The 72,089-nt window shown below is 35.1% G+C and overlaps 1 protein-coding gene across 1 annotated transcript; it reads right to left on the bottom strand.

The window, feature by feature from the left end:
• Window positions 1–8,676: 8,676 nt before the first annotated feature.
• Window positions 8,677–57,675, bottom strand: LOC134844930 (GTPase IMAP family member 9-like). Its single transcript, XM_063861755.1, has 5 exons — window positions 57,218–57,675; window positions 27,654–27,722; window positions 14,513–15,287; window positions 9,850–9,904; window positions 8,677–8,709 (listed from the first exon to the last, which is right to left on the bottom strand). The coding sequence occupies exons 1-5, from the start codon at window positions 57,519–57,521 to the stop codon at window positions 8,677–8,679; spliced, it is 1,236 nt and encodes a 411-aa protein (XP_063717825.1). The 5' UTR covers window positions 57,522–57,675.
• Window positions 57,676–72,089: the final 14,414 nt, after the last annotated feature.

The raw sequence follows: 72,089 nt of genomic DNA on the forward strand, positions 1-72,089 counted from the left end.
GTTTGAGATCTACCTCCTCCTCCTCCTACTTGCTTTTTGAGTGTTTTTCTAACGGTGCTTTTGAGTGCCTGCTTAGGACTTTTTTTGGTTGCAACTTCTATCAGTTCTGGAGCTGCCTAATGAAATAGTTCTTATCCGATCTTCTTAGCTGCGGTTATTACAAATTTTCGAGCAAGTGGAAGTGCCACTCTTCCTTTGCCCAAAGCTAAGGCACCAAAGCAACTGCCTCGTTGTCTGTAATGCCCCGAGAAATGTGGTAGGTTGGCTTCTTCGAGGTAATATGAATCCATATTGATCAATTGCTAAACTTTTGAAAGTTCAAAGTCAGAACAACTATTCCCCCTCCGGCGAAAAGAACAAGTCCTCCAGTTTCTGACTATTTGATAATGAATTATGTCCAGGTAAATAAACACAAGCTGAGTACCAGCGCATACATCAACGGGATAGTCGGCAATAAGATCTTGGGTAGAGAATATGCTATGTTTCGAGCTTCCTTGTTTGTATCCTAGATGATAACCAGTTCCATCTCTGACGCCTTTGAATCCAAGAAGACTAGGAATTTGCGGGCTTGAAAAAATTATACCTTCCCAATAATGCAGCCATAATGAAAAAAAGATTGGTTATTGGATCTATTACATAATCCAATTTTTCTATTTCTATCTTTCGACAAACCTCATCCAGTATTTGTTTAATGCTCGTATATTCTCCTTTTGTTATTTTTGCTGTTTCTCTAAGGTAAGCCCTGGAGATCTTGTCTTTCTCAACTTTCATGCTTGCTATAAATCGATCTTTTTGTATCACACAATGTTGTTGTCAGTTACGTTGTTTATCTGAGAAGGGAGAATAATTTTCGAAACTGCTACTCTCCGTTGTTTTTGCAAATTTCGTCACTCAGGAGATTTTAAAGTTGGCCAGAGTGTTATCTTTAAAAATGTTCATTGATGCAGATAAGTCTAGGGTAATTGTGCAGGAAGGGGGAACATTATGGGTGAAAAGGCCGGTGGAAGTGCCTTCAGTCTTGGTTGTCATTCTCCAGAACGCGAATTAGCTCAGACTTGTATATTTTTCCTTCAATCGGTTCTCTGTTAGTAGCAGTTAAAATGTTTGTGAACGCCGGATTGTTTAACTTTTTGTTGCTTGTTGTATGTCGTAAAAAATATTGCAGCTTTAAGTACTGTTGGTAGTTTATCTACAAATACCACCTCATTGTAACGATTTATGGTTACTCTTTCTGATTTTTTTATGATTTCAAGTTTGGTTTTTGCTCTGACAAATTTTTTGTTTTCTAAAAATTGTAACTGGCCTAAAATAATTTCGGTCTGCCTATCGTTTTTCTCTTCTAATATTTCATGTTTATCACGTTCGACCGGTTATTCTTCATCGTCCGTTAACAGCATAAGATTTTCTTGTTGGGGCTCAGCATTTTCCATAGATATTTCCTTCGTTGCAGTAGTCTTAGTAGTTTGAGGAGTTAATTGGGGTCTAAGCCGGTTAAAGTAGGATAGTTAAGCGTTTTCATTTCAATCTTTTTATCTTGAAGAACACGTGCAGCATGTGGCTTCTCTTTAACACAGGAGTGTTTCGAGTTAGGATGAATTTTTCAGCAGACATAATTAAGTTCTGATGTACTTTCAACAAATAAAATATTTGTCGCACTAAATGGAAGCCTTCTTCACTCAAAATAATCGCACGTTTTGTGACAACACTGGTTTTTGGAGTGATCAAATATTTTTATGTTGTCTCGAATCAATTGATGTATGCAATTTTAACGGGTACGTTTCCATTGACTACATTGAGCAAACATTCACAAATAAGTGTTTTGATTCCGCGATTTGAAGTTTTTCTATTTAATTGTCGTAATTGGTCAGGTTTCAGTTGTATCATATGCCGCAGAATAGACAAGATTTTTCCGTTTGTGATTGGAGTAGTTTTCGCCTTAGATAAGGTTAAATGAAAAGCTGTTCGCAGCTAAATTTAGTGAAAGAAAAGTTGAGAAGGCAGATATTTAGTAAAATTAGAATTACTACCATTTGTGAAACAACTTTCTTGATTTTTTCACTATTTGTCGCGCTATAAACAAACTCTGTTTTTTTTGTTGCATAAGATTTATCTACTGCTGCTGTTGCTTCTGACATTTGAGGAACAATTTATTCTACAGACTGTGTTAGCTTTTTTCTCACTGTAAATCAAGCTTGTAAATAACCTAAAATAGTATCGAGAACAGTACAAAATTTCATCACGTGTGAAATTGCTATCTTTTATGTCACGTATTTACAGAACATAGTTTGCATTCTTTTCGTAGTACATTATTTTTAGATTTATTTGATAGCTTTATCAAAATGGCTACGGGCGAAAGCACTCAGGTTCAAGTTTTATTGTTTGTTTGCCAGACACTCTTTGTCATGCGGTTTATGTTTCATTACCATGATTGATAGCAGTCATTAAATTAACCGTCATATAAAACCGAATAGAAGACTTTTATGGTATACCCGGAGGGAAAAAGCAATTAAGTACCCGTATGAAAATTTGAAAAGTTTTTATCCTTGGTGATTGAGTTTTATTATTATGGTTTGAGGCGCTCGTAAATTTGTCATATAAACTTCTATTTTGGGCCAGATGGTTCATATTCATTTTTATGTACGCTTCTCTTGGAATATGTTTTGACTTTTTCGATGGTTTTTGGGATATATCTTCAAATGATAAACGTTTAGTTAGAGTCGTTGCAAAAACATTAGCACAGACCGGTACTAAAATAACTATCCAGTTTTACCAGAAAGACCAAAAGGGAACTTTTAAGTATCGACAACGAAAAAGTTTGACAACTGGTGAGTTCGCGTCCTTGGCGGACAATTACACAAAAATAGAAAGATTTACGAAAGGAAAAAATTGCGATGCTACTGAAAAACTTAGAAAAAAGCCAAACAAATCTAAAAAAAACTACATGTTCGGAAGAGCAACAATAAAGTGAAAACAATGATAACTGTCGAGTTATTCAGCGGTTAATTAATTGAAACTACAAAGGAGTGGTTGAAGCAATGTATGAGCAATCCCCTGTTATTTCAAACAGTTCCGTAAAAATTACAAATTTTTTACCCTGAATCATGAACACAACTTCTCTGGCTTCGCTTCAAATGCAAATTTTGCTGTATCCCCCATTTGAATAAATTAGATTTTTGCAATCATTCGATTGAAAACGAAAAAAATTTGGCATGTGCTGTTCGAATTCACGAAAGATTCTACCGATTTATTAAACAAAATGACCTAAAAAGCCTTCGTTGTCCCTCGCCTTCTCTCTACACTCAAATATTTAATTTTGGGTTGCTCCAACCATCAATTATCTGGCCCTATAATGGAAAAGTTGAAAATAGCTGTGAATTATAACTCCCTCAACAACCTTGATGTTAGTGGTGTTCCAGTTCGCTGACGATTGCCTCAAGTATGCTTCGGCTATCAGACTAAATCTGTTCAAATTCCAACTGACATTAATACTAACGTAACAATTGAAAGTTTTACTTATGTTTTGAAAGTTGAAAATGCTGCTGAGATTTTTAAAATAATTGACAAAACTTTAAGTGGGTTTGGTTGTATGGAAATTGGTTCAAACACATTGTTCGTGAAATTTATCATGGAAAAGAACTTCAAGTTTTAAGTTCTACTTTTTTTTCTCTCTTGAACTTTAAACAAAGGTTTTTATTCAATCGGAAGGCCATGCCGTAAACCAAATGACCATGCCTTAATACTTCGAAGGAATTGATATGAAACATTTTTGTGGTTCACATAGACTTGTAGAAAAAGAAAACCTGTTGTTATTAAGAAAAAATTTTGAAAAATCAATTCATAATGTTCACAAAATCATCTTTAAATTGTTTAGCAAATCTTATCAAATAATGATCATTAGGTTTGAAAGCTAATGGTAATCTGTTTGTAATTATAACTTGAGTAACATAAATAAAATAAAGTCCGCATAATACTGGGTCAGCTAACTATATTGGTTTTTTCATCAGCAGTTGATTTCCCTCGTGAACTGTACGTCGCATATTTTTGTACACGAGGGTATAATCATATTATTTTACCTAGAGGATCTGCGAAGTATATCTGTCGTTCAGCTTGAGCAAAAAGCACCAATGGGTTCCAGGTTGATACGATGGTGAAACATTCATAATCATGAACGTATTATCGTTTTTCAGTACTGAAGAGCATGGAAAATCTACTGGAAAAACACCTCTAAAGCGATATTCTAAATGCTTACAACGGTTATTAAATTCCATCATTTGAAGATTATTCATGTCTAGCTTAGGTCATGAGAGTAATTTTGGTATTTTTTCTATCTGAACGCACATAAACTGTTGATACACGCTCTCCCATAAACAAAAACTCGACGTTATTACCGAGACCTGCATCAAATTTGAGTTCGACCGAAATAGTGCAATTGGTCAATACAGGATGAACAAAATTGTGTGAAGCCTCCTGATTAGACGTGAGATCAAAAGCCATAATATAATGATTATCATAATTAGCGATATTGATTCCATGACCAGTGTTCAAAACAAAATCAAAACCCTCAAGCGTTTTGTAAAAAACTCTTATTTTTTGTCTGATATTGAGATGAGAGTTCCGGCAATGGGTCAAACGTTTCTGTACACAATGATATCATTCAACCCAAACTTCTGGTTATGAAAAGGTTTTGTCCTATTAGTACTCAATTATGCTTCACTTATGCTCATTGCTACTATCAATCTTCGAACAGGTTCTTTTGCAAAAACATCCTCCATACAATTTTTTTCAGCGCGGAAAGCTATCAAAAACAGTTGCTGAAGAAGCACGCATTGCCAGTTGGGGATGGCATTGAGACGAGTTCTTCCGCTGCCCCGACAGAAAGCTCGTTCAGAGGAATATTGCGCCGTTACAATCTCAAACTTGGTAAAAACAAAATGGATTTGCTGCAAGTCATGATGCAAAACAAGGAGGAAATAGATGCTCTCATACTGGAAAGGGTCAAAGAGGGCCCGAACAAAGTGCAATTCCATGTGGAAGTGGAGATGAACGAAGTTCTTACTGTGCAAGACGGTGACACTGGAAACTTCGAAAGGATCAGGCTATTTCAAAACACTAATACATTAACAGTGTACTTCGAGGGAATAGCTGTGGATCAATACTTGGAACTGATCGAACATTTGGTCAACCAAGTAAACTCGTTCTCTTCTCATGGTAGCGGATGGATTATCGTTCGAACTGTGAAAATCAATAGGGAAATCGAAATGCCAATGGGTCTGACGGATATGGACAGATTTGAAAGACTGAATAAAAGTCAAATCAACGTCTTTTGGTACGCCAAATGTTTACCCCCTCAAAAATTCTCTTCGCCTATTCGAACTCGCTTTAAGTTTAACGTCAAAACAAGATAAAATTTTCATTTTTCTGTCCAGGTTCAACGATGCCAAATTGTTGTCCATAAAAATGTCGAGCAGATTCACTACTAGCCTGGTTGTGGACTTGTTGCTGCTGACAGATGGATAAAAAAATCACTATCTGTTAAAAAGTGATCTCCAGAAACTGGTCGAGTACGTGCGGCACAAAGTGCACCGATTCCAATCTGAGATTTGCCGTAAATGTTTCCACACATGCGCTTCTTTCGACTATCTGAGAAGACATCAAGAACTATGCTACCAAGACGAAGATGTCGTCATAGCAATGCCCAAGCCTGGAAAAAATGACCACAGGTTCAAAAACTTAACAGCTCGTTGGTACGTACCAAGAATAGTCTACTTTGATTTGCAGGCACTGCTCCTAGCAGTATACGGACCGCAACCTGATCCGCAAAAATCTAGCACGCAAACAATTGAAATCCATCAACCTTGCGGCAACGCATTAGCAGTAATCAAATTTGGGAAAAAAGACCTGTTAAAGTTTGAGCTTAAAAGAGGACCGAATATGATGGAAGAGCAAATTAGCTCCCTTGAGTCATTAGCGAGACAACTTTGCGTAGAAAAAACGAAATATTACACTTTCGCCGGTATAACAGACCAGGAACGGGAAGATGCTTTGGTTTGTTGGTTATGCGAGTTGGACAATTCCTGGGTTGGGCACATAATGTGTGTAACGTTGCTAGAAAAACAACAAATTACATCCCAGTAGTAGCTCATACTTTGTCAAAACATGACTTACATTTATAAATAAAGCGCAGGTAAAAAGCAATTCAAAAAACATTTTTTCTGTATTACCCGCATGCGAAGAAAATTTTATATCCTTAACAATCTGTTCGACAATTATATAAAAAAACCTACACGGACAAAATGGAAAAAGAAAAAACTCAACGAAAATCTGAGATTCATCGATTCGTTTAAATTTAAGCTAGCGCCACTGGAAAATTTGCCCGACGAACAGTTTTTTCTCCTGGAGAACTATTTTGAAAAACTCGGCCACTCCACTGAAAAGTCAGTTTGTCGAAACAGAAAGGGCACATCCCTACTCATATTTCAACTTGTTCGAAAAAATCCGAGAAACTCGACTTCCCTCGCGAGCAATATGGAAAAGTATTCTAACAGGAGGGGATGTGAGTGTTACAAGAAGCGAGTACAATCATGCCCTAAAAACTTCCACCGAACTGAAGTGTGGGTCACTTGGTGATTACCATGACTTGTACATGATTACAGAAAAGCTAATACTTACATCAAATTATCAAGATTACGGGCTGCATTGCGCTTTTTTTTCACGACAAGTAACCTTTTCGGGGACGCCTTTCTAAAAATTTGTAAGCCCGGCTGAAATTTTTAACGGAACGTGAACATCTGGACCTTGTGCAGCGAATGAGACAAGGAGGCATGTCGTCGGTTTACGCGCGCTGACTTACAAAGCAATTAATAAAGACCTCGACAATTTTTCGCCCTCAGAACCATCAGACTACATCCTTAATATTGATGCAAACAATTTGTACGGGGGATAATGAAACATTGCCCTTTGCCATCAAACGTTTTTTCAATAGTTGAAAAAATTCTGGAAGAGATACTGCACACCAGCAAATCCTCAGAGTGGGGTTAAATAGTCGAAGTCAGCTTGACCATATCCGAAGAGCTTCACGACTTCTTAACTGACAACCCCCTTGCTTCTTCTCGTAAAGTAGTGGACATCGGTGCAATGAATAGCGAGCAAGTAGTCATGTTAAGAAAATTGGGAATCTCCACACTGGCAAAAGTGGGAAGCTTCTACAGACCTTGCATCCAAAGAAAGTTATGTTTTGTTTTACCTTACCCCAAAATTATACCAGGAGCTGGGAATGAAAAAAAAATCAGCTCGGAAAAGTTCTTCAGTTCCGCCAAAATCACTGTATGGCACCCTTTGTAGATCTCAACACGCGCATCCGCAAAACCGCGGTAAATAAATCCCAGGAGAATTTTAGAAGCGAATTAATGACTCAGCTTTCGGTAAGACAATGGAGGTTAAGTTAGTAAGAAAGAAGCTGGAGATTGTATGGAATAAGAGAAAAATTTTACAAAAAACTACTCATAGCACAATGAAGAGCTTTCAAATCATTGACGATCAGTTAGTCACAATCAGCTTTTCAGTAACAAAAGTATTGGGGACAAACCTATGATAGTTGATGTGACCATCCTAGACCTTTCAAGCGTTTCATATTTCCGTTTCGTTATGGAAAATTGAAACCGAATCTAAACTTGGAACTCCTTCACTCCGACATGGATAGTTTCATTTATGCCATACAAACTGACGATGTGTACCGAGATTCAGAGAAAATTAAAGCTGATTTCGACTTTTCAAATTATGATGAGGACCATTTCTTGTTTGAGCATACCAACAAAAAAGTTTTGCTGATGTTCAAAGACGAGACTGGTGGGAAGCTGATCATAGAATTGATCGCCCTAAAACCGGAACTATATTCGGTCGTCCTTAATGGTAAATAAAAATTCCAACTTCAGCCACCCTTCCAACCCCTTCCTACCTTTTACAGAACAAAAATACCACCACCACGAACAACCTACCTCCCCCCTTAATTTGTTGCATTAAACTATGGGAATTCAGCTGATTTAGGCAATATTATACAATGTTGCCTAAACGTTGATTTATCTGACATCATATTCCTTCTCTTTTCCTATTTTGATCATAATTTAGAGTCTTCTGCTCTGTTTTGGTTAAATGAATGAAAGTTTGTTCGGTATAAATTGAGTTGCTGAAGTGAAATAAAACTATCCCCTGCATTGTTGAAAAGGATAATAATTTTGCTTCTGTTTAGAAGACACTCAAAAATTGAATGTCGAAGGAATAAAAACGAGTGCACAGAGAGATCTGGTCCACCAAACCTTCAGGGACACATTATTCACTGGTAAAGCAATGGGAGTGTACAAGTATAAAATAGTTTCGAAAGTTAACACCAATATGACAGTGAAACAAAACAAATTTGCATGATCCCTATTCGACTCAAAACGTTTTCTCTTTTTCGACGGAATCCGTTTGGCCATAAAACTGCCGAAGAAAACGCATTTTTAGAAGACTTTTGCATGAACACCGAATAGGCCAACTCATACAATGAAAAAGATAACCATTTGCCCGAATTTCAACTTTCGAATTAAGAATTTTTACAGCGGCCCCACTCAGAATCAGAGCTGCAAAAAGAAGAAGCTTCTAATAGCCGAGTCCGTGAACGTCCCTCTATAAGCAACCCACTCATTTTATCTGAATCTTCAGAAGAACAACCATCTAAAAACAGTGCAAAGAAAACCAAAACAATAAACATTAAATTTTGAAACATATATTTTCAGATGATTTTCACTGCTCGTCCTTTTATAAATCAATCACTGTTTTATCAACAATAGCTTCAGGCAAATAAACTAGTTGACACAAACCAAGTGTTAGTTCAAACAAGTCTGTGAAATCCTTTGGTTTACTTTCAATAACAAACTTTTATTAGCATGACAAATCGTCGACGAAAAGAAAAAGCCAGGAAATGATATTCACATGAAACTAGGACGAAAAGAAAAGTTCAGGAAACTACGACGGTTTATTTTAATTATCGCTGGAAAAGGGATCGCTTTAAAAGGAATGAAAAAGATTTATTGTATCGGGTCCCGGTTGTTAAGCTCAGCTTAACAAGATCCTAAGGAGGGGCTCTTTTACTTTAGGGCTGTGAAATTATGTTCATTTACAAAATTCTAGGATAGGGGTCCTCCAAAAACATAGGGACCTTTTTTCTAGGATTTTGCTATACATGAAGACCCCCCTTTGGAAGGACCCCCCCTTAGGATCCGGGACACGATACAATACTACTGATTTCTTAAAAAGTACCAAAGGGGACCCTTTCCTTTCGGTCGGCAGGGGGTCGAATCCCTAAGAAAAAGGCGTCCGCTACCCCCCCCCCCCCCTAAATCCACCCCTGCTCCGATGCTAGTAAAGAGTTCGACCAACGAATAATATAACTCTTTTGATGTAGCGTAAATGCAGTGGCGGTAATTTAAAAAGAAAATGAAAATGAAAACTTTTTTTTAGATTGAACAATTTGATTTTCCGAGCTCTCTGAAATTACTATGAGGACCCACTCTTGTCAAAATCTTTTTGCGCCGTAGGCAAATTTTTCAAAAAACAGGAAAAAAGTTTTTGGGCACTTTTTGAAAAATTTTGACAAAAAAAATTGTGTTTTTTTTTGGTGCGCGCTCCCCCCTCAAAGTTAGTTATATTGGTGCCGAAAGCGCCTTTAGAAAAATTTTGAGGTTTGTCAGCCTAAAATGGATGTCGAAAAGTTATAACAAAGGGGGAATCTCTGGAAAAAATTGGCAACCAGATTTGAGTTCCACCCCGCCCCCTCTGCACGCTACTGCGTAAATGAGATTGAATGCTGGTTACCTCCATTCTGAGCGTTTCTTTTATTTCTTTTAATTCTGCAGCATGCTCTTTATCCCTGAAAAGACAAAACTGCTCTTACAAGGGAAGAAACCTAAATGTTTTGGTTGACCTTTGAAAAGTTTAATTTTTGTCAGCCATACTTCTGAAAATTTTTGCCACCCCCAGACCCATATTAAAATCAGATAGTGTGTGTTTAGTCCTAGATAGCTTTCTTTTGAGCCAGTTCATTTACCTTAAATCAATTTGAAGTAAGACGGATGAGGCTTAAAGAGGTTTCTCGGGTCAAAAAAGAAAAATGTTGTTTTTAAGGCCGCCTTGTTTTCCGTTCAAACAAAACTTATCAGTGATGAAGTGTGTGCCGAAGAACATCATCTCTAAGCAGCCCTAAAAACTTCTGATATTAAAAAACTCATTATAAAATTAAAGATTCAAGCTATGCCCTCATATGAGTATCCCATAACATAAAAAGATGTTTACAAAAACTGTTAAATTCTTCCTTTGCGAGGCCAAACTGTGCATTCTGTGCATTGTGATTGGATTCCGCAAAAAGCCAAAATCAAATTTGTCGCGGAATCTGCAATTTTGCTAATTTTTTTGATCTTCTTTGCTGTTTTGGATTCCACAAATAAATACTTAAAATATTGTACCGACCGATCAAAATTGCTTCAAAATTAGGCAAATTTGCGAAATCTGCAACTGTTATTGCGGAATCCAGAACAGTTTGTGGAATCCACAAACAAACGAAAAACATGTGTATAGTTACATTGAGCACAACTGTAAGCGGAATCCGCAAACTTTAAGTGGAATCAGCAAATTATAAGTGGAATCCGCACTTTGTTTGCGGAATCCACTTAGATTTGCGGATTCCACTTACATTTTGCGGATCCACTTACATCTCGCGGAATCCACTTACAGTTGCGGAATCCAGAACATTTAGCCATATTTGCTAGTTGCGGAATCCGCAACAAAACAAATGTGCCGACAAAAACTACGTTACAGATATTTGTACGCGGAATCCACGGAATCTGGAATCTTTGTGTGTGGAATCCACTTACTTTTTGGAACATGTTTTAAGATTTGTCTCTGGAATCATGGAACATACACACACAAAATTTTGCGCCTTTCCAGTGCACATTTTAACCTCGTAATGACGACAATAGACTGATTCTTATCCTGTATATTTGGTAATATATGAAAATCCGGGTGAAGTTTATATTACTACCAAATGAGAATGCTCATTCACAGGGGCGGATTTAGGGGGGGGGGGGGGGGGTGTCAGGTCCTCCCTTCTCAGGGATTTGATCCCCTGCTGAACCAAAGGGTCCCCCTTTGGTACTTAAAAAAAGCCGTTTTTGGCCGAACCACCCTAAATTTTTTCTAAAAGCGTCTTCGGCTCCAATATATACTAACTTCGAGGGGGAGCTCCAGCCAAAAAAAACTCAATTTTTTGTCACCTTTTTCCAATAAGTGCCCAAAAACCGCCTTTTGACCTGTTTTTTTTTCAAAATTAGCATGCGGCGCAGAAACTTTGGCCAAAACAGCGTCATTTTAGTGTTTTAGGAGAGCTCGGAAAACCAATTTGGCCGACCCAAAAAAAATCAAATTTTTTGGTTTTTATAGTATGATTTTTTCAAATTTTTGAGATCAGGGAGCCGATCAGTTTTGCACAATTCTAGTAAGTTTCCAATGAAGAGTATTTTTTTAAACATTATAACCAGTCTAATTGAAACAGAATGACGGCTGCTTTAGATGAAAATTAAAAAAGAAAATGATATTAAATAGTGCTGATTTAGGTTATCCAGACGAAACGAAAAAAACTTGAATTTTTGAATGCATTTTTCTCAAATTGGTTACAAACTAAAGTATAGGGTACTCAAAATTTCACCAAAATTGATATGGTGCAATTGTTTGACAAAATTTTCAGCCAAAAATATATTGCAAGCTTGGGTCATTTCGGCTTTTTTAATCAAACAAAAATTATGCTGAAACTATTTTGTTAAAAATTGAGAAAATTAAATCACATGAAGGATCTTACACAGCCAAACATTATTTTCTAGATGAGTTAAATCTCCAAAAACAACTATAAAAGAAAATACTTTCGTTTGATAGTCAAGAAATGTGATTTCTACTATATAAAATACAAAGCACAAAGTTTTTGTTAAAAATAAGTTTGAAATTTTACTAGAACTTTGTTGGTAAGTGTAAGAGTCTCCTTGTGATATAAATGTCTCATCTAATAGCAAAACGTTTTTCAGCCCAATTGCTGATTAACTACAAAAGCCAAAATTACCTGTTTTTGAGGTAATTTTTTGGTTGTGAATTTCGGAAAATTGTGATGAAATTCTTAAGCAACCTTTTATTCTCTTCATTTTGTGTCTAACCCAGTTTGAGAAAAACACTCCTGAAAATTAATCGTTTTGTCCGTTTATTTTAAATTAGCACTTTACTTTCAAGGCTTTTGTTATAAGGTTTGCGTTCCAACAGTTTGGTAAACAGGCAACCAACCAGACGGCAGCACCCTGTTTTGATGTCTTGTCGTCTAAATGTGCCAACTAGCGCTCGATAAACATTCTTGCAGAATATGATTTGAAAGAAGAATTACTAGCAGGCTAACCCAAACATGTTCAAATCTGGTCTAAAGGAAAATGAAACTGAAACAAAAACTGCCATTAAAAGGATTGAATTGGCTGGAAAAAATGGAGAATCCCTCACCTTGATTTAGTTTTGGTGGCATAAAACGCTTTCAGTACAAACACAGGTTTCCATTGTCACACAATTCAGAGTTAAAATTAACAAAATGACTCGTATCAGGACGAAGCCCTGAATGTTCCGACTGCCTTCAATTCCGGTCAGTGAAAAACTGTTGGTCTTAAAAAAATAGATAAAACTTTTAAGTAAACTCAAAGTTTGATATATATTTTTTTTGAAATTAGTCCCCCTACAGACCATGCAAAGTACAAAGTAATATATTTAGTATACAAAAAAGTACTGAATAGTCCGCCTCATTTCAATAAGGAACGTTGCGTATTAAATCTCCGCTTACATATTAATCGTACAAAACATGTCACGCATTAATTGTCCCAAATTGACAATCTTTAAGTCTCTTAGTTTCACGAAAAGTAATCACAGGTGAATTATCATTTAAGATTTGAGCTCAAGACAGCAATACTTTTTGAATGATCTTCATAAATTCCGACAAAAATTGAAAAATCAAAAACTGTAAAATATCGAGTGGAGAAAAAACACCCTAGCCGAAATATTACGTCACTTTTTTCGAAAGTAGGATTAATAAATTTTAAAAATTTATTTTTTCCAAGTGAGGTCATTTTTTTAATGTTTTTTCTAAGTTTTTTTTCTAATGCGTTTTCTTCGATTCATTTCCCCACAAACAAAAGTAAATTAACAACAGATAAAGTTAGCGTATCCTATCCTAATACCAAGGTCAAATAGCTTGCCGCAATTCAAATTGGAACGCATTAATTTGCCGGTTGCGCATGTTATAAAAACGCAACATATTGCGAGTTATTTATCTCAAAGGACACATATGAAAAATGATCACAGTAAAAAATATTTATAGTTTGAGCTTTGGGCAAAAATAATTTTTAGAGAGTACAAAAAATTTCCGTCGAAAACGCTTTGCTAAAAAGTCGAAAATTGACTGAATGAAAAAAAATCGACCAAACATTCCAAGTGAGGTCATAGCAGACTAAACGACAAAATCTTTAAGTCTCTTAGTTTCACGAAAAGTAATCACAGGTGAATTATCATTTAAGATTTGAGCTCAAGACAGCAATACTTTTTGAATGATCTTCATAAATTCCGACAAAAATTGAAAAATCAAAAACTGTAAAATATCGAGTGGAGAAAAAACCACCCTAGCCGAAATATTACGTCACTTTTTTTCGAAAGTAGGATTAATAAATTTTAAAAATTTATTTTTTCCAAGTGAGGTCATTTTTTTAATGCTTTTTCTAAGTTTTTTTTTCTAATGCGTTTTCTTCGATTCATTTCCCCACAAACAAAAGTAAATTAACAACAGATAAAATTAGCGTATCCTATTCTAATACCAAGGTCAAATAGCTTGCCGCAATTCAAATTGGAACGCATTAATTTGCCGGTTGCGCATGTTATAAAAACGCAACATATTGCGAGTTATTTATCTCAAAGGACACATATGAAAAATGATCACAGTAAGAAATATTTATAGTTTGAGCTTCGGGAATTCTGCTTTTTCTTTAAAAGTCGGAACAACAATTCTTCTAAAAAATTTCTCCCGATGGCCATGAAACTAACATCAACAATGTTTATTTGATCTTGATTGCAGAAACTCTCAACACAATAATGACCAAAAAGTGAGGTTAACTGCTTCAACTTTCTGGGATAATGTAGGGTTTTAATAAAAAAAAACCATTTTAGCAATTTTCTGTTTATATATCAAAGTGCCCAGAGAGCGTCAAAATAGAGTGAAAGCTCAAGCCTGTTTTTCTGGTTTCTGGAACAAACTAGCTGAAAAATTTGATTCCCCTATCGATAGAATCCTATCTCCGCTTTGCCCACGATGACACTAATTTATAATCTCATTTGGTGAAAGCGGCCCTGAATCCAAGTTCAACGAGCCTCGAGATCAAAAAACAGAAAAATTTATCGGAAACAAATAACGTACTTTTTTTGCATCTGTTCTTCCAGTTTCCCCACTTCCTCGGCTATCATTTTTTGTAGTTTCTCATTTGAAATTTCTACTTCTGTAACATTTTTGGTTGTAAGTCGTTTTGCTTTTTGGATTCGATCCCAGAGTTCGTTCATAGAATTGACAAACGCCTCTTTTTCATCAGCATTATCTTTGTTCCAGAGACAGTCAATTGTGAGGTAGCTGGCTCCTTTGGCATTGGAAAATTGTTCTGCGAGCACCCCAATGTAATCCTCCAACCGCTCATCGTCCGAGTTTCCTTTGTTCGCGTTTTTTCTTTTGTCCACACTGTCTTTGTCCATACCCATGTGTGTGAAAATTAAAATTACATGATGCCAAAATGTATCCTTATTAAACATTTCATGAAATATGCGCAACATTCCTATCAGTGATCTCTCGAATCTCGCCCTTGTGCCATTCAGTATAATTGCGACAACATTGATGTAATCACAATTCTTGTTGAGTTTCGCAACTAAGTCCGCAATTATGAAAGCGTCATTTTCGTTCGTCGGATCATTGAACCCTATGGTGTCGATGATATCGATGGGTTTACCTTGGTCGCCCATGAAAAACGATTGCGCGAAACGTGTTACTTGGGTGCACGAGGTAGACGCCGCAGATGTCGGGAATAGATGCGAATCGTGTTCTTCACCCGCTAGTATGTTGCAGAATGTACTTTTTCCTGTGCCAGTTTCTCCGATTACTATAATTTTCATCCTGCAGTCATCGCGTATGTCTGTAGTGAATTCAGCTTAAACATACATCACGTCAGGAGTGTATCTAGGGTTTTCTTGAGGGGGGAGTCAGATTTTGAAAAAAGATTGATTTTCTGACCTCTCTCAAACGCTTTTAAAGACCCTGTTTTGTGCACAAAAAACGGGCTTTTTCAAGCTTTTTTGGAACATTCTGACCGAAAAATTCTGTTTTTTTGGCGCCTTCCAAAGTTAGTACATACTGGCGCCGAAGGAGTCTTTAGAAAATTTTGGGGTCAGTCAACAAAAAATGGATATCACAAAATAGTACAACGGGTGACCCTTTGACTCGGCAGGGGGTCGAACATTGCCTAACAGTTTTTGTTCTTATTAACTATAATTCTACCGCCAACTTTCTTGTTCAAAGAACTATGAAGCCAATTAACAGTTACCCTATAGCAAACTGGTGCAGTTTTTGATAAAAAGCAAAAGGGGGTCTCGGTGAGTAAAATTGAGACGAGGGTATAAGAATGATGTTTAACCGAAATTCTGCAAAGCTATAACCTGAACTGAAGAACAAGAAAAACTAATACAATTATTTTTTAATGAATGAGTGCTGCAGGTGTGATATTTTGCTGCTTGTTGATAAAAATTCATGTCACGTTCTACCAGGTGGCACTGACGCAAGAAAGGCAAAATGTTTTTCAAGAAAGGCAAAATACTTGACGCAAGAAAAAATTTGCGAAGAAAATTTTGTCCTAAAAGCAGCAACCAATTTATAGCGTTGATGGACCTTCTGTTACGGAGGTCGTAATAAGAGCAGAGCAAAACGGTATTGGTGTCACCTCAGCGTTTTGCATGTGGGACAGCATAGTCTCTATGGCTATTACTCGCTTTGACAAATCAAGTTTCTTAGAGTCATGAATATAACAGTTCTCGATAAACATGAAAAACAACCTTTAAACAGAAGTTCAATAATAACGTTGTTGCAGCGGTCAGAACTATTAGTAAAAAATTCCCAAGTATCAAATGTCGAAAAACGACCCTAATAAAGAAGAAATAACCTAAATTTAAAAGGAAACAGGAAAGTTGTTTTGTTGTACTGAACTCTTCAGCTCTCAAAAGGGCCTTTAAACTGAAATTTGATAATAAAAAATTTTGAAAAAGGAAAAACAAATTAACAAATCCGCCGCCATACAGATACGTTACGAGTACCACGAGTTGGTTGCTCAGACTGGAAAATGCGACAAAGAGATCAAAACTTAGCGGGCTTACATTAGAAGTACGAGAAGTATACAACTATTTGAATATTCTGCGGAGATCTCACAAAAGATCAGCAGGAATAATTAACACCAAACGAAGCTCCACCGACAATAACAGTAAGTACATTCAGTTTGACAAGATTTAGCGGCAAGCCACGAATAGATTACGAGCAGCTTTTGCCACAATTGACTGAGGAATAAACAGAGTTAGAAGGGAGACACCTCTCTGCAGATGAAAATTACCGAAAATTTTGGAGGTTCGCATTTATAGTAGCCGCCGCAAGGAAAGATTGGAACTTGAGACCAATACTGAACTTCATAAAAAAATCAAAACTGGGAAGCTTTCAACTGGACCAACGGATAAAACTGATTCAACATCCGGAAGAGAGTATATGTTCGTGACGACCGCCTTTTAATAGATGAACCTCCCACCAGAACTGAGACAAACATTTTTGGAAAGAATCCAACTCAGTTACCCAGGATCCGGTCTGTTAACTCATCTGGTTCCCTCATATCCAAAGATCAATTGTCCAGACGGCAAAAAACTGCCGACATGGTACCAAACAAAGGTAAAAATTAAAACCCGTTAAAGGAAAAACCATTATTTCTAATGAAACCAATAATCGAACCTAATGAGGAGGTTCAAAGAGAACTCAGGACCACTCCCAGACCATCTAAGCGGAGACGCTTATATACTCGTAGTCATACATAAATGACCATAGTTTCCAACGGCTAAAGTGGTACCTAACACTAAAGCAAACCTTGTTAGGAAACCTAAGCAATGATATTCTTCAAATAACGGCATCTCACATAAGTTAGGATGTGAACAAGCTGAAAAAACTCAGAGCCAAAAATTTTTAAAACAGGATAAATTAATTAGCATAATCTAAAAATTTGCCCCCATAGACAACAAAGGTAAAAATGTGTAATCGAGGGAATAATACAAATCATAAAGTGTGAGAACTAGATTAGAAGTTACGAGAATAGACAAAAATAACAAACTTTATACGTTAGCTGAGATAATCCACAACTTTCGAATGAATCTGCTTGAAGTAGAAAAAAAACTTCATCACTGGAAGCGCACATCTGGCGAAACCCAAACACACTATTATGAAATAAAGCTAAAACAAGCTCAGCAACTTATGTAAATTGAAAAAAAGGAAAGCACGCATGTGTTGGGAAAAAGTAAAAGAATCTGATGCACTCACCGTTTCATGCTGAACTAATGCACCTTGGTCAGATAACGAAATAGTGGGAAAATGGCGGCCAACACATCGACTACCAGAGCGGATAATTAACAAATAAGTTGCATCAGCGCAAAAACTACAACAGGACACATGTGTGATGAATAGGCGGGCAATTGCTAAAGAGATTAGTTCTTAAATCAAGATACAAAGGGATACAAGGCCAGGTAGATGCAAAAACGGATAGAAAAGGTGGCAGGAAAACAGTAAGAGTAATCACAAAAGTAGAAGACCCAAAAACATTTGAGCAAAACAAAAAACTACGTACTGAAAAAAACCTAATTTACACAAAACCCACAGCTTGGGTTCATACCCTGGGACGTAAACAGCCAAGGGTGCTAGAAAGTAGCGGATTAGCATTGGTGCCTATTCCAGGGATTTATTGACCCTGGAGACCCTCACGACTAAGCGGCTGAAAATTCATAGAAATTCTGGGGGAGAACGGGACCGTGTTTTTTAGACATTGAAGAGCCAAACGCGCCACAACATTCCATCTTTAGGGAAGACCTGAAAACAGGACTACCAAGAAGGCTGTCCAGGAAAAAGAAACTGGAGCAGGCACAGGAAAACCGGAAGAACAGAAAAAGAAAACAAACAAAAATAGGACAAGAAGAAAGCCAGCACAAAAAAATCAAGAGAGATGTAATTCGCATCGGAGATGTCAAAGGAAATAAACGCATCCACACCTAAGAAAAACGAAACGTTAGAACAGTGCATCTTTTTGAGTGAGAACTAGTCTTCTAAATCCGAAATCACTGACTCGTCTCTGAAGAGGTTAAATCAAAAAAGCCGTCTCAACCACCTTTTCACCTATTGTCGTGGCAGAAGCAATTATGAAATATGCGAGAAACCACCAATTGGCGTTGGCAGGAGCTGCAGTCAATTCCTTATCAATTGGTACAAATGAAAAACCAAACCCAAATCAGCCGAGGCTATGAAAAAACGATTCGCCTTGATTCATCAATCGACAAGCAAACAGAGTAAAACAACTCGAATATGAAAAGTCAAATTCACGAGATGAGATTCAACGAAAAGTCACCGGATTACCAAGCACGCGTGAATTGTATGGTATACATAAAATCAAAACCGGAAAACAAAAACACAGTCGTTGTAGATCTAGTGTCTCCAAGATTCAGCCCGAATAGAGAGAATCAAGACGGTCAAAAAGATTATTTACTTGGAATTGATTGAGAGATTGAGAGAGCAAGAAGACAACCGAAGTCGAATCGACAAAAGATACAGAAGGAACGGAAGCAACAGAAGAGCGCTCGAAAAACTTAGATTTCGTTAACTCGGACATATGTACTTTTTAGAAATCCAGATGGTTGAAAATACGGTTAAAATTAGTGAAACCATATGGTTAAGATCTTTTCACATAAAAAAGGGGTTTTAGAAGCTAGTATTGAGTTCGAGCAAACGAAATGACATCCAAACCAAATCTAAATACGATTCATCTAAAAATTAAAAGATTTAAAAAACTTTGAACAAAAGTATAAAAATAGCGTAACTTTTGAGAGAGAAACTAAAACACTTCTTATCCAAATGGGCTCGCCCTACTAACCCTCACGAACTTCCGAGTGAGTTTTGTTTTGACAGTTTCAGTAAAGAAGTAAAAACGGAAACATTCAACTTGCTTGTCAATATAATATTTTATTATTTACCACAATTATTTTCCAATTTTTTTTGAAATAATTAGCAATTGATTTTTCAATGAAACTAAAAATATATTTAGAAGTATATTTTTCAATGAAATTAAAATTTATCTCAACAGTTTTATAGAGTCTGCAAACACAAAAACCTTGAGTCGATTCGATAAGAAATTCGAGCTAGTAAAGTTATCGTACTTGTGTTTTTTGAAGTATTCAGTTTCTCCATACTTATTATTTTCCTGAATATTTTTTCCACTATGGGCAAAATAACTTCTTTATCGTTTAGAAGCATGAGAAAAGGCTACCGGTGGCACTACATGTGTAAACGGCTCTCAATCAGTGACTTACTTCTTTTGAGCTCAGAGACGTTGTAGTAGACCAAACTTCTTGATGGCAATCTTTCAAAACAGTTTCTTTTAAATTAAATGATATCTTTTGAAAATTTTTATGACAATTTTTGGACCAAGTTATTATCCCCCCACCCAAAGTAGTTTGGAGGGTGTCATTTTGGAGAATACGGCGTTCTGATCCTTGATTTCGACTGGATCGATAAAGCTTCTTTCTAAGACGGAGTGATATAAAACAACTAATTGACAGATACCATTAATTCAACTCTGTTTCTTATTTCAACTAGAGTTCGTCCTTTCTGTCTTTCAAGGTCAAATGACCAGCCGTCTAGGCGTTTAGCATAAGATTATTAGTAATATAGCTAACATATATATATATATATATATATATATATATATATATATATATATATATATATATATATATATATAGGTTAGTTTGTCGATCCAGACCGGATGACATTCCCCCTCGACAACAAAAATATATAAACTATTGTTTGTTCAATTGAGTTTTAAAGTCCCCTTCGGACTAATGGATTTGAGTTTTATAGTACCGGTAGGACTATTTTGACATCACTTTTCTGTTTGTATGTCCTGCTTGGCATTGTCTTCCCCCTGGCTTGCGTGTTCCTCATCATCAATATTTTTCTTGTTTTGGTCCACCCCGCTTTCTTGACAAAGTTTTGCGTTGATAAATAGAATTTCGTTATTTGTATCAGTTGTCTCGTCTTCAATTGGAAGTGAAGTTAAATCGACTACCTCGGTGGGGCCTGTCTTTATCTTCGGACTAATTGCTTCTATGATTTTGATGCATGCCTTGTATTGAGGGTTTTTTTTCAGAAAAACCCATTTCTTGTTTCAGGGATTTTAAACTTGGGTAATTACCCGATTATTTGTCCGGTGGTGAATCAATTTGAAATTTAATTGGTTGTTTTAACTCTTCATCCATTTTATTTTCAATCGCGTTAATGGGTACCGGGTTCCCAAAAGCATGTGAAAACGCCGATTGGCGGTTTCTCGTTGATTTTCTCAATGGCTCTGTTGTTTTCATTTTTGCTGGGGGAGTTTGATTCTTGTTTTACCGCCTAGGCGATGGGGCAATATGTTCCGATGAGGCCGATGATTTATCGTCATCCTCGTGACTGTCGGTGTCTGGTGTTGCTGGTTGTGGAATGTTGTTAGTAGATTGCGAAGTCCCGGCCGGAATTTTTGCTTGAATGCTCATCCCACTCGTTTCTAATTCCCTTGTTGGTCGCCCGCCGGTCCGTTTCCCTGTAGGTTTTGCTGTTCTTTTTGTCGGACTATCGGATTTTCCTTGCGTTAGCATCCTTTTCTTTTGTGTCAACTTCTTCGGAAGGTCAGTCTTTTCGTCTTCTTTGAACATTGGGTGCTGGGGAGCAGTAGGATTCTCGATGGCAAAAAAACGTAGGCAAGGTCCTGATCTCCGCGCAGATTTATAAGCAACGTAATCACTGAGGCGAGACGGTCTGCATGGTCCCGTATATTAAAGGGCTTGGTACAAATGCGACACCGCTTTTTCTTGGTAATCTTGGTCATTTTCAGAATGTTTGAACACAAGCGGTGTGTGGGGTATATGTAAGTATTTTGCTGTCTATGGTTTTATATTTCTGTTCGAATGTTCTTGGATCCTTCACTTTGGTTGCTATTCTTATTGTTTTTTCGTGCTACCTGATCTATCCGTTTTTTCGTTTTTTGTCTACCGTTGTTTGTAATCCCTTACACCTTATATTCAGTTTATCCCTAACTATTTCTATAGTTTTAGATTTTGCACCTGTACCTTTCCCCTCTGTTGTTAATTATGCGTTTGTCAAGTCCCGCGGTATGTGGAGTTTTTGATCTCTTTTGTTGATGTTTACTTCGTCTTCCGACTATCGTTGTAAGTTATGCATTACTTCGACGGGTAGGGGCGGCTTTGTAAGATTCTTGCGATCTAACCATGCATGTTTTGCTTTCTCTCAATTCAAATTGTTAGGCGAACTCCTAGTTGCTACGTTTGATAAAGGTGTGTTTGGTGTACGTCCCTAGTGGGCCTCAAATGGTGAAATTTTTGTTACGCAATGCAGTGTAGTTCTGAGTGTTTTTATAATTTCAGCTACATCTGAAGCGAGTTTGTATGGTGTATTTGTTTTGTCAATTTTCATGTCCGCTAATCTACGCTTCAAAGTTTGTATCATTCTCTAAACTATCTCTATTGCTCTATGATCATCTACCGGTGCAAATAATAACTTAACATTGTTAGTATGACAAAACAGTTGAAATTGTTTAGCTCTAAATGTTTGTGCTTGATCATTTCTTATCTTTCGAGGTACCCAATTATATGAAAGGTATCGTTGCATAAATTTAATGGCAATGTCCGCTGTTGTGTTTGTAACGACCTTTGCTGTTGGAAATTTTGACCACATATCTATTGCGACTAGAATATATGCGTCTCTATTTAGTTCATCCGAAAGTGGCCCTGTAAAATCTAATTGTACTTCCTCGTTTGGTTCAATTACTGGTTCTATTTGGAATGAAAAAATTTTTCTCGATGATGGGTTTTAAATTTTTACATTGCTCGTTGCAGTGTTTGCAATTTTGTGCCATCGGCACAATTGTCTTATGTATGTGGGGAAACCATACATGGTTATTGAGGTCCAGCATCGCTGCCGATCCTGGATGTGTCAGGTGCAGACTATCGAGCACTGTCTGCCTCAACTGTGTAGGGATGACTTTCCTTTCGTCTATGAGTAAGCAATCCTCCCGGACATGAAGACTGTTTCTAATGTTGTACCAGTACTGTCCGTAGGAAGCTTTGATTGCTTCCCAATGCCCCAATGCCATTTTTGACAAAGTTGATCAGTGGGCGAAAATTTCTATCTTTCTTGGTGGCTGCGGCGATGAATCGAACGCCCAATGCTCGCTATAGTCTTTGTCTAAATAGTGGCGTGTCCTCCTCGGATTCCACCGTATTTGTAGCTTTCTCCACCGTGGCGACCAGTTCTTCTATTATTATTTGGTGACTGGCTTCTAACATCGTGGGACCCATTATTGATGGTTCGATGTTGTGTGTCTTTACTTCTTGTATGCAGATGTTCGTGTCTACACTGCAGACACAGATATTCGTGACTGTGCTTTTTCCAGATGTTTGTGTTGAACCTGTTGTATTTCGTGGTTCGGAGGTAGATATTTGTGTAGTCGCTGCTGCAGTAGTCGATTGTGTTTGTGTCGGTGTCGTTTTCATGTTGAAGCCTAAAGTGATCAGATCCGTTCTGTTTCCAGATGTATTTGTAGTTGTGGAGGTGATCTTCGGGAAATTTGACTTTTTAGTACTATCGATCTTCATAGTCGATAGTACCTCTCTGGCGTCCCGTACGGGCGTTGCTGATTGTTTGGTGTGCTCTTGTTTTGGTGATGGTGATTTTTGTGCTTCAGGGTATCCTTTCTTTCCCTTGGTGGGAGGTCTTTTATGCCATCTGGGGTCCGAGAGGGTTTCTTCACTATCTGATGAACCCTGCCAGTTTTCCGTAGATTTCTTTCGTCCTCTTGTCGCTGGTAATCGAAGCCCCGTTGGGTTGAACCCTCCTTTAAATCCCTTGGTATCTATACGGCTCATCGCTGCGTTGTTATGTCCTTGAAATGAAATTTTATAGACAAAATTTTTTCTGTTTCTTTGGTATTGAGGTCGTTTGGATCGGAAGAGAGTTGACTGATTTACAGCAGATTTTGAGTGAGACTGAGTTTTGTTGTTAGTTTGGCAATGACCGGTTGCGGAATGTTCGGTATCTTTCATTGTTAATTGAATGTTTGGAGCAGCCTTGAATAGCCCTTTTTTCGCGCGCTTTTTGATCAGCTCATATGGTGCTATGTTCTGATTGGCCAGAATGACATTGTCAATCATTTTCATGTTATTATTAAATGTCCCAATTGATGCTACAACAAAATTCTCATCATACTCACTAGGGGGTATTGCCAATCCGACCGGATTTCGGGACATGTAGTCAATTGGTTCCATTTTACTCCTAGCAAGATGTTTGATATCGAAGTGAAAGAAGATTAATCAGTCAATCCAACGTGTGAGCCGGCTTTGACTAGTTTTTGATCTTCCGCTTGCGTTTAAAGCGCTGAATAAAGCTTGATGATCAGTGATGACGGTAAAACGTTTTCCATACAGATAGTATTTAAAATGTTAGATTGCCCACACCACCCCTAATAGTTCAAATTCGTTTACAGAATATTCTTCCTCTAATAAGTTCAAAAAACGTGATTCATACGCTACGGCAACCCAACCTTCTGGTGAAAATTGTTCGAGCGCTGCGCCTAATCCCGTAGTTGATCAAGATGTTGATCAAAGTGCTTGTTTTCTGTTATCTCCGATACCAATTTTAAAATGTTTTTAAATGTCTGACCATTCAGTCTGCTCTTCTCTGTGTTTTTTAGCAATGGGCGTAATGCGGCAGCGGTTTGTGCCAATTTTGGGATATACTGTGTGAGATGACGAATGTAACCCATAAAACTTTTTAATTGTGTAAAAGTTTTTAATGGCGATGGTTTTTCAAAAGCCTCAAACTTTTTACAAGTGGTTTTGTTCCCTCACTATTAACAGTAAATCCTAGCCACTCAACTTGTTTGCATGCTAACTTATATTTATCCAATGTTATCGCCAAATTTTCCTCGTCTAGATTTTTCAGAACTGATTGCAACTTTTGTTTGTGTGTATCCAACGATCCTTTTGTGACCATTAAGATATCGTCCAAATAGGCGTAAGTGTTTGTGCAATTTGTAAGAGTTAATTCGATCGCTTTTTGAAAATGAGCTGGCATCCATGAGTCCATAAAATCCTGTTTGAAATTAGTAAGTTCCAGTAGCGCTGCCCCCAATAGTACTATAGTTGCATTGTTCTTTGGTCGTTTTATCCAACGGGACTTGTGAATATGCGTACCGAAGTTCGAGTGTTGAGATTAGTGTTTATTTGGATTTGTCTGATTTTATCACCTGCGCGATAGTGTCCAACACTAATTCAATGTTAGGCATTTGGTATTTGTTTTTTTGAATGAGTTTGTTGATTTTCTTAGAATCTAACGCAAGTTTGACTGTTTGATCCTTTTTACTGTGATTACAATGGGACTAATAAAATGTCGATCCGAGCATTTATCTAGTTTGATGATGTGATTTTGATCCATCAATTTGTTCAATTCCCCTTCAACTCTTTGCTGTAAGTGTACCGGAATACATCGTCCTTTTTTGTATTGGCATGAAGTCTTGACTGAATTGAGTTGTCATCATGTGATTTTTTGATTTTCCAATACGTGCGCATAGCTGTTGGAAAATATCCTTGACCCATTGTTTAATTTCTGGATCCGATTTTTCTTGTTCGCGTATATTTAATACATTTTGTTTATTTTTTTTCTTGTATTAGCTTGACACCGATTTGTGGTAGTATGTCGCGTCCAATAACTTTGGCTTTTTGATCATCTACAATGATGAACGGAGCTGACTGCATTTTCCAGCCTCCTGATTTGATTGTTATAATCAATCGTCCTTTCGGGTTTATTGTTTCATCATTATAACAAACCAGGTGTCTTGCTGTATCGTTCGGTGGGATATACTTGAGTAATGCTGATTTATCGTTTTGTTGAAAGCGCCGTGCGGTTTTTTCATTCAAAAACGGCATTGGACTTCCTGAATCAGCTATAGCGAACAATTCTTCTGATTTTGTTTTTAGTTTCACAATATGGCCATTTAGATCGTCTTCCGACAAGGGATTTGTACTTTTGATCTCAAAAGATTCAGCGATGGCCATGACTGAGAATTTGTCTATTTGATATTCATCCCATCCGTTCTTTGATGTAAATTTGGCAAAGGCCACTGGATCGGTTTCGGTTTCAAGGCTTTTTGTTTCTATTTCTTCATGTTGTTCGTCTTGCTGGGTTCCCAAATAATTAACGTTTGTAGATCTGCAAACTTTTGCAAAATGACCTCGTTTGGCACATTTTGAACAAATTTTATCTTTCGGCGGATAAGATAGCAGATGATTCTGATTGTATTGGTTTCCGCATTTATAACATTGTTTTGAACTGTTTGTATTGTTATTTCGTTGTTGTCCTTTTGTGTTTTGTGATCCGCGCGGATATAATCGACCGCGGAAATTGCCTCGACCTCTTTGTGAGTTTTGTTTATTCACAGAGTTATATCGACCACCCCGAGTATTGATATAATGTATTGGTTCTTGTTTTGGTGTAGTTTGTCCCCCAAATGGATTTATCTTCATAGTACGACTATGTTCAATTCTTTTTTCTCGGCGAATTGCATACTCATATGCGTCTTGTGGGGTCCGTATCTGTGCTAACAGTTCTTCCGCAATTTTGTCATTGTGCATGTGTGCTGTAAACATGTCTCTAACCCATTCATCTACTCTGTCTCCACAATCAGCCGGTGAGGCTAATTCGATGAAATCTGCATTAAATTGTTCCAGACTTTCCGAATTCTTTTTTTTACGTCAAATAAAATTATAACTTCCGAATGCTACAATTCTTTTAGTAACAAAAATATCTTCCAGTGTTGTCATGAATTCTTGTGTGGTTCCATTGTGTGATACAAGGTTAGGTATTTTCTGTTGGATTTGTCTTTGACCCTCGGCTCCCAGAGGAAAAAGTAACTCCGGACTCTTGCGTCTGCTTCGTCCCATCTGTATGAATTGCATAGTACTCTTTTCTCCCGGGCTTTTATGACGTGATTCTCCCAACAAACTCGTTTATCTTGATTTAGCACCACGCGATTTTTCCGTTGTGCGTCTGTTTCGCACTGTATTTCAAGGTCATACACAGGCTCGGCGGGTTCGACGAGTGTTGGTCTAGCTCTCAAAAAGTTCCTTATTTCGATCCCATCCTTTGCGAATACGGCCATCTCCAATATAGCTGCCCACTTTGCCCATTCTAATGGTGGTTCTGCCGACGCTCTCTCCCAAAATGGGTTAAAATTCAGTGGTTTTTTGGAATATTCTGCTCATTGCGCCATGTTATACCGAAGGGTAGGGTATTCTAATCCTTGAATCCGAATGGATCGATAAACCTTATTTCTAAGTCGGAGTGATAAAAAACAACTAATTGACAGATAAGATTAATTCAACTCTGTTCCTTATTTCAATAAGAGTTCGTCCTCTCTGTCTATCAAGGTCAAGTGACCAGCCGTCTAGGCGTTTAGCATAAGATTATTAGTTAAAAAAATAACATACATATAAGGTTAGTTTGTCGATCCAGACCGGATGACAGGGGGAGGGGATGTTAACTTGATCCTGATTTGATATTCATTGGAATCATTTTATCATTAAGTAAAAATCAAAAGTTACACAAGAAATTTCAAAAATAACAAAGTTGGGGCTACAAATTTGCCAGAGAATGGTAGTTTTCAGATTAATAGAATTTTTTTAAATTTGAAAAGCCTTTTTTAAATTAAACGAGGAATTTCGAAAAAACTTGCAATGTTTCTGTCAACTGTTTTTAGATAGACCAAGTATTGATTTTCACATCTATCTCAACACACTGTAAAACACTGTTTTTGAGAACGATTACTGCGCTACCGAACACAGGCCAACTACGATAAAATTTTAGTTTTTGTTCGGTGCGTGCTCCCCTCACAAAATGACATCCCCTTAAATCACTTTCTCACACTTAATTTTTAAAATGGGTGAGGTGGTCAAAATGGATTGAGGTGGTCAAATAGGGTATGTCCTTGGAAAATATGCATGGGTGGAATAACAATTTTTATTTTCATTTTCAAAGACAACTTTTCGTAAAAACCTCAGTCATTTAGAAAACCTTTCATCCCTATTTGATCTTATCGTCCCGGCGCTATTTCCAGATGCCGAAAAACAATCTTAACCTTGTGACTAGATTGCTCGTCAACCATAGAAGTCGGTCAACTTACTTTTTTCTCGGGTAGGTTTGGGCGGAGGTGGTGAAGAACTCGCAGTCGCTTCAAATTCGTCGCTTGCCCCTAAAACCGATGAAAAAAGTACACATCTAATTAATACTGGCAATGAAATCATTTTCTATGGCAATATAAGACAAGCCAAGCCCAATTTTTATAAAGAACATGCGGCTCAATTGAAAACTTCAGCTCAAAATAAGGAAAGTAGTCAAGGACCGCGTACAAAAAAAAACCTTTTTCGCAAATAAATTGCAAACTTATAGCAAAAGTTAATAGTAGTATGCTTTTGTAAACAACTGAGGCCCACTCAAGAAATATATTTTATATATTTTACTTTTGCGCCTGCGCTGTGCTCTTATGAGTTTTAATATTTTTGAGCTTTAAAATAGGAAGATTTCTAAAAATTTAAATGTAATTCAATAAAAATTTAAATTAGGGTAAGAGCGGTAAACATTTGTCTAGACATGATTTCATCATGTTTTAACGATATTTCTATAGCCACCGGACCACAAGTGGATCTAGGATTTCTCGAGAGGGGGCGGATTTTCAAAAATTTTCGAAAATTGTGGTCAATATTATTTAGGTCGTCTAAGTTTCGAGTTCTCCCAAAGCCTTAAAAAGACCCTGCTTTGGCCACATTCTCTGAGCAGGAGGCAAAAATTTGAAAACACAGGCTGAAAATTGTTTTCCGGCACTTTTTGCTTACTGGCGCCATAGTCGTCTTTAGAAAATTTTCAGTGTCCGTTACCAAAAAAGAATATCTCAAAATAATACAAAGGGGTGACCCTTTTGGTCTGCAGGGGGTCGAATCCCTGAAGAAACGGCGTTCCCCCCTCCCGCCACACCCTAAATTTGTCCCTGCACCGAACATAAAATGGGCAATTTTTAGCTTTCAAGCAATAAAACGGCAGAAAAATTTTCACATTTCTTTCGTTTTCCTTACAACCATCACGGTTGAGATTTGCAATTGAAATTTGACATATGTCATATGAAACTGTTTGTTCAATTATAGACGAATTTAAAAGAATAAAAAAGTTCTTTTCATGCGCAGTTTGGCCATTTAGTTACAGGGCGTCAAAATGGTGTTCTAAATGTGAAAATCCCATTGAAAATAAAAGCACTTAGAATTTTGGACTGAAAGGAAAGATATTTGTTGGAAAACTGAGGATCTAAGCAAGGTTCTCATACAGATTTTCACTTCTCATAATAAAAGTAGCAGAAAAACAACTCTACTAAGCTATCTCAAATTGTAGCATCATACTAAATCAATTGTTGTTGAAGGTCTTAACAAAATTTTTAGTTCATTTTATGTGAAGCAAAATATATGAGGGCGTAATCAAATAGTTAGCTTTCCTATGAAAACTTGTGAACCCGAAATATTAAACTGCGTCTACTGTTTACATGAATATTTGGAACTGAGAACACCCCTCTAACTTCCTGTAGTTAAAAGTCCAAACGACCCCCTGAAAACTATTCTACGGTTTTTGTACGGCTATATCTCATGAACAGTTTCATTCACCAGAAAATTTTGTTTCTGAATCCTTACTAGTTTTAGAGAAAACAGCAGGTAAAAAAGTACAAAACAAGTCGTTCATTTCATGGCTTGAAAACTTATAGTAACAATTTCAATGTCCCGCGACTGCCACTTGACTCCCTTATCGTGGTAGAGTTTATTATCAGCTCAAATAGTAAATCAGATATGAAAGAACAAAAAGTAACCTGATGAACAAAATGTTTAATTTTGAAATTAACATCAAAATATGAGAAACGGATTGTGGTGCTTTCGGAACGACAAAAAATTTTTAAATTTCAAATATCAACCGGGCGATAAATTGGAGAAATTTATCTCGCTCTCTGATTGACTGCTTCTCCACGATCAATCAAAAATGGAAAACTTGACAACCAAACGCGCATTAAATCGTTCGCTATCTAAGTGTTGCTGTTGTCTACAACTGTCAAGAAGGATTTAAAACGAAATCAAGATTGTTCGTTAAAAAGGACAAAGCCCGTGATGTTCCATTAGCAGCCTAAAGCTTGATAATAAGTTTTTGATGAAAATCACCCAAAATGTGTTTTAAAAAAAGACAAGATCTGTTGTCTTCCTCTATTATTCACTCGCAAAAAATCCTTCCTCTTATCATCCATGATTATGTTTCTAGCAGCTCGTATTATCGTATTAGTAGTAGACGAACACCACGGTAGTCGCGCGGGGGGGGGGGGGGGGGGGGGGGTTATTCCAACAACAGGGGTGAGGTGCTTTAAATTTTGGGAAAACAATTGGAGGTTCTATCGGTTTAGACTGACTGTTATACGCTTTGTGCTCTGAAGTGATTAATTTATAACCGGAAAAGCTTTCTAATGTTTTAAACAGCAAGAAATTGATTACAATAAGTTTTTTTAAACGTTTTAAACGTTCATTTATTGAGCGGGTATGAGTGATGGTGATATGAATAACCTTGAGTTTTATGTAGCGTAGGTTAACTATAGCTAGCAGTGGGCTATTTCCTAAATTTGAGCTATAAAATAAGCGTTGCAAACATTTTGGCCCAAAAATTGTAACCAAGCGCGTTGTCCGCTCTGGGACTAAACGTATGAATGATTCGAATACAGGGTACACCGGTTTTAAAAGCTATAAAACGAAGATAGAATTGAATTTTTTTTTCAAAATCTGTTTAACTGAAAATGAAGGGGATCTAAAAACTAGCACACTTATGTCTTTTTGAGGATACTACTGGCAAACATGTCTGAAAAAATTGAAATAGCATTGTCTAAAAGTTCGCGCAAAATTGAAAAGAAAAGCGAACACTGTTTAGAAAGTTATTCAGTATTGGAAATGTTCCTTCAAGCCAAGAAATAGTGACGACTGAGTGCGGTGACCACGCTTAGACAAACTGTAAGAAATAATAGATTAAAAGATAGAACGAATTTATGTTTTGAAAATGATCTTTAACAAAAATCAAAAACTGACATCTGCAAATTTACTTATATTTCCACTGGCTTGAAATTCAGCAGGTCGCAGAAGTGTTAGAAAAAATTAAAATTGATCTACTTTAACGGACTTGGAAATCATTTACTTGACTATCAAAAAAACTATCCGGAGTCTTCCTAGCTCATTTCTAGCTGCATGTTCTTTGTTTTTCCTGTCTAGTAAAAACGATATAAAATATGACGTTGCCATCAAACTTTTAACCGAAAAGGAAACTTTGAAAATTTGTCTCTTGACCTGATTAACTGATTGAGAAATTGAATTTTTCATCTTCAGCAAAAATTTTTCATCTTTCATCACATTGAATTTTCATCTTCAGCAAAAATCTTCAGCATAGAGCAAAATCGCTTTATGTTAAACTTACGTCCAAATATTGTAATTAAAATTGGTTTCAGATTTATAATAAGGCATACTAAAAATCTACAAGGGCTAAATGAACATTTCGAGCGATGAATCCTTTTCCTTCGAACTGGAAAACTTTTTTGTTGAAATTTATTAGTTCAAAATGCCAACTGGTTTGAGAAATTACAAGCGGATGAAGTACACCAAAACAAAGATACTTCACTCCCTAACTGTTGGAAGATAGTTTTTTAAGTGTTGGAAGACAGCAATATCAAAAGTTTTATCTGATTTTGACATTTGAAAGAGCACTATTGTATAGTGTCCCGAACCCTAAGGGCGGTTAGGGTCCTTCCTAAGGGCGGGGGTGCTCACGACAAGCAAAATCCTATGAAAGGGGTCCTTAAATTTAAAAACGAAAAAATTTTTCTCCCAAATTGCAGAAGACCCCCTACTTAGGACCTTGTTAAGCTTAGTCTAACAACAAGGGACACGATACCTAATTCTTTCTAATTCCAATTACTGTGGACCTAGTTATTGTTCCTGGTTAATTTTATGCTATATTTTAAGTGAAAAAAGAGTGAATGAAATCTCTCTGCAAAGGCATCGGCCGTTTCTGGGCAAGTTATAGCAATCGATAATTTTGTCAGATTTTGAAATCAGAAAATTGAAATTAGAGGGAACTTAGTGTAATGAAGATATTGCTAAAAAACTCTTCCAATTAAAGGGTTTTCCCCCACACAAAAAATTCAAATTTCAATTTCGCAGAGGTACGCTATGATGTGTTTCTCAAAAAGGGGTAAGAAGAGAGTAAAAAATGCAATAATTAAAAGGAATTAGTAAAAGAAAGATGTGAAAAATGCAACATGCTTTTTGTAACCATTTGGCGCATTTTCGAAAAACAGAAGAAAACCCGTTGATTTTTTAAACTTGTTGACCGCTGAAACATAGACGAGTCCGAAAAGTAGCCGCTAGATATCTTTTCTCTCCATTGGCATTGACTGAAACTTAGTAGGTTGGAAAGGTGTGGGTAAAAACAGTTAAATTGGGAAAAACTAGATGCTCCTTTTGTCATAGAAGTGTTTCACAAAATGTGAACGTCGTTAAAATATACGTATCTTTTCAGTTCTAACCGTAGCAAGTTTTTTTTAGCAGTTTGATTGTTTTGTTATTACTAATAACCTTAGCTACGACGTTTTAATTGAGTTGGGACCTTTGGTGGCTAATTGTTTTCAGAAACAGTTCCTTGGACAACTATTTGAACGACTCCAAATTTATACGATTGCATGCTATTTTGCACGATGCAGTCATGAACTTACCAAGATTGTCAATTGTACTGTTATATGTTGCCCTTGAACTATTACAACAACTTTCTGGGCAATTTGGCAGAAATAATTTTCTGTCTTCTCACTTAGTTGAAAACCAACAGTCTGCAAAACGTTTTAAAGCCGCATAACGTTATGCAGTTACCTTTTGAACACTGGCAGTCTGAACGCTGTCAATTGGACACCACAATGCGTTAGAAACCATCGATCTCGAATAAACTTATAACTCCCCTTGCCAAGTTAAAACTGGAATTTTGAGACCTATCAAACACTTTTCAGCAGTCTTTTTGTAGTTCATGGCCTTGACAACATTTTCGCGTTTTAGATACCGTTGATTTGAGCCTCTTAGTAGTTCAATGAAAATTTGTTGAGTTTCATGTCTGCCTACTTAGCCTCTGCTAAAATAATTTTTTTGGTTTACTAATTGTTCTATACTTACTTTTTTGCACACCATTTTTTTCATTTGAATTACTTTACCCTTCTTCACTTTTATCTTTAACTCATTTTGACTCAATCTCTTACCACTCTGCGGTTGTTTTTAATGTAACTGATTAATTTAGTTCTTTTTTATGTTATTCTACTTTATTTTTTGTTCATTTACTCTACTTCACTTTACTATAGTTTTTTAAATTTTACCTTACATTTTCTATTTTAAATCTAGTTACTTTCATAGTTACTTACTAGTTAACTAGCCTCCTAACTTACTCCTCTGTCTACATACTTACCAAAACAATTTTTACATACCTATATACAAACATACACACATACTGGCATACACACAAACAGACAAAACATGATGCATTCATTTCTTCACTTTGTCTCGCTTCTTTCTTTGACTTAATTAACTTTAACAGATTCTTTTTTAAAGACTCAATTTGTCTGTTCAAGAAATTCTCTACTTAATTGTTATTTTTCTACTTTTCTTAGAAAAATTTCTCTTCTTTACTTTACTTTACTTCGCCTTACTTTTCGTTATTCACGTTTACTTTATCAACTGACATACGAACTAGTTGACTTTCTTAGTTAGTTTCATACATATATATTTAAATACTTACTTATTTATTGAATTATCTACTTACATAATACTCACTTACTTACTTAATACCTACCTACTTAATTACTCATTCAGTTACTTACATCTTTTCTTACTTAGTTACTTACTGACTTACTCACCAAGTACCTACTTACTTGCCCCCTTACTTATTTAACTACTTATTTATTTTCGTACTATATTACTTTTTGCTTACTTACTAACCTGCTTTCTACTTTACTTACTTACTCCCATTTTTTTATACACTTTTTCTTTTATAGCTACATTCAATTAAGCCCATATTACTTTTTAACATTACTTTACTTGTCTTTCTTTAGTTGAAATTTCTTTGTTTTATTTTAATTTATTATTATATCTTCACACACAACTTTTCCAGTTATTTATTTTAGTTTACTATAGCGTTCCTTACTTTACATTACTTTTCGTTTACCTACTTGCTTAATTGTTTATCTACTCATTTACTCGCTCACTTACTTTCGTACTTATCTACATACTTACTACTTTTTGACTGACTTGCTTACTTGTTACTTACATATTTACTTGTTTACTTACTTAATTACTTGCTTACATTCGTACCTACTTATTTAACTTTTTACCTTTTTACTTACTTCTTCAGGTGCTGATTTACTTACTTTTTTACTTATTTAGTCTTTTGCTACTTTACTTTCTTACTCATCAATTACTGATTTTCTTACTTTTTTCATTTCTTCTTTTATTCATTAACTCTTTTATCTTGTTATTTTTATCTTGTTACTTGCTTTCTTACTTGTTCAAATTCACCCTAATTTAATTTAAATTAGTTTAGGCTATTTTACTTAACCTTGTTATTTATTTATTTCTTATAAATTTTATCTACTGAACTTCTTCTTTTTGATTCACTTTAGTTTACTTCCTTTAAATTAGTTTTATTTTTCTGCTTCAGTTTTTTTACTGTATTTTGCTTTACTTACCCTATTTTACCTCACTTTTTTCACTGAATTTGAGTTACTCTGCTTACCTAAATTCACAAAAAAAACTTACTTACTTTTAACACTCTAGATTTATTTTAGCTCACATTCCTTCCTTCACTTTACCATGCATCACATTATTTTCTTTCAAATTTGTTTACGATGTACTTAACCGACATAATAATACTTCATTCTAGTTTATTTGTGACTGCTCTTAATTTTTTTCAAAACTTATTTTTCTTTCTTTACCTCTTTAAATTGAGTATTTAAGCTTTCTTTCTTTACTGTTTTACACTTACCTACTATCTTTCACTCACTTGGCTTATTTTACTTCAAGTCTTTAAACTAAATCACTTTAATTTTTCCACGTAATTTATCTTAATTTTATTTTAAGTTTTATACCGTTACCTTTTTACTTACCTGCAAACTCAAATACTACTTTACTTGGACAGTTAGATAGAAATTTATTACCTGTCTACTTAGATGCCTTCACGAATACTTACTCAAAATTCTAAATATACAACCCCATTCACCGATTAGCTGGGGAAAGTGATAAAGTTTTTAGAAAGAAAGAGGTTAAATAACTGTCAAGTACCTAAAAACCAAAGTACGGTAGTAATAATAGGTTTAATAAAAACTCAGAAAGTAAGCCAAATTTGTTTATAATTTGCTCATTTGTGTATGGTGACACATTTATTTTCAAAAGAATAAAATTTGAACGGTGAGTTGGTTTAAAAAAGGACGGATAGCTAGATCAACTAATGGATCAATGGCTGCATGAATGGACTGGTTGGATCGCCGGTTGGCAGGATCAATCTGACGGATGGATGGCTAATTAGTTAGATGGATAATGGCTACATATAAAAAGGACAATTGATGAATGAAGGAGGGCTTGATGGATGTATGGCTGTATGATGGATGCATGGTCTTACGATGGATGCGTGGCTTGAAGAATAGGTGGCTTGATGCATAGATGCCTTGATGAATGGGGGACTGGTTAATCCGAAAATGAATCGATGTTTGATTGGATGGCTGGATCGATGGATTGATCGAAGACTAATATAAGAAAGATTATAAATATCGTTTGGACAGATAACTTGCTGGATGGACAATGATGGGCTAGAAGATGTGCAACTTTACAGTTGTTAGGCTTTTTGGATGGGCAGTTGAATAAGTGACTGAGTCGTTGAATGGTAGGATGGATGAATGCTTGGCTGAATAGCTTGACCAATGAGTGCATGGATAATTGGCTTGAAGGACGGATAAATGGCTGGGTTAATCGACAGGACGGAGTTATAGCTAGACGGCTGTTTGGATGGATAACTGACTGGATGGAGGACTGGATGGAAAATATATGCCTCTATGGAGAAATGTAATACAGCTAGCTAAATGGTTGGCCCGAGGGATGGATAACAGTCCGAATGAAAAGATGGTTAGGAAGCGGCAGAAATGGCGGCACCTTTAGATGGATGGATGGCAGAATGGATGGTTGGCAGGGTTGAATTATAAATGCGGCTGAAGGGTTAAACGAATACTGATGGATCGACTGGATCGAACAGGCGACTGGACTTTTATGTGTCTGTTGGTGGACGAGAAGTGACTGATGGCTAGACGCCTGGTTTGACAGCTTGACCGATGAATTGCATAATAAACGAACAGCTGGGAGGCTGACTTGGTTACATAGACAAGTTTCATGGATGGATGGCTGGTTGAATGGATAGAAATTTGATAAGTGTGGATGGTTGACCAAAAGCTCTTCGGATGCATGAATGGATGGATGGCTGGCTGATTAATCAGATGGATGGGTAGATTCATGCGACTTGGATGGATGACTGATTGGATAGAGAGCTTTGTGGATAGAGGGTTTAATGAATGGACAAATAGGTGTTTGGGTGGCTGAAATGATGGACAATAAGTACATAGATTGCTGCTTTATGAATGGTTGGATGGATCAATGGATGGATTAATAGCTCGTGGTATGACGCAATGGATGGTTGGCTGGTTGCATAGATTTTGATGGTTAGGTGACTGGTTGAATGCAAGCTTGAAAGCTCGAATAGATGGATTTCTCTGCGAAATTTAGAATGGCGTAAGTATGGGGGCCAGATATCTGGATCTTGGACTGGATAGATAGCCCATACTCTACAAGCCCTTATGCAGCCCTGCTCTACTTAAGCATTGCTGTATGCGACATAACCAAACATACGAACATATTCCATAGCCATTAATTTTGAAACAGATAGCTCAGACATGGCGAAGTAAGTGTACCAGGCATTTAAATGAAGCAAAACTTAGCAAAAAGTTGGCTCCTAATATTTACAAAGATTTGTCATAAGCTACGTGGTGATAAGAAAAAGTAATCTATTAGAAAGTTTGAAAAATTGGTGAAAATCTAATTGAGATAAGTTGCTCAGATTATTTGTCAATTGACATATGGGTGCATGTGTTGTTGTAATGAAACGAGTAGTTCTCATCGGGTCCAGTTTGAGTCGGTTACAAGGTAAGAATAAAGTTCAATTGCATTCAGTAACTCAATCACAGAAATTTGGAAAAAGTCAGCCTCAATCTTTGGAACCTTTTTTTATTTAGATAAACTCTACATTTGAACACTGTCATATCAAGTGGTTCTCCAGTGACTGGAAACAACATACATTCTTTAGTTTTCAGGCTTTGAAATTTTTTTTTGTTTCAAAGTCTTGTTCAATAGTTGTTCAAAGTCTTGTTCAAATTGCAGTTAAGCCCCTCTCTGAGATTTTGATATGAAGCAAATACTTCAATCAATATTTTTTTTCTCTAAAGCAATGCTTTTGCGTTGAAAACAGAGAAAGTTTTCTATTCTATAGTTTTAATTGAACAAGTTTTGAAACAAAATCAAACCCTTCTTAACTTCTTCCACGTGCAAACATGAACTGTTTGATCTATATTTGAAGCGAGATGAACTGTTTGATAATGGCGTTTTTAGTTCAAGTTCTTTGCAATTCTAGTTTTATTATTTTTGAACGAACTTACAAAGAACGTCAATTAGGGCACCAAATGTTACCATCTTTGTAAAATTGCAAATTGTTGAAACAGGTTTTTTGTTGTGAAACTGATTTGAAACCTTAAGCCGACTTGTTTTGGGCATAAATTTTGACTAAATAACGAAAATGCTTGCTGAACGTTTCTTGAGTCATTTGATGAAGTTTTGATTTGCTTTGTTTGTTATCTAGCGATAACATATTGGTAGAGTGTTGTAAGGTAATTGAGTGATAAAACTCAAATTTTACCTGGAAAAATTCAGAAAATTGTTTTGCTAATCGGTGTGTTTTGGCCGGAGTAAACCGATTTGAATGTTTTGAATTGAAATCTTTTGATAACTTGCGTTTTGCAAGTGTCTTGATTTCTAATAAAAAACAAATATAGGGTGTGTTTGTTTGTTTTTATGAGGTAGCAGCGGGATTAAGATTGTGGTTTGAATTTTTATAAGACAAAGCTTCCAAAAATTGGTAGCTTGCACCAAAAGAAAAAACATTTGAACAGATTAATGTTATTAAATGAAACTGAATTGAACTTCTATCAACTCTGATTACTATCTGGCAGCATTAGAAAAATTATATTGATGCAATCCAGCCTAACAAGAAAGTTTTAAGCCTGCAGATGTGTAATAATAAAATATCATGACTTTCCAAATCGATTCATACAAAATCCCAAAAAACAAGAAGCTATTTAGGAACGTCTACAGCTATTTTAGTTGGAATGGTTCAGTTTTTAATTCAACGAGTGTGATATTTATCACACGAGTAGTCCTCATGAAAAATTTTCATATAAACTTCCCCAAGCAACAGAGGCATGCCGTTTGTTTTTGTGGGCAATAGCTATCCCGACCCTGCTCGTCTCTATGCTCCTCGGAATCGCCTCCCGCAGGTATAGTTGCTGAAGATGAAATTGAATTTCCACGAGCGTGAGAATTATCAAATGACAATTCCTACACCTGATGATATCTGATATTACATAGTCATGGCTGGCTGGTTTAGCGGGCAATAGCTATCCTGGCATTCCTCGTCGCTATACTCCTCGGTATTGCCTCCCAGTGCTATAATCAGCTTGGTACAACTGACTCCTCAACAGGTTGATTTAGGTTGATTTCTAAGCCAAAAATTCCAAACAAAAAACGATCAACGATCACGTTACCTGAACAAGAATCACGCTTATTGAAGTGTCAATTGAACAAAGCTGACAATAGCTATTGCCGGGATAGCTATTGCCGAGTTGTTAACGCTATCCCCAAAACCGAAAAGCTGTGCCTTTGAGTTTTCGTTTTGGGTTTTTATATGATTCGATTTGGAAAATCATAATAGTTCAGTTAAGCACATCTGCAGGCTAAAGACATTTTGTTAGCCTTGTTTACCTTAATCTAAATTTTCTAGTCCTGCCACATATGAATCAAAGCTGATTAATTTTTCAGACAGTTCAACTCATGCTCTTTAAAAAATATTTTCTTTTCATCCGTTTTTTCTTTTGATGCAGCCTCCTTTTTTTGGAAGCTTTGGCTTGTAACAACCAACCCACAAATTCAATTCCGCTGCTATCTTATGCAACAGAAACAAAAAAACTTAGTTCGAAAAAACTGAAAAACTTTGATAATAAATTAGCTTAACCAAAAAATTTTGGTGTCTCGATGCAAAAGAACAAGGGTCCCAGCTAAAGCTGGAGGTACCTAATTAGTATTTTTTTAAATTTTTATATTGATGCGGGATGCAATGGAAAATTTCAAAAACTAGAATTTTGTCCAAAACCTTTGTTGCTTCTCTACTAAAATAAGAGAAAAATTTTTTGAGAAATTGGAATTTTTCCGAAGACAAAATTAAGGAGTCGTAAGAAACCAGTTCTTTCGATTGAACGTTTTTTTTGTCTCAGATTTGTAGGGGAGTTTTTAAGAAACATGGAAAATATTCTAAAAACTGACAAAAATTCAAAACTTTGACTTACATGAAGTCATGAATTTTTTCTGTTAGGAATTGGACTTATCCGATTATGTACTTAGACTTTCAATAACCTGTTGTTTCGAGCAAACCTTTGATATCAGATTTGGCACGTTAGTTATCCAGAAAAGTTTCCACAGATTGGAAAACAAATAAAAAAAAGATTACATTTCCCAGATTCATAGCTTTTTATGTGAAAAAAAAATTGAACGTAGCCGTTTATGCAGAAAAAATTCACAAAAGCAGTTATTTTGATTGAACCGCAAAAATTGAGGCGTAAACTATTGAATACTTGTTTCTTAAAAACTGAGCTTTGTTGCAATTTGCAGTTAAGCCCCTCTCTGAGTTTTTGATATGAAGCAAATACTTCAATCAATATTTTTTTTCTCTAAAGCAATGCTTTTGCGTTGAAAACAGAGAAAATTTTCTATTCTATAGTTTTAATTGAACAAGTTTTGAAAGAAAATCAAACCCTTCTTAACTTCTTCCACGTGCAAACATGAACTGTTTGATCTATATTTGAAGCGAGATGAACTGTTTGATAATGGCGTTATTTTTAAGTTCTTTTTAATTCTAGTTTTATCATTTTTGAACGAACTTACAAAGAACGTCAATTAGGGCACCAAATGTTACCATCATTCTAAAATTGCAAATTGTTGAAACAGGTGTTTTGTGGTGAAACTAATTTGAAACCTTAAGCCGACTTGTTTTGGGCATACATTTTGACTAAATAACGAAATTGCTTGCTGAACGTTTCTTGAGTTATTTGATGAAGTTTTGATTTGCTTTGTTTGTTATCTGGTGACAACATATTGGTAGAGTGTTGTAAGGTAATTGAGTGATAAAACTCAAATTTTACCTGGAAAAATTCAAAAAATTGTTTTGCTTATCGGTGTGTTTTAGCCGGAGTAAACTGATTTGAATGTTTTGAATTGAAATCTTTTGATAACTTGCGTTTTGCAAGTGTCTTGATTTCTAATAAAAAACACATATAGGGTGTGTTTGTTTGTTTTTATGAGGTAGCAGCGGGATTAAGATTGTGGTTTAAATTTTTATAAGCCAAAGCTTCCAAAAATTGGTAACTTGCACCAAAAGAAAAAACATTTGAACTGATTAATGTTATTAAATGAAACTGAATTGAACTTCTATCAACTCTGATTACTATCTGGCAGCATTAGAAAAATTATTTTGATGCAATCCAGCCTAACAAGAAAGTTTTAAGCCTGCAGATGTATAATAATAAAATATCATGACTTTCCAAATCGATTCATACAAAATCCCAAAAAATACGAAGCTATTTAGGAACGTCTACAGCTATTTTAGTTGGAATGGTTCAGTTTTTAATTCAACGAGTGTGATATTTATCACACGATTAGTCCTCATGAAAACTTTTCATTTAAACTCCCCCAAGCAACAGAGGCATGCCGTTTATTTTTGTGGGCAATAGCTATCCCGACCCTGCTCGTCTCTATGCTCCTCGGAATGGCCTCCCGCAGGTATAGTTGCTGAAGATGAAATTGAACTTCCACGAGCGTGAGAATTATCAAATGACAATTCCTACACCTGATGATATCTGATATTACATAGTCATGGCTGGCTGGTTTAGCGGGCAATAGCTATCCTGGCATTCCTCGTCGCTATACTCCTCGGTATCGCCTCCCAGTGCTATAATCAGCTTGGTACAACTGACTCCTCAACAGGTTGATTTAGGGTGATTTCTAAGCCAAAAAATCCAAACAAAAAACGATCAACGATCACGTTACCTGAACAAGAATCACGCTTATTGAAGTGTCAATTGAACAAAGCTGACAATAGCTATTGCCGGGATAGCTATTGCCGAGTTGTTAACGCTATCCCCAAAACCGAAAAGCTGTGCCTTTGAGTTTTCGTTTTGGGTTTTTATATGATTCGATTTGGAAAATCATAATTGTTCAGTTACGCACATCTGCAGGCTAAAGACATTTTGTTAGGCTTGTTTACCTTAATCTAAATTTTCTAGTCCTGTCTCATATGAATCAAAGCTGATTAATTTTTCAGACGGTTAAACTCATGCTCTTTGAAAAATATTTTCTTTTCATCCGTTTTTTCTTTTAATGCAGCCTCCTTTTTTTGGAAGCTTTGGCTTGTAACAACCAACCCACAAATTCAATTCCGCTGCTATCTTATTATTATAAAAACAAACAAAACACACTCTTGATGGGTGTTTTCATTACAAAACATGACAATTACAAAAAAGCAAGTCATCAGAAGACCTCAAATCAATACACTCAAATCAGTTTACTCTGTACAAAATACACCGATTAGCGAATTACATTACGAAATTAAACAGTGCACTTGATGGGAGAACAATTTTGTGTCTGTATGTTGCTGGATTCCAGAGACAAGTCTTAAAATTTGATCCAAAATCTTAGTAGATTCCACAAACAAAGCTTCAGTGGACTCCGCATACATATACCTGTAAGGTAATTTTTGTCGGCACATTTGTTTTGTTGGGGATTCCGCAACACGCAAATATAGCTGGTTGTTCTAGATTCCGCAACTGTGAGTGGACTCAGAAAATGTAAGCGGAATCAGCAAATAAAAGTGGATTCCGCAAACTGTATGTGGATTCCGAATTTTGTTCAATACTGAACTTGCGAATGAATATCTAGAAGTTGAGCTCGATTTTTTATCTCTAGCAATCGGAATTTAAAAGCAAATATTTAACCATTGTCAGCGGAATCTAAGAAAAAGTCCTAAAACATTGGTTACCTAAATCGGTGAATGTCATTTTTTTGGTAATTGGGAAACACAACACCGAATAATTTCAAAACTTGAGTCATTGAGTTGAGATTGTATGAAACACATAGCATATCGACAATTAAGGTCAGCATTTGGGATAATGTCGATTAAGTAGAGAATATGTCCATTACTTGAAATCATTAGGTTGAGAGTGATTAGAAAACCAACGCATAGCAAATCTTCGAATTAGTTTAGTGTTTGGGATTTCATCGATCCCAAATACTGGTCATTAGTTGGGATTCCATTAATCTCAAACACTGATATATTCTAGTAAAACTCTTTTCTAGCAAATTGCAGTAATTGTAGTTATTGTAATGTGAGTGTATGGAAACACAACACACAGCATATCGCCAAATTAGGTCGGTTTTTGGGATTTAATTAATTCCAAATACTGGTTAGTACTTGGGATTGATGGAATCCCAAAAATTGGAATAATGTCGAATAAATACGGAATGTATTCTTTTTGGAGTCATTAAGTTGAGAGTGATTAGAAACCCAACGCATAGCAAATCTTCGAATTAGTTCAGTGTTTGGGATTTCATCGATCCCAAATACTGGTCATTAGTTGAGATTCCATTAATCCCAAACACTGATCTATTCTTGTAAAATTCTATTCTAGCCCATTTCTATTCTAGTGACATCAAATCATGTATTTAAAAGATATAATTTTAAAGGCTACTACACATATAAGTATACGTAAAAGGTATCCGCAAACAAAATGCGGATTCCACTTACAATTTGCGGATTCCACTTGCAATTTGCGGATTCCAATTACAGTTGCGGATTACGCAACAGCTCAATTTAACGATACATGCTTTTTATCAATTGTTTGTAGGATTTAACAAACTGTTCTGAATTCCATAAAAACAGTTGTGGATTCCGCAAATTCGCCTATTTTTGGAACAAGACTGAGCGGTACAATGATTTAGGTATTTGTTTGTGGAATCCAAAACAACATAAAAGATCAAAGAAAAGTAGCAATGTTGCGGTATTTGCGACAAACCTGATTTTGGCCTGTTGGGGTTTCCGCTTACAATGCAGAGAATCCACAGTTTGGCCTCGTAATGTAATTTCTTGGGTACTTTCAGGTGAATTTTGAGTTTTGTTACTCATTTACCTTACAAAAAACTACCAGTAGGTTGTCGCTAGATAAAAAAAAACAAAATAGTAAATCATAACTACATCAAATGACTCAAACAAGAAAACGTCCAGCAATTTCATTCTCTAGTCAAAAATTTTGCCCAAAACAAAGTCGTCATAAAATTTTAAATTCCTTTCACCACTTAAATCTCTTATCAACAAACTTTTTTTACTGATTGCAAAGATGAAACTTACAAAGGTGAAAATTGATGCCTTGAAGGACGTACTTTTGAAGTTTTTCAAAACTATTAGGACTACAATTGCGAAGCTCTTGAACTAAAAACGCTAGTATCAAACAGTTAGTTCTACTTCAAACACGAATCAAACAGTTCAGGTTTGTATGCGGTGGAAGATAAAACTGGGTTAATTTTGTTTCAAAAATTATTCAATTAAAAAAATAAAAAGAGAAACATTCTTTGTTTTTAACTCACAAACTTTTGCATTAAGTAAAAAGTATCCGAGAAATTGATTGGAATTTTTTTTAAAATCTAATAACTCAGAGAGCGGCGTAAACGCAAAATTTCACAAGGCTAACATTTTAAGAAACAAGTTTTCAATAGCCTAATTTTGGTTTTGCTCATTATTACCTCTGCAATGTCAAATTGTTGATTTTGAATTTAAAACGAATTAACTTTTTAAAGACTATTAATAAGATTTTCTAAGTTGTTTTCCACCTGTGAAGAGTCATTTGATTTTACAGTGGTAAAACGTAGAGTTCATCTGAAAATTGTAAAGTTCCAAATTGTAAACAGTGAAGTTTGCCAAATTTGTCTGAATAAATTACTGAAAGCATATTGTTCAAGTACTGAATTTTAAAAAAAAAACAATTTGTATCCTAAAAGAGCTACGAATTTTACTACAACAACCCATGCTACCGTGTATCAATTGACGAAAAACTGAGCATTTTTTTTCAATCACTTTATCATCATTTTTTCATTTTTTTAAAAGTTTGTTTTTGTTTAACTCCACGTAATTCCTGACAAGTGTTTGAAGCATTTTTGTGCCACCTTTTCTTTTGCTGGTTTTTACTTCATTCAAAAGCCTGTGATCCTATCTTTCCCTTGTTTGATATAATTTTTTCAACATTAGTGGCAATAGAATACGTTTGAAATTTTGGCTATTTTGTTTACAGCAATACATAGAGAGAGCAGAGCAGCATAGGGTACTCTTGTATAGGGGTTATTTATCAAGTCTTACAAAGTCCCAAAAAAGAAAAAGGCACAGATTTTTCGGTTATGCAGATAGCGGACAATAGTTGGCCTGGCGCTGCTTGTCACTACGCTATTTGGGAACGTCTCCTAATTTTGAAGACAATTTGATTCTTTTTTATTTCAACAAGCCTGATATTTATCAAACGAGCAGTCCTACACCTGATGTTGTGTATTAATGCACTATCCGTGTTTGCGCAATCATTTCGTATAAAGTTCCACAAAACAGAGAGTCTTGTCCGCTTGGTTTAGCGGGCAACAGCTATCCCGGGCTTGCTTGTCTCTATGCTCCTCTGCTATAATCTGAAGATGTTCTTCTTAAGTAGGATGATTTACAGTATAAGCAAAAAAAAGATCCAAACAAAAAACAATGCAACCTTCGAATAAAAAACTACTCTGTTAGAAAATTTTCGAATGGGCAACAAACGCTAGAAGGAAAAAAAGACACTGGAACGCATGTTATCACTAATGTCAGAATGAATGGAACGCATGTTATCACTAACTGAAATTGACATCACTATTAAAACCATTGCACAGTTTTTTGTTTGGATTTTTTCGCTTTGATTGGAAATCACGGTATCTTAACAAGAATCACGCTTGTTTAGGTGTCAATGGAACCAAGCTGTTTAGAGCAGCTGGAGGCGATTGCGAGGATCGCATCGACGAGCATCGCCGGGATAGCTATTGCCCGCTAAATCAAGCGGCCCTGCCTCTCTGTTTTGTGGAACTTTGTATGAAATATTTCGGCAAACACGGATAGCGCATTAACACAACAGCAGGGGTAGGACTACTCGTTTGATAAAAATCAGGCTTGTTGAATTGAAAACTGAACCATACCGACTCGACAAATGGGAGACGTTCTCAAGTAGCGTAGTGACAAGCAGCGCCAGGCTAACAATTGTCCGCTATCCAATTTTTTGGGTTTTTGTTTGATTCGTCTTGGAATATCATGATAGCTTAGTAACGCACATATTTGTAGCTTAAGTCTTTTTTGTTTGGCTGGCTTACCTTGATCTAAGTTTTCTAGACCTGCCGGATTTGAATGAAAACTGAGTTTTTTTTGCAGATGATAAAATTCATGCTCAATTAAAAAATATATTTTTTTCATCCGTTTTCTCTTTTGCTGCAGCCTACTTGTTTTGGAAGCTTTGACGTATAAAAACCCAACCCACAAAACCATTTCCGCTGCTATTTTTTAAAAAAAAAGAAAAAAAACAAACTCTTGATGGGTGTTTTTATTACAAAACATTACAACTACAAAAGCTCAAGTTGTCAGAAGACCACAAACTAAAACATTCAAATCAGTTTACTCTGGCCAAAAAACACCGACAAGCAAAACATTTTTCTAAATAATTACAAGTAACTTTTAAGATTTAACACTCGATTACCTTACAGCAAGCTATCAATAGTTTGTCGAGAGGTTAAAAAAAATAAATCAAATCATAACTACATCAGATGACTCAAGAAAACGTTCAGCAATTTCATTCTTTAGTCAAAGTTTTTGCCCAAAACAAAGTCGTCATAAAGTTTTAAATCAGTTTCACCACTTGAAGCTCTTATCAACAAACTGTTTTTTACTGATTGCAAAGATGAAACTGACAAAGGTGAAAGTTGATGCCTTGAAGGACGCACTTTTTTGCTTTTTCAAATGTATTAAGATCAGAATTGCAGAGCACTTGAACTAAAAACTATCAAACAGTTCAATTTACTTCAAACATGAATCAAACAGTTCAAGTTTCTACATGGTAGAAATTTAAAATGGGTTACTTTTGTTCCAAAAATTGTTCACTTAAAACTAAAAAAAGAGAAAACTTTCTTTGTTTCCAACGCAAAAGCCTTGCATTAAACGACAACTATCCAAAAAAGATTGAAATTTTTTCTTTATATCTAATAAATCAGAGAGTGGCCTAAACGCAAAATGTAACAAAGCTACTTTTTTAACAAACAAGTTTTCAATGGCTCAAGCCTCATTTTGTTTTTGCTCTTTATTACCTCTACAATGTCAAACTGTTGACTTTGAATTTGAAACGAACAAAGTTTTTGAAGACTTTTATTTAGATTTTCTAAATTGTTTCCAGACTGTAGAGAGTCATATGATATTACAGTGGTGAAACGTAGAGTTCATCTGAAAATTGTAAAGTTTCAAACTTTTAGAGTGAAGTTTTCCAAACTTGTCTGAATAAGATGCTGAAAGCATATTACTAAATAACTGACTTTCAAAAACAAATCAATTTGTATCTTAAAAAAATACGCATTTAACTACAACAACAGATGCTACCGTTTATCAATTGACAAAAAACTGAGCAAATTTCTTCATTTGCATTCTCATCAGTTTTTTATTTTTGAAAAAAAAAAATTTTATTACCACGTAATGTATGACAAGTATTTGAAATTTGAAGACTTTTTGCGCCAACTTTTTTTGCTGGTTTTTATTCGATTTTAAGGCCTGTGACACTTACTTTACCATGTTCAATTTTCATTTTTTGTGATTTTAGTGACAATAGGATATGTTTGCAATCTTGGCTATACCGTATAAATCAGCGCAGCGCAGCATAGGGTACTGTAGTATACGATTTTTTTTTCCGTCATACAAAGTACCAAAAAAGTATAAAAGCACAGTTAGGCAAGTACCAAAGCGGAAAATAATTAGCCTGGTGCTGCTTGTCACTACAAAATTTGGGAACGTCTCCCAGTTTTAAAGACAAAACGGTTCATTTTTAATTAAACAAGCCTGATATTTATCAAACATGAATCAAACAGTTCATGTCTCTACATGGTAGAAATTCAAAATGGGTTACTTTTGTTTCAAAAATTGTTCACTTAAAACTATAAAAAGAGAAAATTTTCTTTTTTTCCAACGCAAAAGCCTTGCATTAAACAAAACCAACCAAAAAAACTGATTGAAATTTTTGCTTTATATCTAACAAATCAGAGAGTAGTCTAAACGCAAAATTTAAAATGCTAACCTTTTATAGAACAAATTTTCAATTGCTCAAGCCTGATTTTGTTTTTGCTCTATATTACCTCAACAATGTCAAACTGTTGACTTTGATTTTAAAACGAATAAAGTTTTTAAAGACTATTAATTAGATTTTCCAAATTGTTTCCAGACTGTAGAGAGTCATATGATATTACAGTGGTGAAACGTAGAGTTCATCTGAAAATTGTAAAGTTTCAAACTTTGAGAGTGAAGTTTTCCAAATTTGTCTGAATAAGATGCTGAAAGCATATTACTAAATAACTGACTTTTAAAAACAAATCAATTTGTATCTTAAAAAAATACGCATTCAACTAGAAAAACACATGCTACCGTTTATCAATTGACAAAAAACTGAGCAAATTACTTCATTTGCATTCTCATCTGTTTTTTATTTTTGAAAAAAAAACTTTATCACCACGTAATGTATGACAAGTTTTTGTGAAATTTGAAGACTTTTTGCGCCAACTTTTTTTGCTGGTTTTTATTCGATTTTAAAGCCTGTGACACTTACTTTACCATGTTTGATTTTCATTTTTTGTGATTTTAGTGACAATAGGATATGTTTGCAATCTTGGCTATACCGTATAAATCAATTCCTAAAGAGAGCAGCGCAGCATAGGGTACTGTAGTATACGATTTTTTTTCCGTCATACAAAGTACCAAAAAAGTATAAAAGCACAGTTAGGCAAGTACCAAAGCGGAAAATAATTAGCCTGGTGCTGCTTGTCACTACAAAATTTGGGAACGTCTCCCAGTTTTAAAGACAAAACGGTTCATTTTTAATTAAACAAGCCTGATTTTTATCAAACATGAATCAAACAGTTCATGTCTCTACATGGTAGAAATTCAAAATGGGTTACTTTTGTTTCAAAAATTGTTCACTTAAAACTATAAAAAGAGAGAATTTTCTTTTTTTTCCAACGCAAAAGCCTTGCATTAAACAAAACCATCCAAAAAAACTGATTGAAAATTTTGCTTTATATCTAGCAAATCAGAGAGTAGTCTAAACGCAAAATGTAAAATGCTACCTTTTTATAGAACAAATTTTCAATTGCTCAAGCCTGATTTTGTTTTTGCTCTATATTACCTCTACAATGTCAAACTGTTGACTTTGATTTTAAAACGAATAAAGTTTTTAAAGACTATTAATTAGATTTTCCAAATTGTTTCCAGACTGTAGAGAGTCATATGATATTACAGTGGTGAAACGTAGAGTTCATCTGAAAATTGTAAAGTTTCAAACTTTGAGAGTGAAGTTTTCCAAATTTGTCTGAATAAGATGCTGAAAGCATATTACTAAATAACTGACTTTTAAAAACAAATCAATTTGTATCTTAAAAAAATACACATTCAACTAGAAAAACACATGCTACCGTTTATCAATTGACAAAAAACTGAGCAAATTACTTCATTTGCATTCTCATCAATTACTCATTTTTTTAAAGTTTTTTTGTTTATCACCATATAGTGTATGACAAGTGTTTGAAGAATTTTTGTGTCAATTTTTTTGCTGGTTTTCATTTCATTTAAAAGCCTGTGACACTTACTTTCCCATGTTTGATTTTCCTTTTTTGCGACTTTAGTGACAGTTGCATATGTTTGCAAGATTGGCTATACCGTATAAATCAATACCTAAAGAGAGCAGCGCAGCATAGGGTACTGTAGTATACGATTTTTTTTCCGTCATACAAAGTACCAAAAAAGTATAAAAGCACAGTTAGGCAAGTACCAAAGCGGAAAATAATTAGCCTGGTGCTGCTTGTCACTACAAAATTTGGGAACGTCTCCCAGTTTTAAAGACAAAACGGTTCATTTTTAATTAAACAAGCCTGATATTTATCAAACGAGCAGTCCTAAACCTGCTGTTGTGTGTTAATGCGCTATCCGTGTTTGCGGAATCGTTTCGTATAAAGTTCCACAAAACAGTGAGGCATAGCCAGTTGGTTTAGCGAGCCATAGCTATCCTGACCTGGCTCGTCTCTATGCTTGTCGGAATCGCTTCCCGTCGGTATGGTCGGTGTAGATGAAATTGCACTTCCACGAGCGTGATAATTATCAAATGATTAGTCCTACACCTGTTGATGTCTGTAATTATATTAACCATGTTTGCCTTAAATTTTCATATACAATCTCACAAAACACACTGACATGGCTGGCTGGTTTTGCGGGCAACAGCTATTCCGGAGTTGCTCGCCGCTACACTCCTCGGTAGCGCCTCCCGCTGCTATAACCAGCTTGGTACAACTGATACCTCAAGCAGCGTGATTCTTGTTCAAGTAGGATGAGTTCCAGTAAAAGGAAAAAAACCCAAAAAAAACTATGCAATCTCCGAACAAAAAAACCAATCAAAAAATCTATTCAATCTCCAAACAAAGTTTTCTGTTTGATTTTTTTCTCTTTGATTGGAAATCACGGTACCTAAACGACAATCCTGCTTGTTGAGGTGTCAATTGAACCAAGCTCTTTATAGCAGCTGGAGGCGATGGCGAGGAGCGTATCGACGAGCATCGCCGAGATAGCTATTGCCCGGTAAATTAAGCGGCCATGCCTCTCTGTTTTGTGGAACTTTGTATGAAACGATTCCGCAAACACGGATAGCGCATTAACACAACAGCAGGCTTAGGACTACTCGTTTGATAAATATCAGGCTTGTTGAAATGAGAACTGAATCATACCGACCTTATAATTGGGAGAGATTCCCAAGTAGCGCAGTGAGAAGCAGCGCCAGGCTAACTATTGTCCGCTTTCGAGATTTTGTCCGCTATCCGCATCATCGAAGAGCTGTACCTCTGTGTTTCTTAGGTTTTTGTATGATTTGATTTCGAAAATCATGATAGCTTAGTAACGCACATCTGCGGGTTTAAAATTTTTTGTTAGGTTGGTTTTCTATCCATCTAAATTTTCAGATATGACTCTAAGCTGAGGTTTTTTTTGCAGATGGTACATTTCATGCTCATTTGAAAATTAAATTCTTTTCATCCGTTTTCTGTTTTGGTGCAGCCTGATTTTTTGGAAGCATTGACTCAAAAAAATCAACCCACTAATCCATTTCCGCTGCTCTCTTATAAAAAACACACTCTAGATGGAAGTTTTCATTACAAAACATGACAATTACAAAATTTCAAGTTATCAGAAGACTGCAAATCAAAACATTCGAATCAGCTTGCTCTGGCCAAAACACATCGATCAGCAACATAATTTCTCAAAAACTTTCAAGTAAATTTTGTGCTTTATCACTCATTTACCTTACAGCAAGCTACCAATAGGTTTTCGCTAGATAAAAAACAAATGAAGCAAATCATAACTACATCAAAATACTCATGAAAACGCTCAGCAATTTCAATCCTTAGTCAAAATTTTTGCCCAAAACAAAGTCGTTTTAAGGTTTTAAATCAGTTTCACAAAATAAAACATTTTTCAACAATCTTCTTACTAATTACCAAGGTGAAAGTTACAAAGACGAGATTTGATGCTTTAAAGGGTGTACTGTGTAAGTTCGTTCAAAAAACTATTAAAACTAGAATTGCAAACACTTAAACTAAAAACGCAATATCGAACAGTTCATCTTACTTCAAAGATGAATCAAACAGTTCATGTTTGTACGTGGTAGAAGTTTAGAAAAGGTTAACTTTTTCAAAAAAAAAAATTGTTCAAGTGAAATTATAGAAAAAGAAAGTTTGCATTTAAACAAAAAACATCCAAAAATTGGTTGAAACATTGATACAGCAACAATTTATGTACTCATCATGCATCCTTTCAGCCATCCAAACAACTACTTGTCCATCCCTCCACAAAGATATCTATCCAATCAGTCATTCATCCAAGTGGCATCAATCCATCCCTCAATCTAACTAATCAGGAAGCCTTCCAGTTATAAATCCAACGAGCCATTATTTCATCCATTGATCCATCCAAACATCCATAGAGCAGCAATATATGTACTAATCCTCCATCTTTGCAACCACCCAAGCATCTAATCGTCAACTCATTCACAAAGTTAACTATCCAGTCAGACATCCATCCATCCTTCATTCATCTTTTGTCCATGCATATATGTAGTCACTATCCATCTAAGTAACCAGTCATCCATCAATCTAAATGATCCTGCCATCCGGTTATCTGGCCATCCATTCAAATAACTGTCCATTCAATCGTTCACCTCTTTAGCCATCCATTCATCCAATCAGCCATTCACCAATCCGTCCATTCATACAGCCGTTGATCCCTTGACAGATCTAGCTATCCGTCCGTCCACCTTTCAAGCCAACTCATTGTTCGATTTTTCAAAATTGTTTTTTTTTCTAAATCAAGGTATCAATACACACACAGATGAGCGACGAAGTTGGCCGATTTTCTGAATTTTAATCAATCTAATGATGCTAACGTACTTTGGTATTATGTACTTTACAGCTTTTCTTATATAATTTTTTCTTAGTATAAAAACTAACAATTTCACCAGCTAATCGATCAATGACATTGTGTTTATAGAAATTCGAGGAAGTGTGCGTGTAGCTTTATAAATAGGCATGTAAGAAAACATATAAGAAAATATCTGTGTAAGTATCTAGGTAAAATAGAAAATGAGTTAGCAGGTACGTAAATCGGTGTAGGCAAAGACTTAAAAAAGAAGTAGGTAAATCAAGCAGAAAAATTAAGACTAATTATTTGAAAGTAAAATTAGGTAAGTAAGGAAGAGTAGGTAGCAGGAAAAGAAGCCCAGGAAACAAAGCTCAAGTACAGTTTAGTAAACAATTTAAGTGAGAAAAAATCAGTAACGAAGTAATAGAAAAGAAGATAATGTAAGTTAAGCAAACTAAACCAAATTAAAAAAGAACAATGTGAAGTAAAGTAAAGTGAGGTAGTGAACATTAAGTAAAATAAACTCAAGTAAAGAAACAAGTAAGTTTTTTTGTGAATGTAGGTAAATGAATTAGTCAAAGTTAAGTAAATTAAAGTGAGGTAAGTTAAAGTAAGTAAAGCAAAGGACAGTACGAAAACTAAAGCGAAGTAAGGTGATCATATAAGTAAATTTAGTTTGGAGAACTAAACCAAGGTGAAGAAAAAAAATTCAGTAAAAAGAAGATGAAACAAGTATAAAAACAAAAATAAGTGAAATAGCTTAAACTGAATTAGATTTCAGTAAAGTTAATTAAATTAGGTAAGTAAGTAAGTAACCAGGTAAAAAGAAAGTAAGTAGATTTTAAAAAGTATAAAGGAAAGCAATTAGGTAAATTTGTGAGGAAGTAAGTAAGTAAGTAAGTAAGTAATTAAGTAAGTAAGTAAGTAAGTAGGTAAGTGAGTAAGTATGTAGGCAAGTAATTAGGTAAGTAGGTAAGTAAGTAAGTAAAAAAATAAGTAAGTAAGTAAGTAATTAGGTATGCAAGTAATTAAGTAAGTAGGTTTTTAAGCAAGTAAGTAAGTAAATAATTGAGTAGGTATGTAAGTATGTATGCATGTGAGTAAGTATTAAAGTAAGTAGGTAAGAAAGGAAGTAAGTAAGTAGGTAAGTAGGTAGGTAAGTAAGTCAGTAAGTAAGTAAGTAAGTAAGTAAGCAAATAAGAGAGGAGTTATTAAACTCCTCTCTGAATTTAAAACTTGATATTTTGTGATTGAAAACCTTTTAACTGTAAAAGCTAAGTTAGCAATATCTTCAGTACACCAAGTTCCTTTTAATTTTATTCTTTTTATTTCAAAACTTGACAAAACTATCATTTGCTATAACTTGCTCAAAAATTGCCGGCACCTTTGCAGTGTGATTTCCTTCTAGTATCTTTTCACTTAAAATTTTATCACATGTTAAGAAAATGTTAACTGCTGCCAACATTTAGGCTACTCTGCCTAAACTGCCGGCGAATTCTTTTTTCATACATAAAGTTCAATTCCTTCTTCAACAACAAATTTCAATTAGGTCGAATATAAATTGTCCAAAACAATAATAACAATTAATGTGATTCATACAATTCACCAGGACCGATAATTATGACCCCAAAATTTGGAATTAGAAAAAATTAGGTATCAAGTCTCTTGTTGTTAGGCTAAGCTTAGCAAGATCCTTAGTTGGTCTTCTGCTATTTGGGAGGAAAATTTGTTTCGTTGACAAAAACCTAGGATGAGGGTCCTCAAATACAATTTTGCTTCTAGGACCCCACCATAGGAAGGAGCCACCCCCTCAGGATCCGGGACACGATACAAAACTACATGAATTTATCTTACTCGTGTAACAGCTAATGAAAAATCAAATAACATCAACAAGAATAAAAAAGCGCCTGTCGAACAAAACGTTGCACTTTTTTCGCTTTTTTGAAGTTTTAAAATAGGTTGTTTGGACAAAAAAAGCAAAACTTCAAAATTTCAAACTGTCAACTGAGAGAAAAATTTTGAAAGTTTGTCTCTTTACCTGATTAATTGGTTAGGAAAAAAGTCCAGGAAAGTATGTAAAAATTTATAGTTTAAGGCGCGAATTACCAATAACTATTTGTGTGTTACTGCTGTTGGCGACCCTCAAAAAGATCATCATCAAATCAAAGTTGCTTGTCTAACTGGGAAAAACCTCAATTGTTTCGACTGCGCCGTGAGACTTGAGGCAAATTTTCAGTAAGAAAAATCGACAAAACGCCGGAAAAAAGATATGAGAATTTTATCTAAAATTTGGTTTTCATTTTGGCACCTAATGAGCCGAGTGAAACAGCAGAAATTTTTTCGCGTCTCGTATTGTCCAGATAACAAAAAAAAGGCTGTCTCCAATGCAATTAGGGCGAATTATTAGCTGCTCTCCGCGTGTCATAAGAACTCAACATATCTCGTGTTATTTATTTCAAATGGGCCAAACTAGCTAATTTTCAATTCAGTTTAATTTTGCAAAAAATTATCAGAGGTGTGATGATCCTGATGATTAAAACGATGTTGAACATCATTTTCTAAACTTCTTCAATTTTTTTTTCAAATTTTTGCTGCGCCTTCTAGTAATTTTTTTTAGTGAAGAGCCATCGTCTATTTGTCAAATTTTAGCTTAAAAAGAAATTAAAGTTTTGTTCTATTATTCCTCGTTGGTTCCACTTTGAGGGTGGTTCCATTTTGATTCAAAATTTTGCGTTACAATATTCGAATTTGCGGCAATAGTTTTTCATTTGTTTTCAATTGAGCTTACAGGTCAGTTTCTAAAGATACCAGGTGTTGAGTGTTTGAAATTTCAGATGATCTTCCCAAAATAAATGGTTTCAACGTAACTTCGTTGATTCTAATGGCTTTATTGATTTGAACAGTTTAGAGATTTTTGTTTCCTAATTTTGTCTTGTAGAAATTAAAAGGCTGTTGATTTGTTTCCTTTGCGGATTTGTTGAAAAATTTAGTGGTAAAAAAAATTCTATTTCTTTCGTTATTTACTTTGCGGCATGCCTTCACTAAGTAGTTTTTCAATTTATGTTCTAGCGTTCAAGGATTTCTTCAAATTGATTATGTTTTATTTTTTTTTTGAAATTTTTACGTTTAAATGGGAGACTTTTGTGTCTCTGCCTCAATAATTAGTTCTCATCAAAGAGATATTTACAAAAGCATGATAACTTACAAAAGCCCATATAAAACCAATCAAAAGTTATGGGTTTAAATTTTGAAACCGCCAGAAGGATAAAAATGAAGTTCAGACTGCTCATATACCAAGGCAAGTTTTTTTTTGCTGAAAAAATCGATCAAATTGGAGAAAAAAATAAAGAAAACTGAAAAATTTTAGTTTTTATCTTCTTGTTGACCACTAGAACGCTTTGAAAAACGCAACAGTATGTATTTAGCGTTTATGTATATCAATGCGCCAAATATTCAGAAAATGGGACAAAAACTTTCTATGGAAGGCTCAGCCCAAAAACATTCAGTTTTAGCTTAAAAAGACAAAGTATTGGAAACATTTACCACAATATTCCCAGTTTGTTAAATCGGAAAAAAAACAAAGAATATCAGAAAACGATTTTTAAGAAATTTCCGAGTAATGCATACTTTTTTTTAAATTGAATACACAGTTTTACAAAAGAAAATTAAACTGACTGAAAGCAGAATGGTCACCATAACGCTCAATTTTTACAAAGCAGAAAAAACGGGACTTTTATACTTGACGATACATAGTTAAGCAAACTTTTCGGAAAATGTTTTGACAAGCTAAAACGATTGAAAATCACAAAGAAAATGTGAAGGCACAGTATTATACAAAGCTCTAATAAAAGGATTTTTTAAAACCAAAATGTTTAACCAAAAAGGATATCACTGAACAACTAACGAAGACAACCAATGTTTAAGTTAGCATCAAAGGTTAGAAAACAAATTTTGTAACAAATTGGTAGTCATTATACAAAAAAAACTAGCATTGCTGACTGCCGAGATAATGACAAAGAGAAAACTACTTCTTCAAAAGAATACAACTAAAGAAATTTTGGCACCAAGTATGGAAAAACAAATATCAAGTAATAAACTTTCAAATGAATTTATAGTTTTCGATCGATGCTTATGTAATTTTTACTCGCCCATGCAACTTTTGCATAATTTTTTTAATGCGACAGAAACTACAGTAACGAGACAAAAAAAGTGCAATATTTAGTTTTCAGGCGACTAATTGAACGACAATTTTCGCCACTTTTTTCAGGCCAAAATGATTCCATAGTCTGCAAAAGCAGTTTTCAAGTTTGTATTTCGAGGTATTTTCGGCAAACTGAAGATTTACCCGGGATGACCTCCATAAACCGAAAATGCTAATCATACAATTTCATACACTTATATATGAAAAAATGCTAGTCATACACTTTCTATATATGAAAAAATGCTAGTCATACAATTAATCATAAACCTTTCATGCAATTTTCTGTACGTATGGAATTGCATGGAAAGTGTATGACTAGCATTTTTCCATATATGGAAATTGTATGACTAGCATTTTTGGTCAACCCGGGTAAGCAAGGATCTTCAGCTAATTCTCAAAAACTACAAACCAATAGGAAACCTATTTTTTTCGAAATAGGGAACTGTTTGAAATTGTTTTAAGGTCGTTTGAATCACGACCAAAAAGTATTTAATTTGATAAACCAATCGACCCATTTCGATTAGTGTTCGTAGTACCTGATTGTGCATGGAAAAACTAAAAAATCAAACAAGGATAGCCGATTACTGTGTAAGTGGCAAAGAATGTTACGACCATGGTATTTAATAGTAAACTCGACAATTATAGTAAGATGGGAACGAACACATATTTTTGAGGAAAATTACTGGAAAAACAAAAAAAACATAAAAAAACGAACACATATTTTTGATGAAAATTACTAGAAAAACAAAAAAAACACGTAAAAAAATTTAAACAAAACATCATGCATTTTTTTGCAATTTTTTTTCATTTTTTGAAGTTTTTGATTCTAAAAAGGCGCTGAAACTCAGAGAAAAACTAAATTTACTCGAGTAAGTTAAAAATAAGCACAAATAATTTAAAGTATACGGCTCAAACTAAGCATAAACAAGCCTGTTCGCTCGCTTAACTCGCTCAAAGTTAGACCAAAATCAAAAAATTTCAAGCTAGTTTTCCTCGATACTGAGATTTTTCCAGAACTTTTCCAATGTTGTTCAAATCACGATTGAAAATTCTTTGATTGGATACATCACTCAACTTAGTCCGATGATTATTTGTGGTACCTGATTTTGCGTGGAAAACAAAAAGAAAAAAAGTAAAGCACACCCGAATATAAAATTCATCCCCATTTTCATTGGTCGGAACAAAAGCTCGCCAATTTTGGGTATGATATCAGTGTACTTTTGATCTCAAATTGCCCAAAAGTTCGCGATACAGAAATTTAGTTATGATTCGTAACAACATACCTTGATTCTTTGGCTGTATTTCTGCCGTGCTTCCTTTTCCGGATGAAACCTGAGGCTTTATGACTGGTTCCAAATCTTCCAATTTCGTGGATTTGGCTAACTTATTTGGGCATTTAGGACACTTAGCAGTATTCACCGTTTTCAACAGAATCACAGCACAACATGTGGCATTTTTTTCTCCAATTGGGCCGCATATAATATGTCCGCATGATGGCAGCTTTAGAGGGTTTGGGCAGTGGTTTTTGCATTTTACGCAGTGATAAACAGCAGGTTTACTGACTTTGTCATCATTTGATATGTTCATTTTGTTGCTCGCATTTTTATTTGTTTTAACAGAGCAAAAAAACTGATTTATATTTTCATGTAAAACAGTTTTGTAAATTATGCTTACTTCTTTTTTGATAAAGAAATGTGAATTCTAGCAGAAACTTCTCATATCAAAAAGGTTCTGTGTTTACTCATAGAACAACATTTGAGCATTTACTAATGAAAATTATGCGCATATTAGCTCCAGATATTTATTTTTACACGTTTTTTTTTCAGTCGTGAAAACAAAAAACATGCAATCTACGAGTTTTAACTTTGGTTTGATTCTCTTATAAAATTACGTAAAGTTCTTTTCAGAAACTGGTCATTTTGAAGACTGAATCAAACTGAGGCCAAAACTAGATTGCATAGTTTTTGTTCAAGAATGAAAAAGAAAAGTGTCTGAACAAATAGCTAGAGTTAATAAGCGCTTAGTTTACTATTTTTGGTGTGATCTCAATCAAGATTGAGATCAGGTCCATTAATCCGCTTGCATTCAAAGTATTCCGTTCCCAACCACGTATGAGCACGATTTTTCTATCATCTGGAGCCGTTAGCAAAAGTTTTTGTCCAAACACGATTACGCCTAGAAGTTTGAGAAATATTACAAACGGAATAGCTTTTTAAAAAGCCAAAAAGATTAAAATCTGCATTTTAGGTCGTCTGCAATTCGTAAAAAACAAATTTACACCAGGATTCCTGTAAAATTTTTGCATTCAAGGCGTAAATCATTTTATCTATCCCCCTTTCTAGTACATAGTTAAAGATATCCCACATAGTTAAAGATAGGGAAGTTAAAGGTCTCCCACGGTTTAACATATGTATACTTTTCTTATGCGGGCTTTCTATCATCCGATTGGCAAATTTTGCCGAGTTTGGCTCCAGTGCAGCTTTGCAGGGATCATCGGCTTCGAGAGTGCTTACTGAGTGGCCAAATTGATAGAGTAGTGCGTTAGACGGTGACTCTAATTGGCCAGGGCGTGCGTTTGTTCATACAGTGTCCGCAGTGTCATCGTTGCGTAAGCCCGTGAAGCCTATGTCAGCAGTTAGATTCTTATAAGTTTTCAATTTCCGTTTCCTCGCGACGTTTTGTGAAAAAGTTATTGTTCCGACCATTGAAAATGGGGAATAACTTTTTTTCTTCTATTTGCTTTCCTCGCATAATCAGCTACCACAAACAATCATCGGAGTGGGATGAGTATTATATTATATTAAAGCCCTTTCAGTCGTGTTTCGAATGTCAAAGTTTGCAAAAAAAAACTCCCAAGAAAAAATTTTCTCGAGAATTATCGAGAAAAACCGGTTTGAAATTTTTGATTTTCGTATAATGTCGAGCGAGTGAGCAGTCTTACAATCCTTTTGTTAAGCCTTGAAATTTAAGTTTTAATCTAAAGAAGTCAGTTTTTGGAGTTTTTAGCTTCTTCTTGGGAATCAAAAACTTCAAAATTTTGGGAATTTTTGTTGATTTTTTCTTTTTTTCTTGTTATTTGTCTTCAAAAATTGTTTTCCAGTTTCCTTATTTTACACGACTGACGGAAATGTCTAAGCTCTAATTTTCGCTCAGATTCCTTTATTACACTAAGCCGCAAAAACGACACAAAAATTGGAAAAATACTTTTGTTATAACTTTTTAAGACTGATCGGAACATAGGTAGTAACCGGTTAACTGGTAGTAACCGGTTATCCTTGTTATAACGGTTATTTAATTGATCGGTTTAATCCGTTCTATCCTTTGTGGGCATGTCTTGCTCTTGAATGTTTTTAACATTGTTTTCGTCGGTATGATTTTACCGCTTTAATTCTCTTCTATCATTTGCCATTTCGTTCTGTGTGGTTTCAATTGTATGCTAACTGAGTTATGACCTGTTGGTTATACTCATAGAGTTATTCCAGAAAAAGTACACCGTCTGCACGTCACGCTATCTTATTTTCGGCCGGATAGATTCGTGCAACTTATTAGTCTAATAGCAATCTTAATCTTACTCTTATATCTCCTAGTCTCAATAGATCTAGAGTATCCTGGTTTAGTACGAGTCGGTCTCTTGGAGAAGGCAACTAAGTTCTAAGTTTAGTTTGATGGATTATGATTGGTTAGTATTCAATATTTTATAGAGATAAAATATTAGAATAATATCCAATAATAAAATCTAGTTTAGATCTGGTTCCACCCATCCGGAGTTTACAGAGTTTTAGTTCTTTAATGTTCTACTGTAATGGAGGATGGATGATGATGTTCTTGTTGAAGTATCGAGCATCTTTCTTTTTCCGTTCAGGAAGAAGGATTGTCATAGGAAGCTCCAGGAAGCTGGAATCGTAGATAAGAACTTGTTGTTAGGTTGTGACTGTTTGTCACGATTGTTTCGGGAGGTCGGATTATGATGTCTGATCGGTTGTGATGGTTATTGGTTCTGTTGTGTAACGAACAACAGTGCTCCGATCTCGTTCGGAAGTGGCGTGAAGTTTGACTTTGGGTGAAAAACCTAGTGACTTGGATCTGTACTTGTACTTGAACATCGAGAAGGCCATTGTTCTAGTTCAATGGGTTTCCTTTGCTGCGATGCCAACTCGTACTTTAAATCCTTTGAGTGTAGTGAATGTAGGCAGCCTATCGGTTGTGTTTTGCTATTCCGTAGTGGGAGTGTTGTCAAGTTCTTTGCTGCTCGTCTTTGGGTTGTGTGTATTCTATATACAGCATTATATCATTTACATATATAAGTCTTTGATAACTTTTGTTTTTAATTATGATCTTATATTAGTTTTTATCGCAAAAGCGTTTTTGTTCGGTTATTTTTAAGAGCTACTCAACCTTGGTAACTCTGGTCAAAAATAGGGAGTGGGTCACAAAGCGTGATTGTAGCACAGTGGGTTAGACTGGCTGTATAGCATGCTCAGGACATCCTTCTGGTGGGTTAGGCCAGGAATAGGGTATAATTTTGGGCTCTTTCTTTTATGCGGTCCTGTTTTGTGTTAACCTTTTATGTCTTTTTTATTATTGGGTTTTTCTTTTGTTGTTTTGGTTGTGTCCTTTTCTCAAAAATCAAATCGTTTGGTTTGGTTTTGTCGTTCGACATTTTTGTGTTCTGTTCGTTCTTGTTCAGACTTATAAATAGTCTTCAAAAGAATAAATTATCCAGTTCTTAAGCTGGTTTAATCCGGTTTGGGTACCGTGGGTTTTCTTTTCTTTGTCATGCTGTTAGGTTGTGGTTTGTGGTGTTTAGTAAGTTGCGTTGGTTAGTTGGATTATTATATAATTCCTTTCCAACCGGGTTAAAGGAAAGTTTAAAACATGTTAATACTGGTTAGAGTTGATATCAGTGAAAAATGAAACTTAAATTCATTATTTTAAGCGATTCTTCGTGGGCGAGCTGTGCGTTTGTGGATAGAATTGTGGGCAAGTGAATGTGTTTAATTGATAAAGAAGTGTCGTTTGAAAAAGTTAGTACTGCTTTTTAGTTTATGTTCAACTTTTATTAATTTACTACTTAGAAATAGAACTTAACGGCATTTTGGGGAGTCGAAATTGTTAATTTATTTTCATTTTAAGTAGGTTTACTGCATATGGGAAAAGATTTTATATTTTAATTTACTGCTGTTTGGGGGTAACTTTTACTGCTTCATTTATTGCAATGGGTTTTTTTAATTTATGAGTCCAGAAAAAGTTTTTTGTTTTTTATTTCGTTTTTTGTTTTTGTAGATGATCGTGAAGAATGATGAGAAGAATAAAAAAAAAACATTTACAAAGAATGGTTAGTTTTATTTCGAGTTTATTGGTATAATTTATTTAATTATTCTTACCTTAATCGTCGGGGAAAAATCCATGGGGAAAAACGTCGTGGATGATTTCGGATGATGTTAATAATTTTGCTAGCACACGAATGACGTTTTTAGTTTGAAGGAGTGGCCAAGGCAATTGGAGTGCTCTAATGACTTTTAGTTCTTCAGTGCCAGGTGCGAATTCATGTGGTGTATTTTGGATGAGGTTATAGAGTTTATGTTAATATTTTGTGTTATGTATGAATTCAAGGATTGGGACTTCGATGGGCTGTTGTATTTCGTGTGGGACGATTAGTGGACGGGATTCTTCTACGTTGAAGGTCTTGGTTAAGAGACAGAATATATACATCTGGGTGATGGGATCATAATTTTCGAGGATGCCTTGAAAGTTAGTGCTTTCAATACAATAAGTGAAATTAGGAAAGAATGTTGAGAAATGTTTGGAGTTAACGAATTGATATCTATGGTGAGGTTGTCGTGATGGTGTGTGCAGTGAGTAATTATTTTGTATAAATCGGTAGTAAGTATAAGTGTGTGTTTGTTTAGTTTGTAACATGATTTCGTGTGAACATTGCAAATCACGTTCTTTGGGTGTGAGAGAATGAAAGGTTAGTGAGAAGATGTTAAGCATACTAAAATATGAATCGTAAGCTCGAATGTCACGAAGTGCTGCTGAAATGATGTGATCGTGTTTTTTATCTAAAGAAACATAGGGTGTTCTAATGAAGAAATTTTTTGTTAGTTGTGGGTTAGCATATTTTTCGTCGTTGAGAAAGTGATTTTTATTTGATCTGATGATGTGATGGTCGTAATGATCGATGGACTATTCATTAGCCTTAGGTGCGGTGAAAGTATTTAGTGACTGTTTATATCCGATGTGCGTAAACTGTTTCGTAGTTAGTGATGTGGTTAATCGGTATAGTTCATTTTACATTGTTCGTTATCATGTGGGGTGTTGTATAATGGTAGTGATAGTGGGTTTGAGAAGTGGTAGAATGATGTTCATGAGAGGGTTGTGTCTAAGACATCAACGAAATTTGGGCGTTCATTATTAGGTTCTGAATAGAAATATGTGTATTGGGGCAAAAAGGGTCAACATACTTTAAGGAATTCTTTAGAGTTAGTGTTATTTGGGTGATTAATATATGTTCGGGCTGTGCCTGGGTAGGAGGGAAATGGATGATTGGAGAATTTTAATTTGAATGTTCGATAAGCTCGGTTGGTACTAGATGAGGATGGGTATGACGAGGAAGATGGGTGTAGCGAAGTGGTGTAATCTTAAGAGAGGGTGGTAGTTGATGGGTTTGATGATATTATGGATTGTGAGAGTTGATAAATAGTTAGTGTTTGAGGGTACTGTAATTATTGCTGATGTGTGATGAAATTGCCTAGTTCATAAGATATTTGTGTGTCTTCGGGGCTGTTATTGTTAGATCTTTCACTGGTTAAGGGGGAATATAGGGGTGTCACGTTCGAAATGTAAGAGGGAGTTGAAGGAGGTTCATCTCTGGTTTGGGAGTGGAGGGGTTGAAAAGGGGGTTGGAAAAATGTAGATCAACTGGGTTCGGATTAGTCAAATTAAGTTCATCAGGGGTCTCGAGATCTGAGTTTTCAAGTTGGGAACTAGTATGATATACAGTGATATTTGAATTAGTATCTGAATCCATGCCAGATGAATTGTTAACATGAGGTGATTCAGGTGGGGGAAAGCAAAAATGGTATGACAGGGATGTTGTTTTGAAGGTTGGCTGGGTACGAAATTGAGCGATGGAGTGATCCAATTTGGTGGCTCGTCAAGGGCTGAAAAGATGGTTGTTCTGAGAACGAAAATTAGTGGTATGTAGAGGTTCAGTTATTTGTTCGTATGTGTCGTCAATATTAGATTGTTGTGTTATTATGTGTTGAATTGGGCTTTGTTGATAGTTAGGTCTTAAAGATATGAAATCTGTCAGTGCTATGTTTCTAAAATTTCGTGGTACTAATGATAATGGATGATTATGATTTAGGCTTTGTAATTGTGGTGCCGTAGTTGTTGTATTTGGGTTTGTTTGTGAATCGTTATATGTGTTCGATGTAGTTGATAATTTCGTATTGTATTCTTTTATTTGAGTTTCTAAAAGTATTTTTTTGATTGATGTAGAAAATTTTCCAAAACATCCTGCAAAGAGTATGCGTTCGTTTACTTGTGTGTGTATAGCACACGTGTTGAAAATTACTTTTAGTAGAGAGAAAAGAAATCCAAGAAAATTTAACGTTGCGTATAATATAGTCAGTCTTTCTAAGATGTAGTAGGGCCATCTTAGAAAGGCAAGAAGTTCGTGTTTTAATTTTACAAAGCTAAAAATATTGATTGGTGATATATCCTGCGGTCTGTATTTTTCACCATTTATATAAATGTAATCTTTGATGTCTTTAAAATATCCGCTATAGTCTTGTGCGTAAATGTCTGAGAAGCCTGCGGTTTCTGCAAGTTTGCGTAGGTTTTGATCCATGGGTTGTCGTTGTACGGTGTCCATTTTTGTGAGTAATTCTTGAAATTGTTGTTGTGTACGGATGTGATGTTGAATGTCGGATTTAGAGTACAGGCCGATCGATTGTAAATCGATATTTGGGTTGCGCGCAATAGCTTTAATGCTTTTAGGGGCAATTTTTTTAATGGTTGCATGAGTGTAGGATATGGTGTGAGAAGGTAGTATTTGTCTTCGTCGGGATTTAGTTGTACTACATTGTGGCTATTTTCTGATCCACATGGGACTGCTGTATTCCAAAAATAAGTTCTTCCTGAAAGTGTATCAAGAAAAAGTACTTTATTTTTTATAGACTATAGGGATTCTTTCGTAGCATCTTTTATCCTCAAAAACATATAAAGGTGATACTTTTTAGTACAAGTGTAATACCATAGTATGTTTCCTTCATAATCAATGAGATTTGATCTGTTTCCGGATAATAAATATCCGGCATAAGGTATTTTTAGAACTGCTAGTGCAAGTGATTGTAAAATTTGTGTTCTTTCAAGTTCGCATATTTGGTGTAGAGTTTCAAGTTCTGATAATGACATTTCTTGAATAACTTTGCATATTGTAAAAGGTAATTTCATATCTAGGTGTATGTCATAATGAAAATTTGAAAATTGCCAAAATAGGGGTTTTTCATGAGAGATACTTCTTGTAGGAGTGTACTGTCTTTTTCTTGTGGTTTTAATTTTCCACCAACGTTTCTTGTGTTTTTTAGAAGGTTTACTGGGATGTATTTTTTTCGTCGTTCGTTGTATGATGTGTTGCGTGTGGATTTCTTATAACTTTCGCTGTATTCATGTCAAAACTTTGTTCGTATTCAACAAGAATTTCTGAATATTGTGTTTTTTAAAGTGGTTTGGTGTATGTACATGCATGTTCTGTTTCCGAGTAAATTTGAAAACGTGCCAGTTTATTTTCTATATTATGAATGCTTCTGAATTTATAATTACTGTGCGCGATTTTATCAAAGTTTAGGTTTTCATAAGGAACGGATTCAACAAAATGTTTTTGATGGAGTTTTATCATTTTAGCGTGGATTTTTGCTACTTGAAACGTAGTACATGTGTCTTCAGGAAACCAAACAATTGTTGCTTGTGTTCGTTTAGTGGGATCGCAGTATCCTTGGCCATTTTTGCAAGGGAGTCTGATTCATTGATAAAGTATAGTGTCATTTTTGAGATCTCGTGTCGAGTTGTACTTTCCAATCAAAAATAATTATTTCTCGATATCCTTTAATTTTTGTGACTGCTTTACAGTTTGAGGGATTGTTTCTTCCAATATGTTGTATCCAATTTTTATCATGAAGATCATAAGTTAATCTTCCGTGTGCGCCATGGAATGGGAATTCATCGTCTAGTCTAAAATGGCCTTGGTATCTTTCAAATTCGGCTTGATGTGCAGAGTCTGGAAAAACTTGAAAGTTTACCAATTTTGTATTCGTGCCTTTGTTTGATGTAATTTTTAATCTGTGAAGTTCGTTTTTACAATTGCAGGGCTGAGATGTAAAAAGCTTTCGATATTACTCTGGTAGAAAGATTCACTGTGGATTGTCGCTGTGAATTTATATCCTGTTAGTGTTGTAGCTCGTGCTTTCGAGTAGAGTGTAGCTATTTTATGTTTGTGGTTTCTATAGCCTGTGGTTTGGATTCGCATTGTGTGACTTGATTTATTGCGTTTTAATGTAGTGTTTTTTGTTCGTTATTTTCATAAACATAGTGTGGGTTATAAAAAGTTATGTATCCAATTGTTTTTTGGTACATCTATTGTATTTGTAGATGATATCCGTTGTTGTAAATGGAGGGGGTAAAAATTGAGCTGTTAGATTTGGAGGTGCTAGGGGTAATGAATCTTAAAATAGCTTATTAGGTTTTACTGTGATTTCGAATTTTACTGTTAAGTTATCCTGTTGTAGTATTTTTATGTTAAATTCTGGTATATCTTTGTGGATATCGTGTCTGTATTGTAATTCGTTTAGTGCCCAGTTGTGTAATCTGCTGCTTTCGTGAATTTGACCAAATAATCGAGGGGGTAATACGAATGTATTCTAATCTAATCGTAGGCGTATGTTGTTAGATGAATGATCTCCATATCGAGCATTGAGATTTGTAGGAAAATTAAAAGGAAATGGTGTCGGTGAAATTTGACTTAGGGAGTGGGTTGAGGGAAGTGATAGTGTTTCTGGTAGTGATAAGGTTGTGTCAGATGAAAAGTCAATGGGTCGTTTACTAAATTTGGTTACCTTGTGTGAATAATTGCGTCATCCAATATGGGAGATGTTCTGTAGTAGCTGGGGGATTAAAAGGATTTTCTCGAATTTGAGGCTAAGTAATCTAACGGGATGTTTGAAGTGCTTGGTTGTGATGCAGTTGGGGGAATACTTTGAATTGTACTGCTGGAGAGGTCTATGGGATTTGCTATTGGTGACTGAGGTGTGTTGAATTGAACTCTGGGGGTTTGCAAATTTCTATTTCGTCTTGGATTCATAATTTGTCTGTTTATTTCAAGTGTGTTTTGATTTTGGCTTTGATGTCTTACTCTATTAGGATCTTGTTGGAGAGGGGGATATATATTATATACTGGTTCGTATTGTAGTTAGCTTAGAGGTGCGTGGCGAATGACTGGTTCTAGTGGTTCAGACAATCGTGCGTGTCTTCCTTCAAAAGTGTACGGATAGTCTTGAAAAGAGATGCGTATTGATGATTGGGTGTTATTTGTTTGAGTATTTGTTGGTGTTGTTGGAGGTTCTTGGGATGTTTTTGGCGGGGAATGGTGTGGGGATTGTTTATTAGCAATTTTGGAAAATTTTCAGACATGCTTATTTACGAAGAAATTTTATGTTTATTGTAGTATTCTTCGATGAAGAGAATTAATTGTATTGTTTCCAAAGCGAAAGTGATGATAGCCTTTTTTATACATTTGCATATTGTCATTTTGAGGGATGTCAGAACTGTGAGAAAGATTATGAAAAGTAGAAAAACATCGGTTCTTTTGAACAAATGTTGAAACAATTAGACAGTTACTAAATTATTGTACCAGAGTATGACCAGAGTCAAGGATATTTGCAAATTTAATGTATGTTTGGGATAGGGAACAAAAAATTATGAAAAACATATAAAAATTTGTCAGGAGGAGGATGAGTATTTCTAGGGTATCGGCGATTAAGATTATACAGAGTTTGAAAAACATTGAAATGATTGCAAAAAATTTGAAAGTGTGTCTTTAATATGGCTGACTGTTTGCGAAAGAAGCATTTGACGAAATGGTTCGTTCCGTCGAAGTAATTTTTAACTTATTAGGCTGAATTTGAGTGTGGTCGGATTATTCAATGGTTTTTTGACAATTGGGTTGGTTTTGGCAATTTTTGTTGAGGGGAAAATTTGTTGTCTCGCAAGGGTCTTCCTAGCTTTGTTTTTAATTTATTGGATGGTAGGGGGTATCTAAACGATATTCGTACTTTAAGCCAAATGATAATGTGGATTTTGTTCTTTAGGCTTATTTAATATTTTTGCTTGGGGGAGTTTTGAGATCTAAGTTAGGAAAATATTGTTGATCTTTGTAATAGGAGGGTTGTAATATTGAGATTTTGTTTTTTTCAATTGTCAATTTTTAGCAGGTTGCTTATTTTTGACCTGGAGGTCTTTCAGTTATGGTTAGAGATACGCTCGAAGGTTAATTTTTGTCGGCTAAAGAAATCGTGCTTTAAAATGAGGTGATGATTCGGTAAGATTCTCATTGGCTGAAATTGAACTAGATTGCTCATGTGCGTTTTTAGCATGTAATTTGAGAACATGTACTGGTGTTTAAATTGATGTTAAGAGGTTAAAACAATAATTAAAATTAAAGTAGTGGTTTCTGAAATTCAACTTTCTTTAATATTTTTGATTGTGGATTGAATGTTTTATAATCTTTTCCTGGCCTATTTCGAAGTCGCGATGATTATCTATTTTGAGTTTTTTCTTTTTGATCTTGTTGTAAAATATTTTCTTCTAACTTTCGATTCTTTTTTCTGTTTGAGTTATCTTTTTCTTTTCTTATTTTGTTGATTCAATTCCTTATGATTATTTGATTCTAATGGTTTTGGGTTAGGGTGCATATCAGTGCTTTGATTTTGTTTGCAATCGGAATTATTTTGAACAATTTTTATTCCTGTGAAGGAGTATAAATGAGATAATTTGCGAAGAGCGTACTCTTTTGGATAATAGGGTAAAAGATTGTTTCTGTGTTGACCAATTTCTTTTTTGTCTGAATCTGTAAGTTTGTATGTTACATCAGTGGGTTTATCAATTATTTGCTATGGTTCTTTTCGGAGTGGTTGTAATTTTTTAGAAAATCCTTTTTGTGTTGTAAAGTTTGGAATCAAAATGTATGTTTCTATTTCCAAGTTTGCAGCTGGTGTGAATCGAAGATTTATTTGGGAATTTATATTTTGTCTTTGGAACCATTTTTTAATTACTTTTTGATAAATTTCATTGTGCTTTTTATCTTTGTTTAAAATCCATTCGGTATGTGTACCGGAAGCTAATTTAAAAGTTTGTGGGTGATGAAAGTGGTCTTCATCGTGGATATGCAGTGGTTGATTGTAAATCTTGATTCTTTAGTGGGTTGACAATAGCCTTGTGTACTTTTTGAAACTTTGCTGTGAATATTATCAGTGTTCGCGGTTTTTGGTTGAAAACTATTTCGTATGGTGACAGTCCTATAGTTCTTGTGATTTGTGAATTATAAGATAAAAGGAATAGTCATGTATCTTGTGTCTTTTCCGTTAATGAAACATCTGAAATATTGCTGTAATGAACGGGTCATACCTTCGACTAATCCATTAGTCCAGGGTGCATGAGATGTACGTTTTTTGTGTTTGATACTAAATAGGTGGCATAATGTGATAATTTTGTTGTTTATAAATTCAGTACTGTGTTCAGTGCTATGTTCAAGAGTTTATTTGGTTCCAATGTTCGAGTGGGAACAAGGAAGAGTTGTATTTTTCCATAGTTTGTTAAGGTTGAGCCTTGTAATGTCGCTAGCCTGCTTGCTGTTTCTAAGGGTTTTAATTTTGGATGTAAGGTTTTGGGAATATTGAAGGTGTTCGATTCCGCTCCAGAATCTATTAAAAAAATCAATTTCACGGTCTGGTGTTTGAATAGATTCTATTCCTATTGCTGGAATAATATCTATTTCTATTATAAGAAGAGTTTCTAGATCGATCATTGGAATAGTGTCTATTCCTGGAGTGTGAATGGAAACTGGTTTCAAACGAAAGTTCAGGTCGGCTTGAATTCGATCTTCTTGAATGGTTGTTTCTATATTGCTTATTTCGACTGTTTGATCGACTATATCTGTTTTGTGAAAAATTTCGTGAATTTCTTTGGTTAGGCGATCGTCCTCTATAGTTTGAATTATAAGGTGGTGTCTAGAATTGTTGGAGGTAATTGGATGTAGTTATCCGGAAGTATTATAACTGTGAATGTTTTTTTTAGGTAAATTTTGATCTTTTTTCATGTACTGATGAAACAATTTATTTAGTTCTCTATACTTTTATGGTTTATTTTGATTGTATTGCTGTTTTTGTCTGCATTCGGCAATGCTGTGTCCATATCTTCGGCAATAACTGCACCATTTTTTGTATGATCGTTTACCTTTAAAATTTGGGTTTTTCTCTTATATATTCAAAAATTCAGTTATTTTTTCGGATAAATTTGTATCAGAGTCTTGTATATTCTTGATTTGTGAAGTAGTGGTTTGGATGTTATTGACATAATGTAGCTTTAGATTTTCTGTTTCTTCTAATTTCATAGTGATTTCTGCTTGTTCTAATTTATCAACTTGCTTTCTAAAGTCTAAGTCTGGTTCTCGAATGGAGGAAAGATGTGATTCCCTCTTTTTTATTGTTATTTTTCGTGATTGAGGTGTTAGAGTCATCATTAAGCTCTCAGTCATCTTTATCTTTTTATAATCATGAGTGTTGAGTGAATATGCTTTTCGTCCTAATGGTTCAATTCTTACTGCGAGTTGTTTAATTGTTTCGTTCGGTAGTCTACGAATTTCATTGCATAAAACGCTTTGATGTTGTTTGTTTCTTTCAGAGTCAAACACTTTTTAAAAGTCTTGAGTGAGTTTTTTCCAATCTGATTTTAATTCTATAGGTAAAACTGAAAAATTATTTTTGGGCTGCGCCGTTAAGTGTGGTTGAGATTAAAGCTGTGCGTCTATGTATCCATTTTTGATGAAGTGGCGTAATTACTCGTTCAGGTCCTATATTTAAAATAAGAGTTGCTGTGACTGCATTAAGATCATCCTCTACAGATTATTCAGGATCTGTACCTGTAAATACCCTTAGTGGTTTATTTTATGATATTGATGATCCACCCATTAGGTATGGATTCATAGTCATTTGTAGTAATTCTGTCGCTTTTGGGATCTGAGATAAGTTCGTAAGTTGATTTTTTGTGATTTCATTATGTCATGTTGTAAAAAATACGGTAGTGGAAATTCGTTATGCATTTGACTTGATAAAATTGTGTATTGATTGGATTTAGTGTTTAAATTGTAATATTTTGGGATGCTAGATTTGTTCTAGGTTGTCGTGTATATGGATCAAAAATATCTGGTTGATCAATGCTGAAAGAACGAGGTCTTTGGCTTGGATAAAATGTTTGAAAAAATTGATTATAAAATTCATCATCATCTGCTGGAAAATATCTAGCTGTACGGTAAGGAGGTTGATTTCTTGACTGGTATCGATTTGTATTAATTTTGTTTTGTTGAAAAAATGGATAAATTTTACTTCGATCTTGTGAAGTTTGTGGATGATCATTAAAATTTACTGAGTTTGATGGTGGTTGTTGTATAATTTGACTTTGTGAGTACAAGTAGTTTTGAATATTTGTACTAGAAGGTTTTGTTGTTTTGGTCTATTTACATAGTTATAATTGTGTTCTGCAAAATTATTTCTATGTGATGTTCTTTGTTTTTGTGATGTTTTTTTTCGGTGGTCAAAATGTTTGGTAATCCAAATGTGAGTACTTTGTAGCACCAGCGGGTTTCACTGGAGATTGTAGTGTTACTTGTGGTAAAATTAGATTTTTTTTTGGAGTTGTGAGGTTTGGATGAATAGGTGAAATACTTTGTTATGCTGTAGTTGTTATTGTTTCAACTATTTCTTCAGTTACGAAATATGATGGGGTTTGAATATTTTGTTGAGTAAGATTTCTAGTTCCGTTTAGGTTGTCTTGTTGTATGAAAGTGGAATTCAAACGTTTTTTTCCTGCTCTATCGGTAAAAAATGAATTGTAGTTTAAAGGTGTTGCGTCAACTGTAAGTGGATATACTTTAACATAATCTTTGTTAATAGAAATTGTGCTGATTGCTTGACTTGAAATATCTGTTGGTATTTTTATAAATGATGTATGAGACAACTCAGGGTCCCAAACATAATCTGTTTGTTCTGCTAAAACAGTTTCGTCATCTGTATCTTGTGGTCTAAAGTTTTTTCTTGCTAGTGAAATGAGGTCAGTATTATGAGCAAAATATTCAATTATGAACCATGCTAAGATTTTTTGTAAATCGTGTTTAACATGTTATCTGATTTCATTACTTGTTAGATTTTCACGAATTGCGTTGAAAAATAAAAACAATATTCCAATTTCGCGTCTTGCGGTTGTATTTTGAAATGTTTGAAGTGGTGAATCTCCTTGAGATTCTGTTGTTTCTAATATAGATAAACAGCTATAGATAAGTAAAAATAAATCGTTGGTGAATATTGAATTCGCTCTTTGTGAATTTCAATGTTGTATATTTTTTATGTATTCTGTGAATACTTTCGAAAATTATTTATCTACGTCATCTGTCTGAACTAGATATCTGCCATGTAATGCATTTGGTGAACTGATTTTTATTGTATATATTCCATTTTGTTGTGAAAGGTTGCAAATTCGTTTGAGATAGTAGTCAAGGAGTTGTCTTTTGATTTTCACTTCGGGAAATACCTTTGTACAAGGACTATCTCTTTTTTCGAATCAATTTGCGACTAAATTCTGAAAAAACTGTACTTGTCCTCTAGCTTCAGCTAGTGGGTTTGTTAAAAATGAGAGAATGGAATTTTCTTAGCGTTTTTCCTGTTTTCGAAACATTTTTGTGTTTTATTACTGTTAGCGTGTAATTTTCAATGTGTTTTATAGGTTGGTTCCAATTGTATAGACGTATTGGTTTGTTTGGGTATGATTTTTTAAATCTTCTTTTTCCTTTTATTGATGATGGTGATGTGGTTTCTGAGTCAGAAA

This window comes from Symsagittifera roscoffensis, chromosome 4 (assembly GCF_963678635.1).
Source record: "Symsagittifera roscoffensis chromosome 4, txSymRosc1.1, whole genome shotgun sequence".
Taxonomy (NCBI): Eukaryota; Metazoa; Xenacoelomorpha; order Acoela; family Convolutidae; genus Symsagittifera; species Symsagittifera roscoffensis.

Excerpts from the sequence above, each read along its gene's own strand:
- LOC134844930 (XM_063861755.1), bottom strand. The coding sequence starts at position 57,521 with ATGAACATATCAAATGATGACAAAGTCAGTAAACCTGCTGTTTATCAC. Across the intron at positions 27,723-57,217 it reads AATACAGCCAAAGAATCAAG|GGGCAAGCGACGAATTTGAA; the intron begins GTATGTTGTTAC and ends CATCGGTTTTAG. Across the intron at positions 15,288-27,653 it reads CAAACCTACCCGAGAAAAAA|CTGAATTCACTACAGACATA; the intron begins GTAAGTTGACCG and ends TGTATGTTTAAG.